This window comes from Onychomys torridus, chromosome X, assembly GCF_903995425.1.
Source record: "Onychomys torridus chromosome X, mOncTor1.1, whole genome shotgun sequence".
In the NCBI taxonomy this organism is placed as follows: Eukaryota; Metazoa; Chordata; class Mammalia; order Rodentia; family Cricetidae; genus Onychomys; species Onychomys torridus.
In genome coordinates this window covers 85,142,518-85,207,564 of record NC_050466.1, presented here as the reverse complement: position 1 = coordinate 85,207,564, position 65,047 = coordinate 85,142,518, and the positions used below count along the sequence as shown (strand labels likewise).

General features: G+C 38.7%; 1 protein-coding gene across 1 annotated transcript; it reads right to left on the bottom strand.

Moving 5' to 3' along the window:
- Positions 1-6,146: 6,146 nt before the first annotated feature.
- On the bottom strand, positions 6,147-46,273 carry Zc3h12b (zinc finger CCCH-type containing 12B). The gene is made up of 7 exons (XM_036175064.1): positions 46,246-46,273; positions 32,443-32,532; positions 31,028-31,789; positions 12,616-12,755; positions 10,010-10,244; positions 9,142-9,248; positions 6,147-7,979 (listed from the first exon to the last, which is right to left on the bottom strand). The coding sequence occupies exons 3-7, from the start codon at positions 31,630-31,632 to the stop codon at positions 6,559-6,561; spliced, it is 2,508 nt and encodes an 835-aa protein (XP_036030957.1). The 5' UTR covers positions 31,633-31,789; positions 32,443-32,532; positions 46,246-46,273; the 3' UTR covers positions 6,147-6,558.
- Between the last annotated feature and the right edge of the window lie 18,774 nt (positions 46,274-65,047).

Here is a 65,047-nt window from a genome sequence, read left to right as displayed (position 1 = left end):
CTAAGAAGCTGTTACAAGAAATGTTGGAAATGCTGTTTCAGAACTCGGTCAAGGTGTTCTGTGCACTGCCTGCCCCAAGCCACTCCAAGCTGAGGATGGTAACCGGAGCCTCAGGCATGGTAGGCAAGTATTTTCATCACTGAACTTCAACAAGGGTTCTTATTTGAGTTATGACCTTTAGGGAGTGTATAGCATCTAAAAGAATACTATAAAATAATACTGTGTGTGTACTACATGTGTATTTATGTGTGTGTATGTATACATTTATGTGTATGTATATGTATGTGTTCTATGTGTGTGTGTGTATATATGTATGTGTGTTATATATCTATGATCTGATAATATTGCTTTTCAAGGGAGCTAGTCTAGTTTTAGACTCAAAAGCCTTCCATGAGTCCAGCAGCACAACAGACTTTTCCATGTAACCCAAAAGGTATTGATAAAGCAGGCTTGTCCATTGGTTAATACAATGGTATTTTTTTGTCCTCAGTGCTGCTCTCTCCCCTCAGTGACAAGGGCTAAAGGTTTTCTAGCATACTGGAAAGTCAAATCCTGAAAGATCATCAAGAACCTTCTAGATTAAACATGGAGAAGGCACTTGAAAATGTGTGGATACATATTCCATGGTCTAAGGATACTGACATTTTATGGTCAGTCCTAGTCTATATCAAAGTAACTCTCACTTGAATGCATATGTCTTGGGAACTTCCTGATACTGCTTTTTAAAGATTAGATTTTCTGCTAGAAAAAAGTTTGAAAGTAATAGTTCTTATTTGGTCCCCCCTCCCCCCACAACATATGTATACACTTCACCTCTTTTTTTTTTTTTTTTTCAGACGTCGTGAGATTTTTTTCTTAAGCCTCTAACCAACCCCCCTCCCCAGTGCATTGAGATACTGACAGACAAAAGAGAAGTGATTTACCCATGGGGAGAGAGAGAGAGAGAGAGAGAGAGAGAGAGAGAACGAACACAAGAACAATTGCTAGGTTGATAGAGATCAAGTGTTTTATTGAACATCATCTGGGATCATTATGGATGCAGATTATTAGACCCCACTCCTGATGTGAATCAAAGGTTGAAGAATAGGCCACACTCTATGGTTTTGACATAGATGGGATTATTTTGATGCAAAATGGACTTTGAGATGCACTGATAGACAGGAAAAAGCTGCCTAGTGACCCAGGTTCTAGGCATGCCTCACTACTTAATTGGAGCAACCTTGGGCAAGTCATGCTATTTTCTTAATCTGCAGGATATTTACCTCAAACTTATAAAGATCAGACATTAAATGTATAGATTTGCTGTTCAGGATCTGGGGAGATGGCTCAGTAGATAAGAATGCTTGAATACCTGAGTTCAAATCCCAGCAACTACATAAAACACAAGGCATGGCTGTGCATGCCTGTAACCCTAGTATTAAAGGAAATGACAGCTGTATTCCAAGAGCTTTTTAGGCAGCCAGCTTAGCCAAAATTTTGAGATTCCAGTTCACCAAGATATCCTGTCTCAAGGCAGTAAGGTGGAGAGCAATAAAGGAAAACATAAGAGGTTTCCTGGCTTCCACATGTATGCACACAGGTATATGTCCCCATACATGTGCATGCACCATACACACACATACTGTGTAACACACACACACACACACACACACACACACACACACACACACACGTTTTCTGAAAAAAATATTGTAGCCCACTTAAGATGAAAATTCCACATGAGGTGCCATCTCCTAAGAATCTAAAACAGTGCCTGATACATGGTCAATAAATAGTTAATGAATTGTTTTTCTGAAGCATATCATGTTTTATATATGAGACACACAAACCTTTCTCAAAAAAGAACAAGAAAATGTGCTTTTCCCAAGCACACCTGTAGTCCCAGTACTTGAAAGGCAAAATCAGAAGAACTAAGAGGTCATGGCCATGTACAAATTATGTGTGTGTATAAAATTCAAGGCCAGTCTGAGGGTATATAACAAGGCTCTCATCACGCTAAGGGCTGAGGATGTAGTTCAGTGATAGAATGCTTACCTAGCATTTTTAAGACTGAGTTTGATTGTAACCATAAGAAACACCAAGAATTGGATGATTTTGGTAAATTTCAGGTGAACTCTGGGAGAGAGGAATGGGGATCTATGTCCTATTGTTTATTTAGCAATGCAAGTTGAAAGGACATATGTTTAATATTACAGGAACAAATTGGAGTGTGTGTGTGCATTGACTTATGTTGCTGATGTTCTTAAAGAAAGAGCCATTAGTGATTAGTAGACAAATAGTTTATGCAGTAAATGGGTTTACAGTTCATTGTTGTCAACAATACAGCATTTTCATCACAATTGTAGGTGAAACAAATAAAAACTTCATGAAGAAGTTGTAAGTACATTCATGCTAGTGAGAATATTGTATAAAGCATTGCACATGCATTCTAGGGCCAGACAAAACTGGAGAAGGGCTATATTTTCACTCACCTCAGCTTGGCTCTGTATTTTGTCATTGAGACTTACATTATGTTTGGGTCAAATAAGAAACCCAAAGTGGTTTTATAAAAAAGTTTACAACCATTAAACAATACTGTTTAATCCCACAAATGGATGAAACAAACTACTATAGCTCAATGATACACAAACCAGGACTAGAAAATAGTCAATCTGCCTATGTGTATAGCTAGCTATAATACAGAAGATATCAAATATGCTGAGTCTTCACAGAGGCATTGACTACTTTAGACAAGCAAGTTCTAGAAATACACTGTGTTTCCAATGAAAAACTAACACTAGTGCCATTTTGGTCAGTCGAAGATTATGCACTCCTCAGTTTCATAGCTGAAGAGAAGCAAACTAGGAGGAAGATAAGGGTTAGGAGGAGACCTGAGCAGGGCTCTTTGGACAACTTGGCATTACTTTCGCTGTGCAAATCCAAACCTGCTTTACAGAGCAAAACAAACTATTGAAATTGTCAGCCCTCCAAAAGGGCATGTGTACAAAGCTGCACACTTAGAGCACAGACAGAATGTTAACTGAGAGCCTCTTCACAATGAACTATTCCATGTCAGAAGGAAACTGGAACAAAGATGAAGAGATATTAATGACTGAATGATTTTATTGAGGTTATTTCAAAATGAAAAAAACTGGATTGCAGAGAAGTAGTCTCTTAGAAACTGAAGGGGTTGAGATAAGAAGGGGCGAGAAAAATCATGCTCTATGCTTCATTACTTAGAAAAAAAGTTTTACAGACCATTTCCATAAGTCATCCGACATTTTCCCTTCCACACCTGGTACCTTAAGTGAGTTCAGTAGTTCCATGTTACCTTTGAAAAGGCTCCTTTTTCTTTGAGCTGTCTTATAGAAAGGGTGCCCTGGATTGACCATGCCCCTCCAAAGTCACATTTCTCCTTTAGGTGGAAATGAAAACAACAACAATAATAAGGTCACAACAAGAAAACAAAAATCAGAAAATCTACAAAGTCTAAGGCGTGAACAGGCAGAGGTTTGCTATGAGGTCAGAAAATCAGTGAAGGAATTCAAATTACAAAGCACCTCTTACAGAATCCGCTGCTTCTGGAAAACCACACAGAACACTGTGCCTTAACCCCTGCTGTGTACTTGGAGGTAAGTATCCTGAAGGACACACACTTAGCCCCTTGAAGGGTGCTAACGAGGTCTCAATGCTCTTCTCTAATTGCTATTTTATAATATAGACAAAATGGAAAAGTCAAGAAGTGTGCAGATCTTGATATAAAAAATGTTTCTCAAATGTAAGAACCACACTGGATTAATGCATTCATAATTATACAGCTCCATTAAAGATACTTACATACGGTTTATTACTATTGACACTTTATAAAAATCCCCTTTGTAAGGACATACTAAATTTAATAGGCTAAAGAGAATAACAATGTTGCAGATTGTACACACAATAATTGTGCATCTAACAATAAAGAGGCCTTGAAATCTGTATTTGTCTATAAACTACTACTGCCCTTTGGAAATAAAAGCTCCCTCGTTACCCCTGGGCTACTTTCCTGTGACACACAGTGCCACAAATATGGTGAAAATTAAGTACTAAACATAGTTTAAGATGAGTTTTGTATATTTGTTTCTATACAATCAGGAGAAAAGAGATACAATTTGTATCAACAAAAGGTCATTTCTGGTTATTTGAGGCATTGCTCTTAGCTGCTTTGGTTCATACACATTTTATAAGGAGAGAGGAATGGCAATCCTTTCTTAGAAAGTAAAAAAATACATATCCTATCTTAAAAATTCCGGAGGGCCCCATTGGGAGGAGCTTACAATTCTTTTGCGTTTTCAACATGAACGTATTCCGGATGAATTGCAGCCTACAAGACGAATCCTGTGCTTCCCTGTAAACTGGGACGCTAATGGGCACTGCAGTGTCACTGAAGGAAGATGAGCTAATTGGTACAAAGGTATCAGAATAATCTGAGATTGTCAAACGCCCTGATTTCGTCAAGGGGCCGATTTAGAAGATCCCAGAAGTCCAAGGTGAGACAGGAAGTACTGCAGTGACAAGTGTCAGTTTGTGTGGCCCTGCCTGATAGAAAATAGTGTCACACTTTACCAGTATACTGGGGAATGGAACAGTTAGCAGGTAGGAGGAGATAAATGTAAAGTTGTGGCTAAGTGAACATTGTTTAAGATGTACTGGTCGTCAACTTTCACAGAGATGGAAAGCTGGAAAGCAGCATGTAAGCCATTATTCAAACCACCAGAAACAACCCTGACTACAGCCTCACATTCAGAGTGTTTCACAGTAAGAAACATTTATAGGCAGTATTACACCTTCTCATGAAGAAACAAAAGGCCAAGGCCAGGCCTTCTCAACTCTCATGAAAAAGGACTGTAGAAGTTAGTAAGTTCCAGCTTCAGAAATTGTGAGCTGGTCATTGTTCAAAATGTTGAAATATACAATGGATTCAGAAAGGAGGGCTCATTTAGTGCATCTTAAAACAAAACAATAAATGCCTCTTCAAGAGGCATGAAGCGACAAATGAATTCTACCCAGAGTAAGATTCAAATTGTGCAAATGGTGCTGCCTGACCCAAAAGTCGTACCCTCTCTAACAGTGCAGTTCAGAATGATCTAACACTCAGTGGGCCCCATTGGAAGCTGCTCTTTTGCCACCTAGAAAATACCCTGGTTTTGTTTCCTAAAGGAATCTGCTCTACCAATGACTGATCTTATTGCTTAAAGGGTGGACAACAGGAGAGAGTATTGTACATGGCTATCCACTCTTTCACTACACTTTGTCCTGTAATGTTGAATTGGTCAGAAGTTCCAACTCTGTAGTTATCACTTAATGCCATCCCTCCTGGGATAAAGGAAGTAGATTCTGGTAGGAAGTCCCTTGGTCCTGGTCCAGCTCTTTAGCACTCGTGTGTCATATACATACTAAGTGTTAAATATGTGCTTATAGAGTAGCTACTCTATAGAAAGCTCCCGCCTGACTCCTAATCTGCTAAGGTGAAGAGACTTGAGAGCCAAGAATGGTTAATAAACGTGGGCAAGTAAAATATGTCAAAGAAATACAGCTGCTTTACTCTGGTGTGTAAGAAAGCAAAGCTTTAAATGTTGGCATGTAATTTCACTTTTAAATCTAATTGAAACTACAAAATGTGACAAAATCATCGAGTTGTATTTGTGATCTATACAGATGTAAACTATAGACTGTATAGAGCTTACTGTCTTATCACAATAAAAAAGTTGATACTAGAGATACAAACACATCTCAAACCAAATATATAAATTCATACATGCAGTAGAATTGCTAAGAGGAGGGTTCAACTATATCTCTAGAAGCTTCAGTGTGACCCTATACTTGGCTAAAGATATTGAATAATTAGATACCCATGCAATAAAATATGTGTTTACTTTTAGTTTTAAATATCTATTATAAAACCCTTAAAAGGTTAATTCACAATACAGTCTGATCCTCATATATTTGCTCTCTAAATAGGCCAGATGGTCCATACTTTATAATATGGAAGAATGTGTGACTAAGAAAAAACACTGGTAGCTGGGTGTGATGGCACACGCCTTCAATCCTAGCACTCTGCAGGCAGAGACAGGTGGCTCTCTGTGAGTTAAAGGCCAACCTGGTCGACATAGCAAGTTCCAGGAAAGCCTGTGCTACAAGGAGAGACCCTGTCTCAAAAAACTAAAAAAGAAAACAACGGTAATACAATCCCTTGGGGTTTCTTGCATTTAGAAAAAACCTGGGTTTTGTCCTCCATTACCTCCATACTTCAGTGGAAAGGGGCATGGGACATTGGGCCAGAGAACTTCAGTTTATGTCTTGACTTGGTCATTTACTAGCAGTGTGACCTTGACAGGTCAGCTAATCTCATCAAGCTTCAGTTTCTCCCTCAATAAAATGAGATGTTACCAAGATCTACATCACAGAGTTGTTATGTACTAAAATGATATAAACGCTCTGTAATTTTAAAAGAACAACACAAATTATTACTTATTAGAGTTATAGTAGCGTGTAGTATTAGTATTCATATTTATGTAAAGGAATAAGTCCTATGTCATGTCAACGCGCAGCTCTAAGCTTGGCAACAATCAAGGCTGCCAGTTGCTGAGCATCTGCTGTGTGGGGATTCTTCTCCATCACTGCAAGAACAATGTTAGAAGGGAAGATGTTGCAGAGGTTCTTGTACGTCTGATATTGGTGCTCTGGTATCACATGCTCCCTGGCATCATTGCACATTCCAACCCAAGGATTCCTCCAAAGCTGCTCCATTTTTTCAGGCATGCTCCTTACCATGACTGGTTCATAACATGGTTGCATGAGGCTGTTACCTAAGGGATAGGAGTGGTATCCATAGGAGTCAGCTGTACGGGGCAATGGATCCCAGCTAGCATGTTGTTCCCTGCACAGAGGAGGCCGCCTTTGCCTCATGGGGTTGCTATCATAGAGGCGGGAGTCAGAAATGCTGTCCATTCGAGTCATCACCAGAGCACGGCCTGGCTGGGAGGGTCCCACAGGATGGATATTGGGAGGCATGGTGTAGTCTCCAGGACAGTTAGAGTGTGCACCAGTTGCTGGGTTCTGGGCATGCACAGCTAAGTGAGGGACTGACTGCTTGTGGGGTGCTTGCTTGGAATCTTCTGAACCGTAACTTTGTACTCTCGCTAAGGCTTCATGGTAACCATGGGAAAATGGCTGAAGATGGTTGTGAGATGCTGAGCGGTGAAGCTTCAAAGTGCCTTCCGGATGGGCATCAGCTACAGCCAAATACAAGTTGTTGTAAGAGGAATAGTTGTCACTCCTGGTATGGCTCATGTGACTGTCCGTGCATAGGCTGGGATTCCGAACATAAACCCCCTGGTTTGCTTCAGCCATGTAGTACTCATGATTATGCATGCTGTTGATGCTCAGTTTGGAGAAGTCGCTTAACATTGAATAGTAGTCGTGGTCCCCCATGGTCTCAAACTTTGGGTATTGCTCAGTATAGTTAATAGGGGTGCCATGGCTGTTGGTAACCAGGATAGGGGGGTATTGCATGCTGACCATGTGCTCCAAAGAGGCCTTTTGATGGGGGAAATGGGAGGACCCTGGCACGGGGCTGCTGGCTGAACGGGTGTTGAGTGCACCCACTGCATGGCTTTTGGGGGGAGGGATTGTAGGGACACTTAAAGCGGTCACAAGTGAAGGGACAGAACTGGCCTCAGGTTTACGGGCAATGGACAGCCACTCTTCAGGTTCCGCAGCCACGGACCGGATGCTGGGATCTGATTGGCGCTTGGAGGCCACACGTTTGACCTCTGAGGTTATCTCACCTTTGGCAGTAGACATCCCTGTGCCACACTTGGCCAGGGTGTCTTCGCTCATTATTTTCACTGTGGACAGTTTGGCACTGATTCGGAGCTCATCAGCCACCGAACGCTGGGGTTGGTTGGCCCGCTCCGGATGATAGTATTTGCACTTGTGGCCGTAGGTGCATTTTTTGCCTGAAAAATAATGCCTTGGGGTAAGACTCTCTCTCTCATAGTGGTATAACCCTCTGTGCCAGAAATTGTCCTAACATCCTGGTCACTCAGGTTAGACTCTCCACAAAGATGAGAGACAGACAAGGAGTCAGCACATACTGTGAGGGGAGAGGGAGAGAGTGGAAAGCTTCGGAGGAAATTGCAGTGTAAGAGCTAAGAGCTGAGCGGTTGACTAGCCTTAGTTTCCTGGTGATGGACAACTTCCCTTAGGAATAGTCTGTTTGTTGAGGCAGCCTAGAGGAGCGGAAAACAGAATGATGCAGTACGAAGAGCACAAGTATGGAGGCCACTGAGAAGTATGTTTCTGTTCCAGCTATGTCCTTTACTGGCTGTGTGACCGGGACAATGACTGTTTGCTAAGCCTCATTTTCCTCTTTGGTAGACAAGGTTCCTAACCATGTCTATGTTACAGGATTATTGTAAAGATGAAATGAGACAACACACATGAAAATACTCTCATTTGAACATGAATCACAGACAACAAAAAACAAAAACACACCCTTCAACAAGTGATTAAACAAACATCAGCATCCTAAAGAGCCTCACACCAAGCAGTTCATGTTGCACTGTTAGGCTCACAAACTGTATTGGGAGGGATTGTGGTAAGAGCACAAGAACACTTTAAAAAAACAATGTGTATTTTAGAAATACAATTGAAAAGGAGATTTGGAGGCAACTGAGGTGCAAATCAGAAGAAAAGTGGTATAACTAATTGACAGAAGGTATAGTCACCTGCCTGAGAAACATGATCTTGTTTAGGGTCAATGCTTTGGAATTGCCCCTTCTGCTTCTGTAGGCAATATAGTTTCTGCTTGTCCTTACTCTTAGCAAGAGCACCCAGGACTTGGGCATCTAAAGCATATCTTAACAAGTGACGACAACTTGGTATGTTAACAAGTGACAACTAATCTCCCATGAAATTCTAGTTACCTTTCCCTCATGCAGTTTCAAAGTTGTTGCTTTATGTTCCTAACTGAGAGTACATAAAGACACAGACTGTCACTCACATAAAGTGGACAAGCCAAGATTTCTTGCTTCAAAGAGAAATCTGGAAAGGAAAAGTATTCAAAGAATCTGTATGTTTCCCTTCATTCGGAACTTAATTCTGTCCAGAAGTACTCACCATACGGACAAGGTTGCTTTTTATGTTCAGGAACAACAGGTCTCTTTCTTAAGAAATTCTCAAGGCTTGGACCATGGCGTCCTAAAGGATCATCTGGAGGCATAAATCTGAAAGCAAGCCAACAAGAGATGACTGTGTTTCCTTCCGTCACTACCACGTTTTCTAGGAGTCCTTCTCCCTTGCCTGCACTATAATCATAGCATTCTACTTGTGCTTTCTACCTCCCATCTGTCTTCTGTCAAAATAGTAGTTCTTCCGTTTGTTTCCACTTGATCACACAGAAAGGATTCTTTCCTGTGCATTTCTCATGGACTGGATACACAGTCATACTGCCATGAATGTTGGTTTGCCCCAGTACACCAGCCACTTTCACACCTTTATACATCTATTCATAGTCTGCTGTTCATAGGTCATACCCAGCAGCCCTCTTTACTCTGTGAAATTCATTTCACAAGATAAAGCAACTTTTAACATCCTGTCATAATTTTCTCTCTTCCCTATTTCTACCTTTCTTCTCATATACTTTAAGCCCCTTGATGGTGAGTCCTGCTTCCTATTCAGTCTTTTATTTTTGTAGCAACCAGCATGAGCAATGCTCTACAATAAGTGTTCAGTATATGTTTATTGACATGTAATGTATTACTACTAGTATTTTTTTTTTTTTTTTTTTTGGTTTTTCGAGACAGGGTTTCACTGTGTAGCTTTGTGCCTTTCCTGGGACTCGCTTTGGAGACCAGGCTGGCCTCGAACTCACAGATCTGCCTGCCTCTGCCTCCCGAGTGCTGGGATTAAAGGCGTGCGCCACTACCGCCCGGCTCTACTAGTAATTTTTATTTAACTGTTTAGAGCTTACTAGAAAGAAACTCACTTATCATTCACAAAAGAATACATCAGCAACCGCTCCTCTATAAACTTCTTCCATTCTGGCTTTTCAACTTGAAGGTCTCGGTAGTTATCATTGGATACAATGATGCCATCAGAATCAAAAGCCAATTTGACTATGAACCGGTCATCATAGCAGACCACCCTTCTGCCTTGGACCCTTCGGGATGGTGTGAAGACGAGAATCTTTTCTTTTTCCAGTTTACGTAGAATATCTTGATCTATCAAAATACGTTTATACCACAAAGTAGAAAATCATCTTTGGAAATTAACCATATTATCCCCATATTACCAAAACAAAAGTTAGTAGTAGTTAAATCTTGTATTCGTACTTGGAGAACAAGTGTGCTACTTTTCTGGCTGTGACACCAAATAGAATTGTGACCTTAGATAAGTCATCTTCTCTTTCAGACTTTAGTTTTTCTTTCAGGAAAATGAAAACAAAACAAAACAAAACAAAACAAAAAAGCTAGATTCAGACACATTTAATTTTTAAAAACTATTATGAAGAATAAGAACTAACACTTGACCTAACTTTTCTTGTCTGAGAAAGAGTGTTACTATGTAGCCCAGGCTAGCCTGGGTCTTTAGATTCTTCTATATCAATGTCCCAAGAGCATCAATACCAGATATGTACCAACACACTCAGCTAACCCCAGAACTCTTGACACTTGTTTTGCCCTGTGTCTGAAGCATCGGATTTTTTTTCCCTGTGGTTCTGGGATTGAAACCCAGAATCAAGATCATGGTAGGTAAGTGCTCTACCACTGATCCATATCCTCATCTCTAGCCTAGCTTTTTGACTGTTTAAGTTCAAAAACTAGCAAAGCCTGTGTCTGTCAGGAGAGTAAGCCATCACTGAAAGAAGGACAAAACTAAAGTTATAGCATTTAAGTAGTGACTTTCTTCCTTTCCAAGAATTATCTATCTATCTATCTATCTATCTATCTATCTATCTATCTATCATCTATCTATCTATGTGTGTGTGTGTCTGTGTCTATCATGACGTGTGAAGGGGTCAAAGGGCAATTTGCGAGAGTTAGTTCTTTTTCTACTCTTTGGTTCCCAGGGATTAAACTCAGATTGTCAGACCTGGCAGAAAGTACCTTTACCTGCTGAGTCCTCTTGCTGGCCACTTTGGACCCAATTGTTTAGGGGAGAAAACTTGCTTACTGGTCTTGAACAGTACTGAGATTTACTCTCACACTGGGGCTTGGGCCTGCTCTGCAGATCTAGACAGCTCTCCATAGAACTCAGCCATCCACCACCCACTGGGCCACTGTCACTTTGAGAAAGTGACAGTAATCGGGAGACTGGTATCTGTATGTTCTTCAGTGCTATACAGAACATGTGCTATGTGTCCTGGAAATGTAGTGACTGCACTGTCAGCCTGGGGTACACATCACGATTCTTGTAGAATTTAGGCCCCTTTATGTTCATGAGCTCTTTGTTCCATAAAGAAATATTTAAAAGTTCATTTTAGAATTTCACTAATATAAAGACAAATATAATCCAATTAAGTGTCTTATTGCACATTGATTGTTATTTTCTATTCTTATGTAAAAAGAACAAAATGAAAACATTTTGTGGAGAATTAAAATGAAAAAATGTGCTGTAGATGAATGGCTGGGGAACCAGCAGAGGACTGAACCTGGCCCTCAGAATGTGGGTGACAGTTGCCTGGCTTGGTCTGCTTGTGGGGCCCCTGGCAATGATACCTGGTGCATGAACTGGCTTTCTGGATCCCATTACCTATAGTCTGACACCTTGCTCAGCCTTGATGCAGTAGAGAGGGGCTTGGGCCTGCCTCAACTTCATGTGCCAGACTTTGTTGATTCCCCAGGGGAGGCTTTACCCTCTCTGAGGAGTGGATAGGGGGGGGGGGGGGGGAGAAGTGGGGGTGAGCGGGAGGAAGGGAGGGAAGGAAAACTGGTTGGTATGTAAAATGAAAAAATTAAAATCATCATTAATATCATCATCATTATCATCATCATCATCATAATAATAATAATAATAATAGAACTAGTTGGGAACAAGCCTAAGCTAAACTCTTTGCCTCAGGTACAGAGTGGTTCTTACTGTCTTTGTCCTCTGTTTCCCCTAATTTGTAAACCTCACAATTGTTTCCTTGATACAAAATAAGATTGCCCATATATCATGTGACATTTAGTTTCTTGAAAAATTCAGTCAAATTCATAACCAGATTTATTCCCTATTGTCTGAAATCTCTGATGGGTTAAACAGGCTGCCCTGGTACTCACTATCTGACACAGGTTAGCCTCAAACTCATCATCCTCTTGCCTCAGTCTATTGAGTCTTAGATCATTTCCATAAAAACAACGTTCTTTTTTCCAGTTATGTGCTTTATGGTTTTCTAAATGGAAGTTTTTATTTAACTATCGCATACCACAAAACAAGGATGGTTTCATAATGGATCACTTTATAAAAATACATTTACTAAAAGATATTTTAAGCATATTTAACTTAGCAATGCAATTATCTAAATTGAGACCATCTGCCTCTCTCCAAACTATCCTTTTATCTTTGACTTTCGAGGAAAAGTTTGTTTTTGTTTTTATTTTGAAATAGTACCTGTAATTGGTGCATCAGGGCGGGATTGCTCCTTTCTCCATGCTGGTACAAATACAGTGATATCTTTATGGCCTTTGTCTAGAAACCAATCAACAGCTAGTTGTATTCCTCTGCAGGAGAATTCTTCTTTATTCCCATGGCTTCAGAAACAATAGAGAACAAGAGACAAAAGGATTAATAATAGCAAAAAGAAACACCCCACCAGCCCTTTTCTCAGTACTGAGATTAATGACAGGCATTTTTCTTTCTTTTCTTGTACATTCTTTTAAAGACAGGGTTACACTATATAGCATAGGTTGGCTTGAAACTTACTATCTAGAGGCTCGCCTCCAGATTGTAATGATCTTCCTGCCTCATCTTTCCAAGTGCTGAGATTACAGAGTGCCAATATCATTCCTGGCTAACATTTTCTTTCTTGATGATGTCAAGCACATTTTTCTCAAGTGCAGAGAATCAAACTCAGGACCTCCACAAGCTTGCTACTATTAAGTCATACCTCTCTGACAAAGAATACTATGCCAAGAGAAAACTGTATTTTTATTTGACTTTGTACTATTATAAACTTCACTCAATGCCAAGGGTGGTTAATAACAACTCTCAACTTACAACAAATATGACAACTACAATTTCTTTCTTTCCTTCTTTCTTTCCTTCTTTCTTTCTTTCTTTCTTTCTTTCTTTCTTTCTTTCTTTCTTTCCTTCCTTCCTTCCTTCCTTCCTTCCTTCCTTCCTTCCTTCCTTCCTTCCTTCCTTCCTTCCTTCCTTCTTTTTTTCTTTTTTCTTTTTTTTTTGAGACAAGGTTCCTCCATGTAGTTTTGGTGCCTGTCCAGGATCTCGCTCTGTAGACCAGGCTGGCCTCGAACTCACAGAGATCCACCTGGCTCTGCCTTCCAAGTGCTGAGATTAAAGGCGTGCACCACCCGGCAACTATGATTAATTTCATTTTCCCTTTTCTGTTTCTATTGCCACCTTTGCTCAAAGATTCAGAAATTCACAACATATTGAAAAAGAAAGGTACTTATCACAAGCTTAGATAAAGCTTATGTGGAAGACAGTTGATGTGAAACTTAAACACACAAGCACACAGAAAGGCACTCATACACACACACCCCACTTTTGGTCATGGTCTTTATCACAGCAATAGAAAGCAAACTAGAACACATGTGAATTCATAGTCAATTTTTCTAATTGTTGAATAACATTCCATTGTGTAAACACATCACATTTTCATTATCCATTCATTGATGGACATTTAAACTTTCTCCATTTCCTTGCTATTATGAATATAGAAGCAGCAATGACTATGTATGGGCAGGTATCACTATAGTAAACAGAGTCATTTCACATGTGGCTGAGAGTGATATAGCTGGATCATTCTAGCTTTTTGGGGAACTTCCACACTGATTGCCAGAGAGGCTGCACCAGTGTGTACTCCCACAAGCAATGAATACTACCTTTCTCCACATCCATGTTGTTCCTGTAGTGTCTTCTCCCATTTCTTTCTTCACTGTTTTAAAATTTTAATTGCAAAAATCTTTTACCTTCCTGGTTAGGTTTATTTATACATATTTTGTTTTTGAAGCTATTAGGAGGTGTATTGTATTCTTGATCTTTTTAAAATTAATATTTATTTATTCTTTGACAACTTCAAACATGTATATAATGTATTTTGAGCATATCCACTCTCATTCTTCCCCTCCAACTCACTCTGGAACTATAAGGCTACAGTTCCAAATAGACTCTTTTATAAATGTTTATCACAATAGAATGGTAACTAATGTATAAGTTGATTACATTCCCTGGCTACTGTGATTAAAACATCAATGAACATGTATCTGAAGGTAGTTCTTGTAGCAGGATATGGAGTCCTTTGGGTACTCTATATTTTTTCCTTTAGGAGTTTTAGAGCAGTAGATCTTGTGATGACTTGGAGTTTTGTGAAGGGCAGAAGATATGAACTCTCCTCTACATGAAGGTATCTAGTTTTCTAGCACCATTTGTTGTAGATGTCTTTTCTCCAATGGATATTTTTGGCATCTTTGTCAAAAATAAGGTGGGCATAGTTGTATAGCCTTCTATCTTGGTCTTTTATTTTATTCCATTTATTAATTGGTGATCTTAGTGCCTGCACTAAGCCTGGTTTCCTACTCAGGAAGTTGACTCCAGTGCCAATGTACTCAAGGATATTCCCCACTTGCTCTTCTATCAGGTTTAGTGTATCTGGATTTATATTGAGATCTTTGATCCACTTGGACCTGAGTTTTGTACAAGGTGATAGATATGGATCTTTTTGCATTCTTCTACATGCACAGATACATGTAGACCAGCACCATTTGTTGAAGATGCTTTCTTTTTCCATTGTATACTTCTGGCTTCTTGAAAAAAAAAAAAAAACAGGTATCCATAGGCATGTGAATTTATGTCTGGGTCTTCAGTTCAATTCCTTTTATCAACCTGTCTGTTTTTATGCCAGTACCATTATGGTTTTATTACTGTAGCTCCAGAGTAGCACTTTAAATCAGGGATGGTGATACCTCCAGAAGTTATTTTATTATATAGGATTGTTTTAGATATCCTGGGTATTTTGTTTTTTTCATATGAAGTTGAATATTGTTCTTTTAAGCTCTATAAAGAATGGTGTTAGATGACCAAAAGGCATTTAAGAAATTGCTCAACATGCTTAGTCATCAGGGAAATATAAATCAAAATGACTTTGAGATACCATCTTATAACTGCTAGAATGACTAAGATCAAAAACACTGATGACAGTGTACATTGGAGAGGATGTGGAGCAAGGGGAACATTTCTCCACTGTTGGTGGGGGTGCAAACTTGTACAGCCACTTTGCAAATCAGTATGGCAACTTCTCAGAAAATTGAGAATCAATTCACCTCAAGACCCAATGATACCACTCTTGGGCATATACCTAAGGAATGCTCAACCATACCACAAGGACACTTGCTAAACTATGTTCATAGCAGCATTATTCATAATAGTCACAACCTGGAAACAATCTAGATGCCCCTCAACCAAAAAATGGATAAAGAAAATGTGGTACATATACACAATGGAGTACTACTCAGCAGTAAAAAACAATGACATCATGAAATTTGCAGGCAAATGAACAGAAATAGAAAATATTATTCTGAGTGAGGTAACCCAGACTCAAAGACAAACATGGTATGTACTCATTCATAAGTGGATACTAGATGTAAAGCAAATGATAATCAGGCTATAACCCACAGCTCCAGAGAAGCTAGGTAACAAGGAGGACCCTAAGAGGGATCCACATGGATCGCCCTGGGAAGGGGAAATAGCTGAGACCTCCTGAGTAAACTGGGGGTGAGAAGGTGCAGTAGAGGGTAGGGGATGGAGGATGAGAACGTAAGATAATGGGATGATTGAGCTGGAACAGGGACGGAGTGGGAGAGCAATGAAAGAGATACCACGATAGAGGGAGACATCATGGGGATAGAAACCTGGTGCTAGAGAAGTTCCCAGGAATCCACAAGGATGACCCACCTTAGACTACTAGCAAAATAGTGGAGAGGGTAGCTGAGCTGGTTTACACTGGTAATCAGATTGGTGAATACCCTAACTGTCATCATAGAGCCTTCACCCAGACCTGGAAAACAGAAATGGACAAAAAGCCCCTACCTCAGTAGCAGGGAAAGCTGCCACTGTAGTGTCAGAAACTGTTTCTGGGGCAGAGGGGATAAACAGAGACCAAACTGGGAACTGTCAGGGAGAAAGACTGTCTGAAGAAGAAATGGAGAAGGGACAGATTCCTCCCTGGAAAGTGCAAGACCTAGGGAAAACTGCTAAAGCTTGAGGCAGATTTGCTGGGAAAGGGTGCTATCTCCAGAGGCAGCTAGCAGAAGAACAGAGCCACAGCCTGAGATATCTGAAGCTCTGCATCTATGGGAGAAGGAACAAGCAAAATGAGGTAAAGATCTATCAGTGAAAGACTCTCTGAAGGAGCTGTGGGAAAGCTCTCTTGTAAATGCTTTTTTTTTCACTGACTGACTAAAGCAAACACAAGCCCCTAGGGAAGTTGATAAAAGGAATGCCCGCCTCACTGCGTGCTAACGAGACAGGTGCTGTTCCGATCCGGCCGGTGTCAGATGAAGGAGAAGCACCTGTTAAGACCAGCTCTGGGAGAACAGAAATCTCCAAATCTCCCATAGTTGAAAATGCAAAAAGTTTAATTCAAACTTCCTGGGCTAAAATTTTGAAAGTAAGCCCAGTAAAAGAGAACCGGAAGTTGACTCACGGACCCAAAGAGAACTATGGGAAATGGAGTCCATAAGCTAGCTCATAACAATGAGCTGATGAAGAGAAATGCATTCTGGGAAAGATACTTTTTCAGCTGAAGATGGCAATACTGTCCAAAACCTGTTTTTTCCAGCTCAGAATGAAGTTTCTTTTCAAAGCAATGCTAGAAAACTTAATCTTACCTCTTGAGAACTAAGATCAGACAAAAAGCTTGCCTCTCAGGGGATGATTTAAAACAGTAATACTGTTTGTCAATAAGCCACTTAAAAACCCTTTTAAAAAGCAATGGAAAGCAGTATGTACACTGAACATTGTCTTACATATGAAGAAAATTAGGGGAAAATAAAAATTCCTTGCCTTTTGAACAAACAAACTGCAATAAATGATTCCTTTGCAAATCTAATAAGGAGATACGGAAACAGGCATTCAAAAAGGAATGACTGCTTTATAGATGGGAACAAGCTTCAGAAAAATCTAGCTGTCTTAAAAAATAGTTTCTTCACACATGAAAGTTCCTTATAAGAAATTAATGCTAAATATCAGAGCTTCTAATAATGATAACATCAGGGGTTAAAGCTAATGAAGTGAAAATACTAAATCATGAAAATGCTCTTCCTCAGAGTAAGCTAATGAAGGATATGTTTCATGAAAGAATATCTATGTTCTTGAATCTTGCTAAGAAATATTGGGCTAATAAAAAAACTATGAGTGTGAAAAACAGCTAAATCACTTTTCCCAATATTGAGATTCCAGCTTGCAGTCTGGGGATAGTAGGAGTGTAAGGAGGCTTCCAGACTGTTGAGGAGTTTAAAATGTTTCAGCAATGTTTTCAGGCCTGCTGAAAGCTGCAGGTCTGGATCCCCACTCCAATTTAGACCACTATCCTCTCCTGTTGGGAAATTGACTGTTAGGGAATGACCAGCTAAGCAATTCAGAAACAGATTCTTCCTTACAAGGTTTTTCTTCTCTTTTCTTTCTTTTTGGGTTTGCTGTAAACTGAGATAGCTCTTAATAGAGTTTTTGTAGAAGATCTGAAATGCATAAAGTACTGTTTAGCAACTGAAGTCACTGAATCCCAGAGTTAAGAAAGCCATTAAAGAAATACTTTTTTCAAAAGAACTATCAAAGCTGATTATAAGCTCTGAACTTTAGTAATGATTTGTGTACTTCCTGTCTAGTTAAAAGAATCTTTCTAATAGTTATAGTGATAATGTTAAATCTTTAGGTGTTTGCTAAAGTTAGCTTTAAGAATATCTAATGTAGTCCTATATAAGCTTGTAAGAAGTATGTAAGTTCAAATAAGAATATAAGAAAGATGCTAGTTGTAAATGTAAGTTTAAATAAGAAATAAGGAGTAAATATATAGGTATATTTGCTAAGGTAGTCCTGTAGAGTTTCTTTAAGAATATTAGCTCCTAAGAAGAAGATACATATTACATGTGAGTTTGTAAAGAAGTGAAAATGTTTGAATGTGAGTCTAAATGCTTTGCAAGATATGTTGAATGAGAGTATGTGAAAAAGTATAAATGTTGATTGTGAGTCTATGCTTAATGTATATGGTAAAGGGACCTGAGACACAGAAGGTAGTCAAAAGGTAGTGTCCTAGCAGACTGCAAAGCAGGCAGTCTGAGCTGTTTGTTTGTTTTTCGAGACAGGGTTTCTCTGTGTAGCTTTGCGCCTTTCCTAGACTCACTTGGTAGCCCAGGCTGGCCTCGAACTCACAGAGATCAGCTCCAGAAGCCGCTAAGAAGCTAAGAATGGTGGACGCCAGAACCAGCACAAGGCATCCGCAGCTTAGACCCATTGAAAAATCAACGCAACCCAGAAAAACCTGAGCTAACAGTAAAAAAGGTGCAGTTAAAATATTACTGTAACTAAGAAGGTCTTTGACTTGAGAATGAAAGTTGCAGAGACGCTTGTTCAAACCAAAGTTGTTAACTGCAAAAAGTTTTGGTTGTAAAAGTCTCTTCATGTTTGGAAGAGAAAGTCTGATACCAGAATTTACTTTTTTTTTAACTTTTTGAACTTAAAAAATGAGATAAAACTACAAAAAGGTCTTTGTTATAGATTTCTTCATATTTGGAAGGCTGGTACCAGAATTTATTATTTGAATTTTGGGACTTAAGAAATGAACAATAATTATTTCATTGCAATGGGACAATTTTGAATTTACTTATGGTGATGACCTAGGAACTGTTTTCTGGAACTGTTTTAAAAATGTAATTACTTACGGAACTTTTTTTCTTACAAATGGAACTGTTTAAATGGAAAAGTTTGGGTTTTCTAACTAGGCTTGAGATTTTGTTTTAAAAAATTTTTAAAGAAAAGGGAGAAGTAATATTCATTAGTCTTTTTCATTTAAAAATATTTTCTTATTTGAGTGGATTAATGTTATGTTTTGTTAGTAGGAAATGCAAATCGGTACACTAAGAAATTCCTTTAAAGTATAAAGAGTTTTATTAAGAAACTGCTTTTGGATGTTTTGCTAAATTTTCAAAGTGCTAATGGTTAGGATGAGAATGTTGCTTTTCAATATAGATTTGTTGGAATTGTGTAAGTCTGGGTTTCTTCTAATTAGTTTTGAGATTATGTTTAACTTTTTTGAGACAGGGTCTCTCTGTGTAGCTTTGTGCCTTTCCTGCAACTCATTCTGTAGCCCAGGCTGGCCTCAAACTCAGAAATCTGCCTGCCTCTGCCTCCTGAGTGCTGGTATTAAAGGCGTGTGCCACCACTGCCCGGCTTTATTTTAAAAATTTTTATAAAGAAAAGGAGGAGTTATGAGAGAATTAAGGTTGAATATATCTTTGCAGAAATTATGTTAACTTATTAATATTAATGCACCCTGGTTTTGTGAAGTTAAGGAAATATTTAAGTTTGATGTGAAAACATCAGAAGTTTTTCCCTAACTATCCTGTGTTTTCTATCTGTCTCTCTCCCCTCTATACTTCTATCTAAATATTTCTCACTTATTAGTTAGGGATGGCCTGGATCCTTATCCACCAGCCCTTACTCTCTCTTCTAAAGGGCTTTGTTAAAGGAATGCCAATGGGTGGAGCAAAGACCTCCCCTTGCTAGATCAAAGCATACCATACATACCATACACCCTTCCAAACACCAGGTAACCACCATGTACTTGGTCAAGCAATCCTCTAATGCAGCTCTGCTGGGTAAAGCAAGCTAGGATTTCACTAGAAACCTTTGTGGGCCTCTATAGGGGCTGCACTGTAGATTTATCCAGTGGGACTGGGGATTCCACAGTTAGTTGTTCTCTGCATTTTGACAAGTTGTGGCTTTTTGTAATGGTATACAACTGTTGTGAAATGAAGCTTCTTTAATGAGAGGGCAGAGCTGATAGAAAATTACGACATGTCCACATGGTTGGGCTTGCCCAGCGGACCACCTAATTATTTCTGGTTCAAAATAGTCATTTCTGGGTCAGACATATCGTGGGACCGGGACTCTGTGGCTTTATGTGGTTACGTAAAGCGCACGCGCAGCCATGTAACCTATGCTCATGCGTGGAGTACCCACAGGAGTTCCTGTACGCATGTGCGGCTCAACCTTTATAAAGCCAGTGCCATCTTGCATGAGCCCCCTTGTCTCCTCACCTACGTGTGCTTCACACAGGCCTGTCACATTTCTGTCCTCTTTAATAAAAACTCTTCTGTGGTCTTGTCGTGTTCGGGACATGTTCCTCGCGGGTAAGAGCGCCACCTAAATAACTAACATTAGTGCTGTGAGGGAACGGGTACTTCTGGGCGCTCTGTGCCTGGAAACCCGGGAACCAGGGAAGGAAACTGCACTGCACACACCAGGAACTCTGCTCCGTTCGTGACAGATCACTGTCCATTAGCCTGGTCGCACAAATCCGCATTCATCACCAATACTGATTGGTGAGTTTTCCCCTTTTCGGCTAGCATAAATGGTTTCCTGAATCCGTGAGAATGACCCTTGAGCATCTGGCGCCTCACTGGTTATTCTTGAAACCAGGGGAGCCCCCGGCCACAGCCTTCACTGGCTACAGTCGGCCCTCATCGCAGGCCCAAATTTCCAGCCACCTCCCACGTCTGCAGCTTGAGATATTTTTCGCGATAGGACTACCACCATTTGGTGTGTCCTGGGGCTGTGTGAAGCCGGCACATTCTTTGCATCCGATGGGACGGCTGAGGGCGTTAAGGGCTCCCAGGGAGTCCTTGCCTCACACAGCGCCCCCCCCTCCCTGCTTATATGCTGACCAGCTGATAAGGCGCCCGGCATCTTATCTCTGGGTCACGTTTATTTTTTTTATTTTTTATTTTTGCCTCTCTGCTGCAGACATGGGAAATAAGGCTTCCAACTCGATCAGTCCTAATTCTCCCTTAGGCTGCCTCCTTGAGGCTTTGAAACCTCTTACCTTAATGCCTTACTTAAAGATTCCTAAGCTTATCCGTCTCTGTACTAAGAAATGGCCCAAATATGCTTTAGAAAATAATAAAAAATGGCCGCCAAGCGGCTCCTTGGATCCTGATATTTTACGGGAATTATCTAATTTCTGCCAGTGAACAGGCAAATGGAAAGAGTTGCCTTATGTCATTGGATTCCTCTTTCTCAGTGCTAAGCCTTCTCTTCTGGATTCCTTCTCTCCTGCTCATGTGCTCCTAGCTATGCCTAAACTTGATTCTCTGACTCCGGAATCTCTGACTCTAGATCCTGCTAACGAACCTCCACCAATCTGACCTCTGGTTCCCACCCCTGTTCCTAGGGTGTCTGTTCCTTCAGCTCCCCTTCCGGATTCTTCTTCCTCGGCAGCGGCCGTTTTCAGAGGCCCTGCTCTGGCTCCAACTTTCACTCCGCCTACTACACGCTCTTGAACTGCTAAAGTGCCTGATTCCAGCCATCCAAACCCGTCCACTGTTCTCCCTTTGCGAGAGGTGGCTGGTGTGGATGGACTGATTAAGGTTCATGTTCCATTTTCTCTCGCAGAACTCTCTCAGATAGAAGCTAAGCTGGGTTCTTATACTTCCAATTCTGCTTCCTTTATTAAACAGTTTCAATATATAACTCAATCCTATAGTCTCACCTCACCCACTACAGGGAATCCATACAGTACAGCCTACACCCTCAAAGGAAACTCCTGACACTAAGCAAATTCTCTCCTACCTACACCAGCTCTTTCATCCTAATAATCTTGCTCTGTCCCAATTCATAAAGGCTCACCTGCAGCCCACTTCTGAGGACTTACAGTTTTTAAAAACTATTACTGCCTCTTGTGAGATCTGCCAAAAAACAGATCCCAACACCAAATACAGGTGTCAGCCTTTTCCCACCCATCAGGCTAGAGGTTCCTTTCCAGGTACTGACTGGTAGCTCGATTTTACCCATATACCCACTGTCAGGAAATTTAAATATCTCCTCGTGATGGTGGACTCATTTTCAAATTGGGTGGAGGCATATCTGGTTTCTAATAAGCAGGCTCAGACAGTTGCAGACCTCCTTCTCTGAGAAATTATTCCTTGGTTTGGGGTTCCTGCTTCTCTTCAGTCTAACAATGGCCCAGAGTTCACCTCTCAGATTTCTCAGACACTAGCTAAGGCTCTTAACATCCCTTGGTTGTTTTCATATCCCATACCATCCTCAATCCTCAGGAAAAGTGGAACGTACCAACCGGTCTTTAAAAACCATTCTTACTAAGATGTCACAGGAGCTTCACCTCGACTGGGTAAGATTATTGCCTCTAGCTCTTCTCAGGCTCAGGGCTCTTCCTAAAAAGCCTCTTTCACTTTCTCCATTTGAACTAACATATGGAAGGCCAGTTCTAACACCAGGTCTTTTATCCAACCCTCCAGCTGTTCCAGATAGCCTGTTAACTCCTCTCTTATGTCACCTAAGGTCTATCCTATGGAGCTACGCAGACTGGTCATTACCTCAGCCGTATGACAATCATTGTCCACCTCCAATCCACATCGGGGATCAGGTTCTTCTCTTTCCTCCAGGCCAGCGCCCTTCATCCCTTTCCCCTAAATGGCAGGGACCCTTCAAGGTAATTCTTGTGACTCCAACAGCCGCTAAACTCGAGGGCTTTCCTCACTGGGTCCACCTGTCTCATCTGAAACCTTTTATCTCACCTCCATCCCAGAAAAATCTCTCCTCATATACAGTAAAACAAACAGGGCCTTGCACTCTCAAGTTCCAGAGGACACCAGGATCCACTGCCTTGTCACCAATTCCAGAGGAATAAGGTATCACCCCTTTCCTTCCCACCTAGGGCCACATAGAGCTGGAGGCAAAAGGGACCATCGAAATATCCAGGCGGTAAGGATATAACAATCTATCACTGTTCAATACTCAGCAACTGATCACCTGTATATCCCAAATGCTAAACTAACAAAACAAGCAGGTGCCTTAAATAAACCACCTCGAATAAGGCTTGTCTCAGGTAAAAAATCAAGCAGAGTACTAAAATATCACAGCCACTTTTAATATGTCTTCAGACAGACAGACCAGATCTACCTCAGATAAGTGTCTTGTCTCCATCCGGACAGGCCAGATCCACCTCAGATAACTGTCAACTCCAAAAATAAAATAATAATAAATCTTTTGTCTAAGCTTTTTATGTCACCAGTGTCTTGTCAGACAGAAGGTTCCCAGCCACACCATAAAGGATGGACAGCTGCAGGACAAGGCATGACAGAACTTCATTCCAAGACCAGCCACAACATGAAGGATGGACACAGCTGCAGGACTTCATCCCAGGACTTCAGGAAGCAGCTTCCCTATCTCCCCCCAAGAACCAATCAACGTCCACCATTCAGCCTGAAGCAGTCTTTGAGAGAAACGGCGCCCCATACCCACCCATCCACATTTTTTTCCTTTTTTTTAAGAACAGATGAGTCGGGAATGATAGAAAATTACAACATGTCCACATGGTTGGGCTTGCCAGGCGGACCACCTAATTATTTCCGGTTCAAAATAACCATTTCCGGATCAGACATCTAGTGGAACCAGGACTCTGTGGCTTTACGCAGTTACGTAAAGCGCGCACGCAGCCATGTAACCTATGCTCATGCGTGGAGTACCCACAGGAGTTCCTGTACGCATGCACAGCCCAACCTTTATAAAGCCGGTGCCATCTTGCATGAGCCCCCCTTGTCTCCTCACCCATGTGTGCTTCACACAGGCATGTCACATTTCTGTCCTCTTTAATAAAACTCTTCTATGGTCTTGTTTGGGACGTGTTCCTCGCGGGTAAGAGCGCCGCCTAAATAACTAACAAGAGCTATAGTTATCTGTGTGTTTAAGTATTTCAAATGCAGTTAGGACTTATAGTGGTTTAGGAAAATGGCAGTAGTTGGTTCTCCTCTGAGATCTGTGACCTTACTAGCTACCAGCTGTCTAGATTTACAGTACCAGTCATGATTTCTCTCCTATTGAGTGGACCTTAAGTCTAATTAGACAGCTATTGGTTACTACCAAGATATACGTGTCATTGTTATAACTTTGTTGACCATTATTGTAATTCAGCAACGTCATAGCTAGGTAAGAGTATTGAATGCTTTTTTCCCTTGGCAGTTTGCATAGCACCATCTGGTATTATGAAGGTGAGTAGTCATGGGTGGAGTTTTTGGATCATATCCAGATTGATTCCTTAAGAGTCTTGTATCTGCAATGTGTACTGTCCTTAGCAATAGGAACTTACCTTCAATTTTGGGAGGCAACCAAGGATCAGCTCCAATATTACTATTTTTTCCTATCTACTATTTTGGATTTGTCTTTTTCATGGCTTTCTGAGACCTTGATATTTGAGTTATGTCTGAAAACTTCATTAAGTACAGACACGTATATACTTACTAAATATGAGTACTATATCTCAAAGTTTCTTGAAAATTGTTTTTTCATTATCATTTTATTCTAGAATTAAAGTTATCCCCAATTTCTTCAGTGGTACACTAATAACTTAAGAGCACAATGTTCACATTCCATGTATGTATAATTTCTATAATTTCACTTACTATTGTTTCTTCGTTTTATCCCATTATAAGACACAAGAAATTATTTTGATTAAGTTTTATGTTTTAAGACCTATTTTAATATCTAAATCTGATGTATCTTGGAAAAAATTCAGTGAGCTGGTGAGAGGAAAGCATATTCCATAGCTATTAAGTGAAATACTATTTTTGAAATTTCTCTTAATCCAATTAGATCCATAGTAAAGTTTTCATATGAAGTTTGATTAATTTTTGTCTGGATAAGCTATCTCTTTATGGGAATATGGGTACTGATATCTTCCACCATTATTGTATCATGCCCTATTGCTTCCTTTATGTTCAGTAATGTCTTCTTTATGAAATTGGGTACATCAATGTTTGGTGTATATGTGTTTATAATTGCATGTCTTCTTGATGGATAATTATTACCATTAATATATAGTAACCTTTAGCTTTTTGGATTTACTTTGATTTGATGTCTACTTTGTCAGGTATGAGACCAGCTACTCCTTGCTTTCAGCTTGTGTTTGTATGGTACATCATTTCCCATTCTTTTATATTTGGTATGTGTGGTTTCCCACAGTAAAATGTGTTTCTTACAGATATCAGATAAGTGGATTTTGTTTTAAATCAATCATTTACTCTGCTCTTTAAATTGGAGAGTTAAAACCACTTAATTAATTTGTGTGTGTGTGTGTGTGTGTGTGTGTGTGTGTGTGTGTGTGTATGGAGGGTGGGCATTCACATGTATGTGGAAGACAGAGATCAACTTGCAGCAGCCAGCTATCTTCCCACACCATATAGATCTCTAAATCCCTCCTGTATTTAATGTCTATATTCTTCCTTAGATTTGGAAGTTTTCTGAAATTGTTTATCTTTTACTTCTTAAAGTTCTACTTATTTTATGTTTATATTATTTTATTATCTTTTTTTCCTGAGTCATGCACATGCTTGGATACTTGCAGAAGTCAGAAAAATGGCATTGAATCCTCTGGAACTGGAGTTATGGATTGTTGCGAGTTGTGTGGGTGCTGGGACCTGAACCCAGGTCTTCTGCAAGAGCAACAAGTATTCTTAACAGTTAAAACATCTCTCCACCCTTATTTCTTTTTAAGATTTATTTTTAAATTTTTAATTTGTGTGTGTGTGTGTGTGTGTGTGTGTGCATACACTGTGTGAGTGGGTGCCTGGGGAGGTCAGAAGAGGATGTCAAATCCCTGGTAGCTGAAGGTATATCCCCTGGTTGCAAAATAATTGATGTGGATGCTGGGAACTAAACTCAGGTCATCTAAAGGAGCAATCAGTGCCTGTATCTATTGAAATGTTTCTCCAACCCTTCTTCTATATTTCAATGAAGATGCATTTTGAACATGGTATGTGTATTTCAGATTATTTTTCTACCCTATGCATTATTAAGTTAGCTCTCTTCTATCCTGAAATTCTTGAAAACTGCAGTTGTGTTTGCTTATTTTCTTTATTGCTGTCTGAATGTAATAATTCCTAATTTGTCTTCAATATCTAATTGTCTTCTGTTTTTATCTAACCTATCAGTAATGCGTTCTGCTGTATTTTAATTTGGTTTATTTAATCTCTCATTTCAAATATTTATACTTTTGGTATTTCAGTTATTTCATCCATATTTCTGATTTTCTGAAGCAACTTCTGAATTCAGAACTTCCTGTAATCGACTTATTAAATTGGCTTCCTTATTTTATTTATCTGTATGAATTATCCTGGGCTCACTGGTCAGTTTTCAAACTGAACTGTTGACTTCTTTCATGATCTTTAGATTTAACCATAAGCAGTGTGACCTTTCAGAGGAGTTGTGCCTTCTTGCCTTTCCATAGTTCTTGTGGTTTTTTTTTTTTTTAAAGATTTAGTTATTTATTATGTACACAAAAGAGGGTGCTCATTACAGATGGTTGTGAACCACCATGTGGGTGCTGGGAATTGAACTCAGGACCTCTGGGAGAACAGTCAGTGCTCTTAACCTCTGAACCATCTCTCCAGTCCCTAGTTCTTATGTTTTAAAGTTGTGATTTGTGTATTTGTTGAGGTGTCTCTTCTTGATTTATTTTGGGCATATTTAATGATCAGCATTATTTCGAGGTCTCACCTACTGAAATAGACAAAGGAAAGAAACTGCTGTGTCAGCAGCAGCACCACCAACCTGAACCATAAGGAAAGGTACAATTGGAATCTAGCCAAGCCCTTATATGTCAATAACGCTAGAAAATAAACTGGCAATGGTAATGCAGAATAAGCTATGAAGTTATATGTAATTTTAAACATAAAATAAGTAATGTGGGCATGGAAAAGGCAAAGGAAAGAATAATGTTAAATAAAAGCAAAAATTAAAAATATTAAAGAAGAATGTGAACTTGGGTCATCCAGAAGAGTATCCAGGGTCCTTAATGGCTGAGCCATTTCTTGAGCCCCTTCTACTATAATTCAGAGTAATAGACTGAATTAAAATGTGATGACTAAAATTTTTGATGGAGGAAATTTGAAAAGAGGCCAAAGCATAGTTGCTGCTCATTGCACTTACTCATGTCTACAGTAAGATAAAGAAACAAGGAAGGGAGCTGGATAGATGGCTCAGAGGTTAAGAGTACTTGCTGCTCTTGTAGAGGACTGGAGTACAGTGTCCAGCACCAGAGCCAAGTGGCTTTCTACTGCATATAACTTAAGCTCCAGGTGATCTAATGCCCTCTTCTGGCCTCCATGGGCTCCTGCATTCACATGCACACACACACACACACACACACACACACACACACACACACACACACACTACATACATACAAATAAACATACAAATAAACCTTGGAAAAAGGAAAATGGAGATCACAAAGGTATGAAAAATGGAAAGTTTTTTGAGGAAATGAGGATATGTTGAAATTTGTAGAGAAGGAAGGGGAAGACAAAGCATCTGTAAGTGTTAAAGAGAAATCTCCCTTGATGAGGAATGTTCTTTTAGGGCAGGATGTCCCCCATGTAAGGTTCCATGTTGTGACAATGTAAAAACGTTTGTAAGGAAAGAACTTAAACGGAAAATGTAGCTGAAGGGTTTTTCTGCTCAAAAACTGACTGTCTAGGAAAGGTTTTTTCCAGGTTCAGCAACAAAGAGCTACAAAGGCTAATACTGCCATGATAGAAGGGAACTAGCCTGTATCTTGGTATCCCAGCAGAACTGGGAAGCATCATATCATATCCAGGACGATGCTTTTACAGACATATGAAATGATAGACTTGGAGGTGTTGAGACCAGTCAGTCTACCTGCAAGGTGGCCCTAAAAGTCCACTGCATGAAACAGGGAAGGTGAAGTGTAAGTTGCATGGACACTCTAGTATGTTGGAGGTACTGGTACTATAAAAACATCTACTGAAAAAAAGCTGAGGGTACCAATGGAGTCATCATTAAAGAGAAACTATATGTGTTACAGGGACCTGAAGGGGTAGGGATTCCCAAGCTCATTGGAGCCCAGATGAGGCCATTGTAAGTCCCAGCTGTGAGACATCAAGGTGTAGGATTTGCGGTTTCTCATGCTAGGTTTTACTTTTACTTTGATCTCATCTTTCCTTACTATATGATTTCTCCCTTTTGGAGTGGAAATGTTTATTCTGGAGCCTTGTATGATGGAAGGATGTGACCTGTTTTTTTTTCTTTATTTTTTCTAATTTTATAGATATTCACTGTTAAGAGATTTTCTTTTCCTTTCATTTTTTTCTTTTATTTTGGTTTTTCAAGACAAGATTTCTCTGCATAACAGCTCTGGCTGTCCTGGAACTCACTTTGTGACCAGGCTGGCCTCAAACTCAGGGATCCACCTGCCTCTGCCTCTGCCTCCCAAGTGCTAAGATTAAGGGCATGTGCCACCACCACTCAGCTCAAGAGATTTTCTTGAGTCTTAGAAAATAATTTATGCTTTAGAACAGTGTTGGGATGGACTAAATGCATTTGAAACTGAGACTTAAGAGTTGTGAATCAGAATATTACAGTTTCAAATTCTGTATTTTGGCTATAAAGTTGACAAGCGGTGGAGCTGTGCAGACTTGTCTTGACTGGAATTTCCTTGAGAATACACCTCTGGCTGTGACTGTGAGGCTGTTTCCAGCAAGGTTTAACTGATGAAGAAATGCCCACTCTGAATGAACTGCAGTCCTTGACTTAACAAAAGGAGAGATGTAGCTGAACAGCAGCATTCATCTTTTTCTGCTTCCTGACTGTGCATATAATGTGAGCAGCTGCCTCATATATCTACCACCATACCTTCCCAACCATGATGTACTGTCCCATCAAACTGTGAGCCACATTAAGGCCTTCCTTTCCTAAGTTCCTTTTGTTATATAAATGAGAAAAATAACTAATAAATTCTCTTCCCTCTTCCTGCCTTTCAATGATTTTCTTCCTCCCAATACCCTCTCCATTTGCTGTGATCACACACACACACACACACACACACACACACACACTCACACACTCCATATATACATATATATGTATATGTTTAAGCCTAGGTTTCCCCCTTTTTCTCAGTTTGGAATAGTTCCTCCTTCCTCATACTTCTTTTTCTACTACGTATCATGTATAATAGCTATGCATTTATGTCTATACTAGACAAAGAAGAAAAAAGTCTGCTCTTCTTTACAAATCTGAGTTATTTCACTCAATTTTCCTTCAAACAAAACTCTTTTCTAAGCTGGGCGTGGTGGCACATACCTTTTTTGTTTGGTATTTATTTATTTATTTTATTAAGGAATTTTTAATTTCAGTTTTCATACCCTTTAATCCCAGCACTTGGGAGGCAGTGGTAGGTGGACCTCTGTGAGTTTGAGGCCAGCCTGGTCTATAAAATTGAGTTCCAGGACATCCAGGGCTGTTACACAGAGAAACCCTGTCTTGAAACAAACAAACAACAAAACCAAACAAACAAAACTCTCTTCTGTGTACACCACAATTTCCTTATCCATTAATTGGTCTATGGGCATTCAGACTGGTTCTGTATCTTGGCTCTTCTGAATAGTGTATCAATAAACATTGATATGAAAGTATCTCTGAGGCATTCTTGAATCCTTCAGTTATATATCCAAGACTGGCACACTTGGACTACATGGTAGTTCTATTTTCAGTTTTTTGAGGAACCAGCACACTAATTCCCATAGTGATGACACTACTTCAGTCTCATCAGGAGTCAGTGCATTAGTTTCCCATTGTTATAACAAATTGCTACATGTATAGTAATTATTATTTTATAGTTTAAGAGATCAGAAATCTAAAACCTAAGTTTTGGTAAGGCTGCTTTCTGTTGGCTTCAGATGTGTCCCTATACTTTTCAGCTTTGAGAGTATACCCTCATTCCTGTAGTCATGGCTTCATTCTTACACTTTTACTATTGTTTCTGTAGCATGTCTTACTACTTATTCTGATCCTGTTGCCTCCCTCTAGCAACAACTCTTGGCCAACATTAACCATACAAGGTAACATTCCCCAGCTCAAACTCAAGTTAAATACATATATAATGTCTATTTTACTGTTTAACAGATTTACAGGCTTCAGAGAGTATCATATCTTTAGCAGGCAAGTATTTATCCTACCACAGTCACTGAATTTAGAAAAAAAAACCACATGGTGCATCTTTAAGGGTATGAGATAAGGAGAGTGTCACTTCTAGCTTGGGAAATGACATGAATACAGGCAGTAGGTATAGGAACCAGCATAATTTACAAGAAGACCATCAAAGAGTCTAAGGTAAAGGATGCAATCAAGTGGGAGGAGAAAAGTCCAGACCACACATTTGCCTTGAAGGCAGAAAGAAAGATCCCAGTGTTGTGTACTAGGATTGGGAATTACAGAAAGTACCTAAGTAAGCCTTCAACTGGCAATATATAAGCAGCAGTTTTGAGGATGATCAATCTAGAAAGGACAGGACATTGGCACTACATATTTTGTCTCTGTTGAAACATCACTAACATCTAATGTTTTGTCAAAAATACTTGAAGAAAAATTGGTAGCAATTTCAAGGAATGAAAAGGCAAGAGAAGGATAATTCTAGACTCTGTCCACCTTTGGAATGCAAGACACAAAGAACAACTAAGAACTTCTTATAGTGTTTTGCAAAGGAAGACATTTTCCATTAGAAAAGGAGTGGGAAATAATACACCAGGCTTACCTCATTGCCACATTACTTCCATCAATAACAACTGGTCTTAAATTATCACTATTGTCTATTTCATCTTCAAGAGACAATTCAGGGCTTGCAATCTCCCTGGAGCTAGCCCCTCGGGGCAATAACAGACTCAAGTTGACTTGCCCTTCTGAGTCACCTTTGTTTCCAAGTCTGACAAGCTCTGCCAATACATCATTAATAAGTGATTCTGGGCCTAGTTTATTAAGCACTGATTGAATTTGTTCTTCTGCATAGCCCAGCTTTAGAGCAAAGTCCATCTTGGCTTGGTATTCCTTCTCTAAGTCTAGCTTCCCATCCTGTAAAATGCTGCTCTGGGAGAAACTTGGCCGGTCCAGGCAGGGTGACCGACAGAGCTGGCGATGTGGCTTGAAGGGCATCTCTTTCTTCTTCAACTGAGTATCTGCAGATTGGTAGCTGTTGTGGCCACTCTTAAAGCTTGTCTGTTCAGGGTCACTCTCAGAGCTCATCCATTCTTCAGCATCAGCATTGCCTCGGTCTGTCCTGTCCTCCTGCTTTGGCTGCTGCTTCTCTTCCTTGGAAGCACTCTTCTCCATTTTTGGTGTTTCCACAGCAGCAGTGGCTGTCATCCCGTTCACTGGGTACTCAGAGATCTAATCAGCTATTTTTCTTTTTAACCTGCTTGTAATCCATGTACAGTGGCATTCCTCTAGAGTAAAATGTTGGGGTAGCAATGGTGCAAGAGTTTATCTGTTTGGTTTTGTATGTTCAGATGTTAGGCAGTCTCTACAAATAAACACATATGGCATAATCACATATAAACTTCTGGGAAAAAACAGAATACACAGTTTTTCCCTCAGAAATTACAGATTCTCTGGCATTTGACTTTCCTGTTTACAGTGGTATAGAGAGTCATTAGTTCTCATTAATATAGACAAAATTTTAGTAGATGTAATAAAGATATAACCCCTGAAAGCACAGCTAGAATTATTATTGCAAATTTGAGAGGAATTGCATTCTAACGGTGTGTGTGTGTGTGTGTGTGTGTGTGTGTGTGTGTGTGTGTGAGGGAGGGTTGTAGACAGGACTCTTTTTTTTCCTTTTTGCTGGTAAAGTATTTCTAGATATTCCACCAGATCCTTCTTGTAGGTGCAATCTATTCCTGAGAAGCATATATTCATCATTAATTTTTACAAAATGTCAGGAATCTTATCTTTCAGCAAAACTAAATAAAGACTAAAATTGCTTTTAGATAACTAAAGTATCATGCAAGGGAAACATTACAGAGGCATGTTCTAGATGTGTGTGTGTGTGTGTGTGTGTGTGTGTGTGTGTGTGTGTGTACACACGCACACATGACTGAATATATCTGCCACCTCTTTTACTTATTGTAACTGGAAAACAAAAGGAGCAAACCAGCTGTGCGTAGTGATGCATACCTCAAGTCCCATTATTTCAGGAGGCCAACACAGGAGGTTCCCTTGAGCCTTGGGAGAGATATCCCTCCCCATAGGCAACAGAGGGAGACCCTGTAAATCAGAAAAAAAAAGAAAAAAATCAACTTAACTTTTTTGATAAACAAACTATTACGTACAGAAGAGGATTAGATACAATTTTATTTCTAACTTTTCTAGCACACACTTCACCTGTCCTGACAATTTTCAGTTCTAATTTTTTTCTCTTCTTGGAATTTGAGTGTTTCTTATTTGCAAAGTAAAGCTATTCATTGGGCTCTCACAGAGTAATTGTAAGGATTACATAAGAAGAGTGATGAAAATGCCTAGACCAGTGAATAGAATGCAGTCAATTCTCAACACAATTCTCAAAGGAAGCAGCAGATCCCACAGCTCACAAGGTTTGTCTTTTGGACAGGGTCTGTCACTGTAGCCCAGGCTGGCCTTCAAGTCATAGGAATCCTCCTGGCTCAGCCTCCTGAGTGGTGGAATTATCAATGTAATTTACTACATCTGGTTCAGAGATGTTTTTACATTTTAATTTTATTTTTGAGAAGGTTCTCACAATGAAGCTTGGCTAGCCTTGAACTTGCTATGTAGACCACTATGGCCTTGAACTCACTGGAGTCCAGGATCCTCTGCCTGACCAGTCATGGAATGAAATACCTGTACAATTATACTCACCTATTTGTTTATTTTAATATTTTTAGTTTTGAGATTAAATTACATGATTTTTTCCATTCATTTTCTCCCTCCAACTCTCCCATGTACTCAAGATTACTCTCCTTCAAATTGAAAGCCTCTTTTTCTTTAGCTATTCTTACATATTATTTGTAAGGAAAGTGGAGCAAGGACATAAGAGATGTGTGCATGGGAAACCTTCTCAAGCATGAGCCGTTCTCACTAATGAAAACAAGGCTATCTATGTAACCAATAAACCAGAGACTTCCAGATCATGTCAAATCCATACAAACAAGAAGATAAGCTACAAATAGTTCTAACAGTGTTATGGCTGTTCCTTTACTTTGGGATTCATATCTGGAAACATTAATACAGAAATGAAATTTCTGAACTGGTGTTAAGGAAGTATGTAATGACTTCTCTTGTGACTACTCTACTACTTTTGGCTTTACATTTTTCTTTTAGCTGGGTATATGGCTCATGCTTGTAATTCCAGCCCTTGGAGTCTGATACAAGAATATTTCCATGAGTTCAAGGCAAGTCTGATCTACACTGTGTGATCATGTCTCAATTGCCTTTAGTTAATTATCGAACACAAAGATACCAATTTTAATTTTGCTTTCCCATTCATCTGAGTTGTTCAAACTTTCAAGCTCATTTCTTTGTACCTTTTGCATTTATTGATTTATATTTTGTTCTCTTCAGAATAATATCTAATATACAAAAAGTACTGATGTTTTTGTCTAGCACTTATTCAAAGCTCCAAAATCACTTAAAAACAACCATTGATAGGACTTCATGTTTATTTTGGGTATATATTATTAAGTACTTATAAAGGACTATTTTGTTGTTCTTAGATAGTATAGTATATTGTTACTTTCCAATATATAGTATACTATATATTGCTTTTCCTTCTATCAGGTATTTACCTCTATTTACATTTACATCCATGACAATTTCTACCATGTTCAAGAAGACACATAACATGATTAAGCTACATATACTAGAACCTCTTATTGAAATCATAGTCATTACAAATCCCACTTCAAGAGAAAAAATAGCTCAATAGAAATAAACTTGGATCAACCTTTAAAACCATCAAGCAAATTTAAGATAATTATTTGTACTACATCTTGTATTGGCATACGCCACATATTTTTACTTGTTTCAGAATGGATCGGGGAACAAATTTCTATACCTATATTCATTTTTCAACACTTCTTAGCTAACATATAACTTAATATTTTATGACACTTTCTTATATATAATTTTTCCTTGTATATATATGTATAAACTTCATATATTTATATGTGTGTACTTTGCTCATATTTTTACCCCTCCTTTATCTTGTCTTGTCCTTTATATACCTCCCTCTGGTTCCATTCCTCCCCCAATATTCCTCCTGCTTTCCTGCTATTTATATATATTAGGTTTTTTTGTTTGTTTGTTTGTTTTTTTTTTTTTTTTGAGAGACAGGCTGGTCTAGAACTTGATATACAGTTGAGGGTGACCTTGAGGTTCAGATTCCCCCTGCCTCCACCTCTGAGGTGATGGGATCATAGTTATCTGCAACCACATTGGGCTATAAACATATTTAAATCTAAACTTCCTATGTAAGAGACAATGGACAGTATTTGTCTCTTTTTTTGTTTCTATTACCCTCTCTTGTTACCTCCTCCCCCACTATTAGACCCTTACTCATCCAACAGAATACTCATTCTACTGTGAAGTATACATACATATGTTTAAATCTAGATTCTGCATATGAGTGGTAACATGATATTTATCTTTCTGAGTCATTTGTCTTTTTAAAGCTGACTTCTTTCATTTAACATGGTGATCTTCAGTTACTTCCATTCCCATACAAATAGCACAATTACATTCATTTTACTGCTAAATCAAATTGCTGTGAGTGTGCATAGGACTACCACACTTTTCTGTTTGCTGATGGTCATCTAGGCTTTTTCTATAGCTTAGCTAATTTGACTAATGTTTAATGCTGTAATAACCACTGATCTGTAAGTCACCTCTGAAGTATGAAGTTTCAGTACCTCCTAGTGCTCTTCCTAGTCACTTTTAAAATCTTTTTTTTTTTTTTTTCGGTTCTTTGGCTAAAGAGCCATGTTTTATTGGTCTTTCTAACCCTGGAGCTTAACACATTGTCTAACACTGTTCTTATGAATGAGGAGATGGTACACTTCTGCTGTCTTGTCTCAAGAAGTTTGCAAACTTACATCCAGGTTTTCCTGGGACATCTCTCAGTTTGTGACTGTTGTTCTAGTATACTTACTAATGAAATTTCTTCATTCTCTAGAGTCCCAGCTTGAGTAAAATTGAGGGGGAGTATAAGAAAGTAATGGGCAGACAAGGGATATGATCAATATACATTATTTGTATGGAAACATCATAATGATGGCCACTACTTTGTACACTTAATATAAATTTTTAAAAATACAGGCTGGAGAGATTGCTCAGAGGTTAAGATCACTTGTGCTTCCAGAGGATCCAGGTTTGATTCCCAGTACCCACCTGGTGGCTCACAGCCATCTGTAATTCCAGTTCTAGTGAATATGATACCTTCTGGTCTCTATAAGCACAAGGCATTCATGCAGTGCACATATAAACATGAATGCAAATACTCATGCACATTAAAAAATAAATATTTGAAAAAATAATATGAATGCCTTGATCAGTGTTCTATTTCTGTGAAGAGACACCATGAGCAAGACAATTCTTACAAACTGGGGGGCAGGAGGAGGGGGGACAGGGGAATCTGGTTGGTGTGTAGAGTGAATGGAAAATCTCTTAAAAAACAGAAAAAAAAAGAAAGAGAGCAAAGGGGATTATATGTGAAGGTGGGAGGAAGGGCATGAAAAATGATGTGATTGTATTATAATCTCCAAATATACAAAAATTAAAACAACAAAAAATAATTTGAATTTTAAAATGGAAGGAAAAAAACCAAAAAAACAAAAGAAGGCATTGAATTGGGGCTTTCTTAAAGTCTCAGAGGTTTAGTCACTGTCATGGCAGGGAGCATGGAAGCACAGAGGCAAACATGAAGCTGGAGAAGTAGCTGAGAGTTCGACATCTGGATCCCCAAGCAGCAGGAAAAGAGAGCCACTGGTCCTGGCTTCACCCATAGTGACACTCTTCCTCCAATAGGCCACATCTATTCCAAGGCCACACCTGCTAATCCTTTCAAGCAGCACCACTCCCTGATGACTAAGCATTCAAATATATGAGCCTATGGGGGCCATTCTTATTCAAATCACCACATTCCACTCCCTGCCCCCCCCATAGGCTTGTAGCCATACCATAATGCAAAATACATTTAGTCCAATTTTAAAAGTTCCCATAGTCAGGGCTGGAGAGATGGCTCAGAGGTTAAGAGCACCAACTGCTCTTCCAGAGGTCCTGAGTTCAATTCCCAGCAACCACATGGTGGCTCACAACCATCTGTAATGAGATCTGGCACCCTCTTCTGTATACATAATAAGTAAATAAATCTTTAAAAAAAAGTTCCCATAGTCTATCACAGGCTTCCAGTAGAAGGCATGGCCTAGATTAAATAACTGGAATAAAGGTGTGTCTTCCTGCCTCAACCATTCAGAAGAAAAGTAGATCTTCCCACTTCAAATTAAGCAGAAATCTCTCACAGGTATGCCCTCCATTTTGGGGTTTTAGTTAATTCCAGAAGTAGTCAAGTTGACAACCAAGAATGGCCATCAATCAGACACCTTGCATGGAACTGACCTAGGCCTTCTACACATGTGTTGCATTGTGTGGCTTGGTCTTCTTGTTGAACTCCTAACAGTGGGAGCAGGAGCTATCTCTAAGTCTGTTACCTGCTTTTGGGTCTCTTTCCTACTGGGTTGCCTCAACCAGCCTTAATAGAAGAGGAAGTATTCAGTCTTATAGGAACTTGATATGCCATGGCTGGCTAATGTACATGGGAGGCCTGCCCTTTTCTGAAGAGAAATAAGGAGGAGTGGATATACGGGGAGGAAGGAGAGGTTGTGGTGTGAGACCAAAATGAGCCATCTTAGAAATAAGACCAAAACTAAGGCCTAAGATTTCTCCTTTTAGGTACTGTGGTGATATTTTATTTGTACTGAAATGTGATTTCATTTGTATATTAATAAAGTTGCTTTGGGGTCAGAGCAAGCCATAGCAGAAGCTGGGCTGTGGTGGTGCATGCCTTTAATCCCAGCACTTGGGAGGCAGAGCTAGGCGGATCTCTGTGTGTTCAAAGAATCAGCCAGCATGGCAAAACACACCTTTAATCTCAATACCAACTGTAGAAGACCTGGAGGTCTATACAGACAGGCAGTGATGAGGAGGTCATGTGGCTGGGTTTATAACCAATGAGAAGGCAGAACAGAAAGTCTATATAAAAGACAAGACACAGGAAGTAGGTCTCTTGTGGAGAGGAAAAACAGAGCAGCAGTGAAGGGTAAGGTTTTCAGCTCTCAGCTATTGCTCTGACCTCTTGGCTTTTAACTCTGCAATTGGCTCTGTGTTTCATATTTAACAAGATGGTTACATCTACAAGGTACAGGCCATGAGTTACTAGAATAGGCCAAGAGTTACTGAAACCAGTCAGTCCAGATTCCAGAAACCAGGAAGTGTAAAAGTACAGAGTCACAAGGTGGTCAAGAGGTAATGACTGCAGGACTATGGAATGTCCTCTCCCTGGTTCCCTAGGTAACTGTTTGACCAAAGAATGTTCCAACCCTGGTTTCCAGGGTAATTGACCATAGAAATGTCCCCACCTGAGAGCAGCCAATGAGAGATGGTGGTGGGCAACCACTCCCTTAGAAGTAAAGATTAAGCCATGACTTCTAGAAAGCCCCTAGAAGTGAGCCAATCAGAATTGTACCCATACTAGCACTCTAAATGATGTAACCTTGTGGTTTTTGCCTTTAAAAACTGAGCTTGCACAGAGGTGGGCACTTCCTCCAGCCTCCACTGTGTTGGATGTATTGGATGAAGTCCCTGCCTAGGCTTGTATTGTTTTTGGATATCCCAAATTAAACCTTGCTTTTGCATTCCGGCATGTAAAAGGTAAGAAGAAAAAGCAAGATGCAATGGGGGAAAAAAGTAAGCAAAGCCATCCACAGCTCCAGCCCTGTTGGTCTCCAGAATGAAGAGAAGAAGCAGAAGCTTCATTTAGAAGATAGGCTAGGGGATATGAGAGAGTTAATTGTCAGCTTGACAAAGTAGAATTACCTAGGAGATTGTTCTCTGGACATACCTATGCAAGATTTTCTTGCTTGTATTAATTGATGTGGAAAGATCTACCCACCATGGAAGGGCACTATTCTCTATGCAGGAAATCCTGGACTATATAAAAGTGGAGAAAGTGAGCTAAATATTTGCATGCAAGCATTCTTCACTTCTGACTGTGGGCATAATGCAACCAGCTGCTTCAAAGCTCCTGCCATTGTGACTTCCCTACATTAATGGACTGTATCCTGAACTGTGAGCTAAAGCAAATCCTTCTCTGTTGTAGAATATTATTTTAAGGTGTGTTACTTTGTTTATGTTGCATTTGTTTAAACTCTGTGAAGCTGTGATACTATGCCTCTCTAAAATACCTAATGGTCTAATAAAGAACTGAACAGCCAATAGCAAGGCAGGGAAAAGGATAGGCAGGGCTGACAGGCCGAGAGAATATATAAAAGGAGAAATCTGGAAGGAAAGAGGAAAAGTAGCTAGAAAGGGAGGAGTACTCCAGGGGCAAACCACTCAGCTACACAGCAAGCCACAGAGTAAGAGTAAGATTTACAGAAATAAGAGAATGGAGAAAGACCCAAGGCAAAAGGTAGATGGGATAAGAGAAGTTAAGAAAAACTAAGTGGGATAATTTAAAGTTAAGTAAAGCTGTCAAGAAACAAGCCAAGCTAAGGCTGGGCATTTATAATTAAGAATAAGTCTCTGTATGTGATTTATTTGGGAGATGAGTGGCGCTCACCCCCCAAAAAAGAGTAAAAAACAGACAACAACCCCTTCTCCCTTAAGTTGCTTTTCTCAGAGAATTTTACCACAGCAAAAGGAAAAGAAATTAAGATGGAGTCCTAGTGAAAACACTTGCACTACTACCCAAAAGACAACCCACAACTATGGAAACCCTCAAATTCAGTTGCAAGTTCTGATGAGACAGTGATTCTGCCAGCAGATGGGTCATCAGTGAAGTAAAATCCCACTATGTCACTTTATAGACTTGGGATGGAGGCAGTGTTTGGGCACCATAATGATAAGGAATTTGTTTAAAACTATACTATTCTGGGGGCTCAGTAGACAACCAATCACATGTCAGGAAGCCCAAGTTTAGGTGGCCATTGCCTCAGGACATACCTGAGAGACAGTTGTGGAAAGTAAGATGGATAGACAGACAAATATAACAGCAAGTGTCAAAACAACAGCCAAGGCAGTGAAGTGCATAGGAAAAAGTAGCTTTTTCTCTGTGCCTGGGAACAGACCCCATAACTCTGGACTTTAATATCCCAATACAGCAAATAGATCAACCTATGGAGGAACCTACATTCTATTTACTACTGTAGAGTCTGAAAATTCTGAAGCTACAGCACACTCCTTGAAATCCATAGCTTCATCCCCATAGCAGGTTAATTAATACTTCCCATGTTTTGAAAATATAAGAAGAGGTCATTTTCCTGTACAGATCTTAGTGCTGCAATTACTTCTTACAACCCAACCCCCAACCCTGGTTAGAATAACAGTCACCTCAGGGCATACAATCTGAGAAGCCTCCAGAGAATGGGAGAACCTGCACAGCCCATAAACTTCAGTGTTAAGAATCCTGATGTGCACAGATTGGAGCTACAAAATCAATGTCAGCTCTGTCAGATATTGGCCACTTGTTCAAAATATCCTCTATCCCAGCATCAGTGATAGGAAGAGGAGTCCAGAAGCCCAACTATCCCTCCATACACTATGCATACAACTGTCAGTGCCCAATTTTCAGTGACCCCAAAACTACAACACACATCTTTTTTAAATTTTTCCCAGCCCAATCACAGTTTCTGTTCTTTCCTCTTCTCCCAGTCCCTTCCTACTGTTGTGCTATTAAACTGAAGTTTGGAATTTCAGAGCAGAACCCAAGATGCTGGTGATGCCAGATCTTAGAGATATCTGCCAAGGGCAGTTGCATATAGTAAGTGGAACCAGTGCAAAGGAAATATGGATGTCTCTGGCCACAAGATGAATGGGCTGAGCTATCTAAGCCCTTGAAAACTAAAGCCCCACATTGACATGTCTGTTATCGTTGTCCTTCTTTAGCTAATGCTTAGGCAGCCATGTTGGTGAAATGTTATGGGTGTAGCTTCTGACATTCCTAGGAGACACAATATCCAAAGACAGGAAAAAGCCCAGAAGGTCTTAACTCTACTCAAACAACTACAGGCATCTAAGGAATGCTAAAAGTAGGAGAAATAACACATTAATTGATTATTTAGTACCAAATGATCAGTCATGAAATCATACATACATGTAACATTATGCAGACTGAGAAGGAATATATATATATATATATATAGTGTGTGTGTGTATTTTACATATAAAAAGTTATATGTATGAACAAAGGCTTTATATATATATGTATTTATATAAATATATATTTTATATACTTAGGAAATAGGTATACATATATGTATATAACAATTAATAAAAATATACCTCTAGTTAGATCTATAGAGACATTTCCAGAGACACTGAGTGAGAAAGGGAGACAAACCCTGACTGTGGGACATTACAAGTATTACAGTCCTGGAGTACTTGTACAGTACTAGCATTCATCTCTTTCAGTTTCTTGACTGCAGAGTAAGTGCTCATGACACTGTCTTCCCTGCCATGTATTATAACTCCTTATTAAACTGGGACTTTGAAAATGCCTTCTTTTCTCAAATTACTCTTGTCATATAGTGTATCACAGCAGTGAGAAAAGGAAGTACTATAGAAAACTGACACTGTGGAGGGGAGCTATTGGTATGACAAAACCATCCCTGTGGTTCGTAAGCTTCTGGAACAGGTCTGCAGTAAAAATGTAGAAGAGTTGGGAGCTGTAGACTAGACAAGTACTAAAGTCCTATAATTATAGTTTAATGGGACATTCTGGGAGGAGTTTGGAAGAGCAGAAGCCGAGAGAAATTGGACAGTAGAGGCCTGGCTCATTTTAGAGGAGAACAAAGACTTTATCAGAACCAGACTAGAGGTTATTCATGTTATAATTTGGCAAATAATTTGTCTTCATTCTTTCTGTGTCTTGAGAACTCAAGTAAGGCTGAATATAGGAGTAGTGGACTAATTTGTTTGGTGTAAGAAATGTCAAGATACAGTTGTGTAGCTTGGTCTGTTTGTGGGTCTCCTAGCATCAGGGATCAGGACTTGTCCCTGGCACTTAAGCTGGCCTTTTGGAACCTATTCCCCATGCTGGGTTGCCTTGCCCAGCCTTGATGGAGGGGGAGGAGCTTGGTCCTGCCTTACCTTGATGTGCCATGCTTTGTTGACTCCCATGGGAGGCCTGCCTCTTTCTGAATGGAGACAGAGGAGGAGTGGATGCTGAGGTGGGGATAGAAGGGAGGTGGGGGGAGGGAACAGGAGGAGAGGAGGGAGGGGAAACTCAGGTCAATAAATGAAAAAAATTAATAAAAAAATTACATACACACACACAAAAAGAATGTCAAGATAAGCTAGCACTCAGGTTGTGGCATGGTTCCTGCCCAGTATTCTTATTTAGGTCTACAATGAAAGAAAGAGAGAAAGAGAAAGAGCAGAATATGAAAAATGTGCAGGTTGGTAAAGAAAGGAGTGTGAGTGAATTTATAGTTGAAGACGAGAATGTAGACAATGCAGTTATATTATTTAAAATATTATCACCATTAAAAAGAAATCTATAGTTCTGTTTGGGAACAATAGGAATAGCATCTTATAGACAATACCACCTCCCCATTCATTATAGGCTATAACTTGTGAAAAATGCAAATTTATTTGAAAAGAGAGCTTAATCTGACAATGCCACCATAAGGATCCCATTGTTTTCTCTCTCTTTTTTTTAATATCTAAAAAATGCTTCTGTGTGGTCATCTTCAAAGGTACACTAGAGGCCACTACAACCATGGTTCAAGAAGCCAGGCTACACTTCAAGTGGGCAGCAGTCAATGGTAGCCCAATGTCAATATGACACTAGTTTTACAGATATGAAAGAATTAAGAATGAGGAGGTCATGTAGGCTTACACCAAGTTTCCAGAAAAATCACTAAAGCCAAGACATGTGTGGAAGGGTTGGATTATCCATAAGGAAGCCCCAAAAGGCCACTATGTAGAGATAGGAAGGTGAAGAGAAAGTTGTAGTAGTGATTCCAAGTATGTTAAAGATGTCAGGACTGTGAGCCATCCTCAAAGGAAAGCTGTAGGCATGGAATGTATCCAACCCAAAGAGAGGTTATAACTCTTATAGATGGCAAACCTGGAGGGCTTGGATTTCTTAAGGCTGTTGTAACCCATATGATGCCAACATGAGCTACAGATGTCACATATGGAGCTATGATATTTTTTTCCTTGCTGCATTTCAGTCTTGCTTTGGTCTTATCTTTTCTTGTTATTTTCATGTTCCTCACTTTTGGATGGGAAATATTTTGTCTATGCCATTGCTTATTTAACATATGTTCTTGATTTCACAGAAGCTCACACAGAACTGATTTCCTTGACTCCAGAGGATCCTGGTTTTTTTTGTTTTTTTTTTTTGATATTTTGTTTTCAAACAGTGTTAAGACTGTTAAATACCAGGGAACCTTTTATAGATGACTATATACATATTTCAGTTTTTAATTTTATTTTTGAGATTGTAATTTAATTACATTTCTCTCTTCCCTGTCCTCTCTCCAAACTCTTCCATATAGCCCTCCCTACTCTCCTTCAAATTCATGACCTCTTTTTTCATTATTACTGAAGACACACAAGTATTTGTATGTACATAAAATAGTCCTAAATATAACCTGGTTAGTCTAGATAACATTTCTTGTATGTATGTTTTCAGGTCTGACCATTTAGCACTGAACAACTAATTGGTGTTCTCTTCCTGGGGAGGAGGACCACCTCTCCTGCTCCCAATTTTACTCAGTTGCCTGTAGTTCTTTGTGAGGCCTCATGGGCTTTTCCCTGTCAAGTTTGGCATGTTCTTGGTGTCATCCTTGTTCAGCTCATGCTTGAGTAGTACTGTTGGTAGGATTTTACAAGTATAGCTTCTGATGTGACTAGGAGACACAGTCTCACAACAAATTCCCTGATCTTCTAGCTCCTACATTCTTTCTTCCTCCTCTTCCACAATGTTTCCTGAGTCTTAGGTGCATGAGTATTTGAAAATGAATCCATTGGTACTGGGCTCCACAACTCTGCATTTTGATGGGCTGTGGTTTACTGTAATGGTCCCCATCTGTTGCAAAGAAAAGTGTCCTTGATGAGAGGGAAAGACTAAACTTATCACTGGGTGTAAGGACAAATATTTAGAGATTGTCATTAGGGATTATGCTGGTTTAGTAAATTAGTGGTTGTAGATTATCTTCCAATAGCCATAATTTCACTAGTACTGAGTAGTTATCTGGGTTTCCAGTGTGAGGCTATTTCCTTGCAACACATAGGTCTTGGTCTTGCTAAGAACAATAAATATAAAATAAGCAAACAACTAGAACAGTGACCATCACATGATAATTATCCACTTAATGTTAATTTTGTTACATTTTCTTCATACTTTTACTATGGAAACTTACTATCTACAAAGTCCTTTCACATTTGCTACTTCAGTTTATTCTCAGAAAAACTATATCAGCTAAGGAGTATACTTTTATTACTATTGAAAGAATATTTGCAGAGAAAGTAAATTGCCTAGATTTACAGTCTGTAATAAGAAGCAGAACTGCAATTCCAACTTAGATTTTTTTTTTACTTCATATGAAGGATTTTTGACACTATATCACAATTGCCTATGATTTGGGTATGCTTAATGAATGCTAACAATTTAAAGATGTGTTTAAAATTAACATATGCCATGAGGAAATTTTTCCAAATCTTAAGGTTGCACATAACAAAAATGACTTATATGGTAAACTTTCTTTGAAAAATATCTAAATGCTTCTAAATTACATTATCAAAGAGGCTTCAATTCTTTGAGCAGTTGTCTAAAATTGTCCATGATTCTAGAATCAGAATGAACTTTGCATTGCTGCTTTTAGCTAAATAAATAAGATATTTAAAAATGGAAAGCTTCGTTACTATAGTTACAAAAGATACACCTACTCTGAAAAATATGATTTCTACTTTTGTAATATATGAAAAATGTAAAAGGAAAAAGAGTCACAATTAACAGCTGCCTTTCTTCCTTCCTTTCTCCCCTCCCCTTTCCTTTCTTTATTTCACTACTTCTTTATTTATTATGTTCTGGGGATCAAACCCAGGGTCTTAAGGATGCTGGAAGAGCACTCTACCACTGCAATATGCCCCAGCTGGAAGATAATTTCTATATTGTTGAAAATAGCTGTTTCTTTGTCTAATGCTGTTTCCTCCACATTTATAATTAGGGCTGATAAAGTATTTTCTGAATATATCATGTGAAAAACTTTTTTTATTTTTTATTTTTATTTTTTGAGCTGAAGATCGAACCCAGGGCCTTGCACTTGCTAGGCAAGCGCTCTACCACTGAGCTAAGTTCCCCAGCCTGAAAAAGTTTTTTTTTTTTTTAAATGAAAATGGAGTAGAAACTCTAGTAATAAGAAAATCATGGAAATATATGGTCATAATTTTATTTTGGATATTTAATTCCTTTTAATCACTGTGATAGAAGCCAGAAAATAAGCCCACATAGGTACAGCCCGCTTGAATTTTGAAGATTTCCAAAGCATACTTTGAAGAAAATTTCAACAAGTGGCTCTGCAGAAAACCAAACATGTAGAAGTTTAAGGTATTTCCATATCTTTAATCCTGTATAAAAATTCAGTTCAGAATGATCAAGGACCTTAATGTAAGGTCTGAAATTGCTAGAAGTGAACTCAGAGAAAATACTTCAAGGTATAAGCCTAGGGAATGACTTCCATAAAGAAATCGAATAGCCCAATAAATAAATCCAAAAAATGACAAATGTGATTTCATGAAATTAAAAATCTTCTGCACAACAAAGGAATTGATTGATTAATCAAGTGAAGAGAAAGCCTACATAATGTGTGAAAATAAGAGCTCAAAAATGAAACAACCCCATCACCAAACAACTTAATCAATAGATAGGCTAATGAAGCAGACAGGCAGTTCTTAAAATATGGATAAGTAACCAATAAACATAAAAATGTTCATCATCCTTAGCTCTCAGTGTAATGAAAATTAAATTAAAAAAGAAGATTCCACTTTACCTCAGTCAAAATGGCTATGATTAAGACAAATAAGTGTTATTGAGCATTCAGGCAAGAGAAAATTTTTATATACTGCTAATGGATATGCAAATTAGTATGGCTATTATGTAAATTATTATTGAGGTTCTTGGAAAATCTAGAAGTAATAGTACCACATGATCTCCCAGTATCACTCATGTGTATAAACCTATTGGGCTATAATTAAAAATATCACATAGAGGGTTGGGGATTTAGCTCAGTGGTAGAGCAAGCGCAAGGCCCTAGGTTCGATCCTCAGCTCAAAAAAAAAAAATCACATAGATACTTGCACATCTATGTTTATTGCAACACTATTCACAATTGCCATGTTATGTAATTTGTCTAGGTGTCTGAAAACAGATGGACAAATTAATGTTGTATTAAACAAACTTTATTCAGTCATGAAGAACAACATTCCTTATGTCATTTACAGTAAATATGGATGTAACTAGAGTTCATTTTAAGCAAAATAGGCCCTTAACTTACTTTATTTTGTCTCAAGGTTCTAACTTATGTTTAGATTTCTTGCTTCATTAGTTTCTCAAGAGCCACACTGTGAACATTCCAAGTTCCTTCTGTTATTCATTGGCTTAGTTAGGGTTTTTATTGCTGTGGAGACACCAGGACCATGGCAACTGTTATAAAAGAACACATTTAATTGGGGCTCACTTACAGTTCAGAGGTTTAGTCCATTATCATCATGATGGGAAGTATGGTGGCATGCAGGCAGACATGGTGCTGGAGAGGTAGCTGAGAGTTCCACATCTGGATCTGCAGGCAACAGGATGAGACAGTGAGTCACTAGGCTTGGCTTGAGCTTCTGAAACCTCAAAGCCCACCCCCAGTGATACACTTCCTCCAATAAAGCCACACCTACTTCAACAAGACCATACCTCCTAATAGTGCCACCCCCTATAGGCCTATGTGGGCCATTTTTATTCAAACCACCACACTCATTTACAGTTTTTTAAACTTTTTTTTTTATTAAGACATTACATACCAACCATGGATTCCCCTGTCCTCCTTCCTCCCACCCCTCAGCTTTTCTCCCCAACTCAACTCCCCCATTCTCGCCTCCTCCAAGGCAAGGTCTCCCCTGGGGAGTCAGCCCAGTCTGGTACATTCAGTTGAGGTAGGTCCAAGGCCCTCCTTGCTGCACCAAGGCTGAGCAAAGTGTCTCAGCATAGGCACTAGGTTCCAAAAACCCAGCTCATGCACTAAGGACAGGTCCCAGTCCCACTGCCTGGGGGCCTCCTAAACAGTTCAAGCTAATCAACTGTCTCACTTATCCAGAGGGCCTGATCCAGTTCCATGGGGGCTCCTCAGCTATTGGTTCACAGTTCACGTGTTTCCACTAGTTTGGCTATTTGTCCCTGTGCTTTTTCCAATCATGGTCTCAATATCTCTTGCTCATAGAATTCCTCCTCTCTCTCTTGTCGACTGGACTCCTGGAGCTCCACCTGGGGTTTGGCCATTGTTCTCTGCATCTGTTTCCATCAGTCACTGGATGATGAGAGTTCTATCATGACAGTTAGGGTGTTTGGCCATCCAATCACTAGAGTAGATCAGCTCAGGCACTCTCTTGACCATTGCCAGTAGTCTACAGTGGAGGTATCTTTGTGGATTCCTTTGTGGATTTACAGTTTGTTTTTTTTTTTTAATGGTGCCAGAAAAAGAAATCTAATATGCTTTTAGTATTCTTAAAGTTTTTAAGCCTTCTTTTGTGTCTTATATATGATGAATTTTGGAAATTTTTCCATGTATATTTAATGAGAAAATAGACTCTCTTATGTACAATGTTCTTTATGTTTGATGCATTTGATCTATAACACTGCCTGAGTCCAGTGTTGTACTATGATTCTTCTCTATGGATAATCTATCTAATTGAAAATGGGGAACAAAAGTATACAACTATTATTCTGTTTCTATGGTACTTTATAATTCTGTTAATATTCACTTGACATGTTTTGGTGATCAAATGGTAGGTACATACAGATTTATAGTAGTTACGTCTCTGTGGTAAACTGACATGTTACATTATAAAATGGTACTTTGTTGTCGCTTGCTTCCTAGTATGACTCAAAGTCTATTTTACCTGATATAGCCATCTTTGATTACTTTGGGTCATAATTTGAAAGGAACATATTTCCACTTTTTCAGGCTTATTTTATCTTTATATTTAAAGAAAATATATTTTAAGGAGCTAGTTGTTGAATTTTGTTCTTAATTCTTGAAGTAATTGAACATTTTTTGATTTGAGGTCTTAATCCACTTGCATTTAAAATAATTATTGATAAATAATTTTCTATCTTTCTCACAGTCTATTAGTTCTCATTTTCCTATGATTGTCCATATTCATTTTTGACTGATATTTTGTTTGTATTTTTATAGATATTTTTGTGGTTATCCTAAGGCTCATATAAAACAAGCACTTCAGTTCTGTATCATAATTCTAATTTTATTTATTCACATGTAAAAAATTGTGTCATGATTCATATTTCTCACATTATATATCCATATACAGCTTTCACAGTTACTTTAAGTAACTTTCATATTTATACCTTTATATTCAAATTGACTGACAAAACACTATAGTAGTATTCCTTATTAGTCTATTTACTTTTCTGTCTTTGTATGCATTCATATTGCTGTTTTGTATCCTTTTAATTCAAAATATTGCCCTTGGTGTTTCTTGAAAGTCAAGGTGATGATGTCCTTCAACTTCTGATTGCAAGGGACAGTCTTTATCTGTCATTTTTGAAGTATAGTTCTGGTAGGCATAATATTCTTGTTCAGTAGTTTTTTTTAATTTCTGTATTTTAAGTATATCATCCTACTCCCTTATGTTTTTAAGATTTGTTCTAAGAAAGTGATAGTTTTATGAGTTCCTTTTTATGTGAAAAGTCACTTTTACTGTTTTCAAAATTCTTTCTTTGCTCTTGAATCTTAATCATTTAGCTAAAACATGACTGTGTTAGCAACAATAATTAAAAAGAAGCCATGAATTGAAAAAGAAGCAAGGCAGCTTACATTTTGGAGGGATTGGAAGGAGAAAAGGAAAGGAAAATGATGTAATATTATTTTAATTTAAAAAGTAAATTTCCTTTAGTTCATCTCATTTTTGAAGTAGCTGGACTAAGAGCCAATGAGAAGGCAGAACAGCAAGGCAATAAAAGCCTGGGTAGACAGGAAGTCGTGGCATTTTGGAAGCTGCAGAGCTGGTGAAATAAGGTTAGTTGATGGCTCTCACTATTTCCCTGATCTCTAAGGCCACTTCTTAAATATAACACCAGTAGCATAGACACTGAGATCAAAAATCAATAAATGGGACCTTCTGAAACTAAGAAGCTTCTGTAAGGCAAAGGACACAGTAAATAAGACAAAACAACAGTCTACAGAATGGGAACAGATCTTCACCAACCCCACAACTGACAGAGGGATCATCTCCAAAATATACAAAGAACTCAAGAAACTAGACATCAAAATACCAAACGATCCAATTAAAAAATGGCTACAAATCTAAACAGAGAATTTTCAACAGAAGAATCTCAAATGGCTGAAACACATTTAAGGAATTGACCAACATCCTTAGTCATCAGGGAAATGCAAGTCAAAATGATGCTGAGAAGCCATCTTACCCCTGTCAGAATGGCTAAGATCAAAAACTGATGACAGCTTATGTTGGAGAGGATGTGGAGCAAGAGGAACACTCCTCCACTGTTGGTGGGAATGCAAACTTGTACAGCCACTTTGGAAATCAGTGTGGTGACTTCTCAGAAAATTGGGAATCAATCTCCTTCAAGACCCAATGATACCACTCTTGGGCATATACCTGAGGAATGCTCAATCATACCACAAGGACACTTGCTCAAGTATGTTCATAGCATCATTATTCATAATAGCCAGAACCTGGAACCCCTCAACTGAAGAATAGATAAAGAAAATGTGGTATATATACACAATAGAGTACTACTCAGCAGTAAAAAAAAAAACAATGACATCATGAAATTTGCAGGCAAATGAACGGAAATAGAAAATATCTTCTTGAGTGAGGTAACCCAGACTCAGAAAGACAAACATGGTATGTACTCACTCATAAGTGGATGCTAGATGTAAAACAAAGTACAACCAGACTACCACCCATAGCTCCAGAGAAGCTAGCTAACAAGGAGGACCCTAAGAAAGAAACATATAATGTCTTGGGAAGGGAATACAGATGAGATATCCTGAGCGTAGGGGATGGAAGGTGATGGGAACATTGGATAATGGGATGGTTAAGCTGGAACAGGGGCAGAATGGGAGAGCAATGAGGGAGATAGCTTGATAGAGGGAGACATCATGGGGATAGGGAGAAATTGGTATGAGGGAAGTTCCCAGGAATTCACAGGGATAACCCCAGCTTAGACTAACAGCAGTGGTGGAGCGGGTGCCTGAGCTGGCCTACCCTGGTGATCAGATGGGTGAATGCCCTAACTGTCATCATATAGCCTTCATCCAGTAACTGATGGAAACAGATGTAGAGAGCCATGGCCAAGCACCAGGCTGAGCTCCGGGAGTCCAGTCAAAGAGAGAGAAGAGGGATTCTATAAGCAAGAGCTATCAAGACCATAATGGGAAAACTTAAATGCACAACTGAACCAATCTAGTGGGAACTCATGTTAGTGGGACTAACAGCTGTGGAGCCTGCATGGGACTGGACTGGGCCCTCTGCATAGGTGAGACAGTTGTGTAGCTTGGTCTGTTTGAAGGGCCCCTGATAGTGGGAATAGGATCTATCCCTGATGCATGAGCTGGCTTTTTGGAGCCCATTACCTATGGTGGGACACCTTGCACAGCCTTGGTGCAGGGGGAGGAGCTTGGACCTGCTTCAGCTGAATGTACCAGGCTTTGCTGACTCTCCATGGGAGGCCATACTTTTTTGGAAGAGGGCCTGAGGGTGGGCTGAGGGGAAAGGCTTGGGGGGGATGGTAGGAAGAATTAGATGGATCTGTGGTTGGTATGTGGAATGAATAAACAATTTCTTAATTAAAAAATAAAAATCTTTTAAATTATTTTTTCTACTCTGACAAAATTCCAAAGATTGTTGTGTACTTAACTGATATGTTTTACTTCAGCTACATCATTTGTGACAATAATGACAGTAGACACCCCCATGTTATCCATATTATTATTTAGTTTGTCAGCAAATTTTCAGAGTGCTTAAAACAGTTCAACTGAGGTTAAAAAACTAATTCCTGCAAGTACTAACAATAATACTTTTGATACATGTATGCCTGTAGTGTTTTCTTCTTGTGTATGCAAGTTTCTTACTTGTGTTATTATAGAAATGTGTGTGATTAAGGGAAGTATTTTCTGATGTGTTGATGGGATAACCTCCCTAGCATCTACAAATCATGAATGCATTTGAATTCTATATCTTTCAATGCTAGTAAACATTACTTGTTGGTAAGGCTCTTTAAAAAACATTTACTTTTTTATTTTTAATCACATGCCTGCATATGTGTCTGTGTGTGTGTGTGTGTGTGTGTGTGTGTGTGTGTGTGTGTGTGTGTGTTATATGCACTTGGAGTTACAGGCAGTTGTGAACTGCCAGACATAGGTGCTGGGAACTGAACTCTGAAGAACAGTATGTGCTTTTATGTGCTAAGTGACTTTTCCATTCCTAGGGTTAACTTTTCATAAGCATCACCTCCTGCAATGAAAACTTATCTTTCACTTAATAGTGAATGACAGGGTATTATGAATGGACCATTGAGCTTCCACTGGTTTGTTAGGACCATGAACAATAACTAAAACTTCTTTTCAAAGGTTAGAAAACCTGCAGTCCTAAGCATTTTGCCAGAATCCTTTAAATTGATCTCCATGGTCGAGCATAATTAAGCATGTCAGTAGTGAATTGATCAGTTACGTTACAGGTGAATTAACTATGTTCTTTACCATTATCGTTAAGGTTTCTCAATCTTTGCATTTCATTTGGCTTAGAAAATGTGATATAAAATCACTGAAAATATCTTATAGAATATGTCTATGGGAAATGTATACTATTTACTTGTTTTTAAATTGTGCTGCACTGATTTTGGCATCACGCCTCCCTCTAATAACACTAATTTCAACAGCATGTATTTATAAGTGATTTTATTTTTCATATCTGTTGTGAGAAAAGATATATAAAACTGAATACACAAAATGCTAGCCGTTTTGTGGGTAAAATCTGATTTTTATTCCAACTCACATTCATCAGTCATCTCTCTGTTTCCTGACTAGCATGTCTAAGCTATTCAAAAGCAGTTGTGGAAAGGTCACTTTCATCACTCCATTCCTACTGAGTAGACAAAAATGTAAACTTGAATATTGACGGATGACATTTGAGTTCAAAGAACTCAAAGTATATACTAGAGCATAGTTTTTTAGTCATTCACTGTAAATACTATTTCTTGCTGCCCTATGAAAAGTCAGGAATAAGAGTGGGATAAATTGCTTACTGCTTGCTACAGGAATCTAATTGAATGACCAGCCACCTAGTAATTCTATAAGAACTTCACTGTCATTCTAGGTGCCGCATTGAACACTTGTTTCACAATGGTGGCAGGATCACAATGGTCAGGCCACATTTTCCACCAACTTGTTTTAAATCCCTTTCTTTTTATTCAGGGCTTGCCATAATAACATCAGTAATAGCTTTGGGCATGCAGATTTACTGAAGTAGACCTAGGCTGGCTTTTAACAGGTATCATTGGCATATTTTCTGCAGTTTCTAGTAGATTTAACAGTGCACGGCTCCAGAGTGCCACTTCTCAGGCATGGCTTAGCTGAGTGTACATGGGCTGAGGCAGGGTCAACAGGCATAGGTTCTAGCTGCCACGGAATAATGGTATAATCCTGCCACCTTCATGGCCCTTACGGAGAGCAGCACTAGTGCCAGGGGTATGTTTGGTACTTACGTTTTCACTTTCCTCATTCAAATTCTCCACTCGTGTCTTTTGTTCTTTTGATCTTGTATATCACTTTTATTGTGGTTACTTTGAATATACATTTTGAGACATTGCCTTGCTCTGTAGCTCACACTGGCTTTGAATTAACAACTTTTCTGAATTAGCCTCCTAAGTGCTGGGGATAACTGACACATATCACCATGTCCGACCCCATATATTTTCATGTCATTAATATCTCATTTTAAATATTTATCTTGTGTCTTTGTTTGAAAATTTTTTCCTATTAATTAATTTTCCTGAAGTCTGTGCTAATCTATACAAAACATTGATTTTTGCCTGCCTTTATAGACTTAATCTCAATAATTAGCTTGTTCAAATAGCATGTTGCCCCCAAGCATTATATTTTGTAGTGATATTACTGCTTCTTGAGTATTCCAGGTCTCAAGAGTGATACAGGACAGATGAAACAGGGGCTCCCAACACAATCAAAGTGGATAATCTTTAATTCATTTCTTTCTTAGCTGTGATAGGAGAACAAAGCATGCACAAAAGGTATCAAGATAAATATGAAAGAAGTCAGTCATCAGAAAGACTGGACACATCTCCCCAATAGAGCTACATGCAAACAAAACACACCATGGATGAGAAAAATCCCCAAACATCTCCCAGAAAAGACAATGCTATGTAACCAACCCATAAAGGTCCTGATGCTTAAGGGACATGTGTAGGGATTTTGAATTTCAAACCTGTCCTGGCTGGCTCTCTAGCCTACTTCCATTTTAGAATGCCTCTCTCTTGTTTAATAGACTGTTTATTTTTTATAACTGTCCTTGTGTCCCTAATCCATTCATTTGTTTCAGAACACATGAAGATGGAAATCTCAGTAGGTACTTGTCTAGACTCAGAACCACACCTATAACTTGATGTCAAAATCCAGGAGGTGAAGTATATTCATTTCCTCCCCTTTCAGTTTCCCTGGAGCACTTGGAAATGGTGGGAAAGCTCCTGAGAAAGGAGTATACCCTGGGGAACTTGAATATCCTCTTCCCCTCCTTCCTTCCCATAGTTTATGGTGTCCTGTAACCTGTAAGGATGTAATGCTAGAATCCAGCTGCTGCTTAGGGCACAAACTTGTAGCAGCCCTTCCCCACTTACAGATTGATGCCAATAGACATCCTACTGACATATTACCAGTGAATGTAGATAACAGACTTCCAGGTGCCAGGATCTCTCACCTTGGGAAATAAGGTTACATCAAGAAAGTATTGGTGGCCATATATTCTGCTCCTCACCCTCTTCCCTTCCTTGAGTCAGGAATCCTGGCTGTGGCTCTTGCTGTGAAACCATCCCCATCCTCTGAAAAGTGTAAGAGGCCCACACTTTTGCTATGTGGGCCCAAATTTTCTTCACTTCAGAGCCTCTTCATGCTGTTATCTGTTTATCTGTATGCCAACAGTGTTAATAACTTTCCTACTAAACACTATACTCCCATCAGTATGTGTCAGTATCCCACTGAATCTCCCTCCAAGATGTTTTAGTGCCTAGACCTTTTTCCTTGCCATAATGAGATGTAATCTGGGGCAAAGAGGTGTTCACTGACCAATTGCTGCCTAGAATGCAGTTTAAGTTTGCACTACATTTACCCACTGTATTGAACCTCCTAGGTCATGATCCCACTGCTTAAGATTATAGTGATCCACAGACATAGGATGACAATAGCATCATCCCAAGGCTTTAAAACTGTGTTGAAATCCCCATTAACTACAAGAAGATCAGAAAGGTTATTTAAAGAAGGGACCAACCCCTCCTGACAGGACTGAGGGTATCCAGTGAAATAGACTGGCAGATAAAAAAGTTCTTCAACCATTAATCTAGTTCTCTTTAAATACAGAGACAAAAGAATTTTTACTTTGTTAACATTACAGTAATGATGTCATCTGTGTTCATAATTATGTTCATTGAATTGTTTATATGCCATTCTATGTTAAGACAATATGGGGCAGTGTTCATCTTGCCTCTAAAACTTCCCAAAATAACTTAGTAACAAAATCTGTGGTTTCATGCTTTTCATTTCCCTTGCAAATAAAAATGTTTTTAGTGAAGCAATTATAAAATGTGTGTATATGTAGGATTTCAAGTGTTTTGGGGATCCTTTAAAAGGACTGGTAGATACATACTGCCATATAAACTTAGGTACCCTAGACTTTCACAACTTACTCAAATGATACTTTTCGGCCTATTAAGTATATTATTAAGAGAGTGTTGTTGATACAAAAGAACACTCACTGATTGGCGTCATAAAAGATTGACTAGGTAATAAAATTTAATGATAAAAGGATAGATTTTGATCAGGATTTCTCTCTAAAACAGGTTGTAAAGAGAAAAAGTTAATTTTTTTTTCATTTTTTAATAGCCATCAGAGGTACCAAAATATCTCTATGTAATTTATATTAAAAATCCTTTTGTTATGGGCTACAGAGATGGCTCAATATTTAAGAGCATTTAGTATTCTCAAAGAGGACCTGGGTTTACTTCCTACCACACACATGGTAGCAAACAGCTACCTGTAACTCCAGTTCCTGGGGATTCAATGTCCTCTTCTGACCTCTAAGGGCACCAGGTACACATGTAGGGCACACACATATATGCAAACAAAACACTTATACACATAAAGTAAATATAAATCTAAAACACACTTTTGTTAGATTAAGTGCTATGGAATCCTCTTATAGAAATATTCTTGATGCAAAACTGATAAAAATAAGATTTTTATTTAAGGCTATGATATATACAAAATGATGGATATATGTTTGTTATAGTTCCCTTTCATTGAATTTACTTTTCACAAAAAAAAATTACAGGACATACAACCAAGTAATTAAAAACATTCAGTCTTAATAAGCTTACTCTGTATGTAATAGCAGTGGATATGTTGTTAAGTCTTAATAATAATCATAATTAGCCAGGCGGTGGAGGCACATGCCTTTAATTAATCCCAGCACTCGGGAGGCAGAGGTAGGCGGATCTCTGTGCATTTGAGGCCAGTCTGGTCTACAGAGTGAGTTCCAGGGCAGGCTTCAAAGCTACACAGAGAAATCCTGTCACACAAAAAAATAACAAAAAATAATCATAATTAACCTAAATAGCTTACATTTTAAAATTAATCTTAAAAATTAAAACTATTGGCTGTCTACATATGCTCTCCTCTTCCCCAAAACCAAGCTTTTAAATTAAAAAATCTGGTCCTTTAAAAACCAAGATTTGGGGCTGGTGTGGGGCCACATGCCTTTAATTCTAGTGCTTGGGAGGCAGAGGCAGACATATCTATGAGTTCAAGGCAAACCCGATCTACATATCGAATTCTAGGACAGTCAGAGAAATATAGTGAGACCTCGTCTCAGAAACAAAAGAAAAAACTCAAGGTGTGGACATCTGTACAGTCTGCTTAGAGCCTTATCAATAATCCCAGTAGGCTTTGTGTCCTTGGAATCTTAAGTCTTCAACTTCACGTATTGAAAGTATAGACCCTGTTTAAAGACTTAGAAAATTTAATTAGATAAAACTGACAAATGATACAAACTTTTTAGTTTTCTTAAAATACGTATACATTTATTATGAGTATTTCTATTTATGTATTAATACTGTCTACATGAGTTTGTGTTTTATATTGGTAACAAATGCTGATAAGATAAATTAGTATTCAGATAAAACTCTGCTAAATTGGCTCAATTTCTTTAAGCTTATGAATTTTTAACATTTATTATTATTATTGTGTGTGTACATTCATGATGTGGGGAGGCATGCATGCCACTGTGTACATTCTGAAGTCAGATGATAACTTTATTATCACATATAATCTATATAAACACACATATGTATATATTGATATATTCTGCAGAGTCCATTTTGTGTTGCTGGTGTGTACTTATGTTTAGGGCAGTCCACATTGGATTGGGATTAGATAATTTATTGGTGGGATCACCTCTGGAGAAAACTGATCCTCTCTCAGCCACTGATTGCCTGTAGCACTCCATCTAGGGTTGAGTCCTTGTGAAATATCCCCACACCCATCTGCATGCTGACTGTTGTCACTGTGCACATCTTTAGGTAACCATATTGTTGAGATTTCATGGGGATAGCTTCCCTGTCATCTAAAGATGACATCATCTCAAAGTAGGTGTCCTGTTTCTCTGGCTCTTACCATCTTTCTGCTCATTCTTCTATGATGTTCTCTGAGTCTTAGGTATAGAGATTTTATTGTAGATGAACCATTTGAGGTTCCCTATTCCGTGGCCACATAGTCTTGACAATTTTCACAGGTGTGGATCTCTGAGTTTTCCTCTACTGTAAATTCATCTACAGTGATTACGGGTGGGAGCTATACTTACTTGTGGGTATAAGAGTATTTAGAATGCTGTTACCAATGTGAGAAGAGTGTAGTGGATTCAGCAATACAGTTTTACATTCAAGTGCTGGGAGGCAACCAAAACCAATGGTAGTAACTGACATTGTTTGGGGACATCTCTTGGACCTCCCCAACCACCAATCTAAAAGGTTTCTCAGTCCTGACTCTTGAGTTTTTGTTAGATAATCTGTGGCTCTTAGGGGGAAGCATTATTATCTTGTGTGGTTGTGTTGGCTAGTTTTATGTCAACTTGACACATAGTAGACTCATTTGAGAGGAAGGAACCTCAATTGATAAATTCCCAATCTTACGACTGGGTTGTAGGGCATGGCTGTAAGGCATTTTCTTAATTAGTGACTGATGAGAGAGGCCCCAGCCCATGGTGGGGTGGTGCTGTTCCTGGGCTTATGGTCCCAGATTCTATAAGCAGGCTGAGCAAGCCAGGGGAAGCATGACAGTAAGCAGCACCCCTCCATGGCTTCTGCATTAGCTCCTTTCTTCAGATTCCTACCCAGTTTGAGTTCCTGTCTTGGTTTCTTTCAATGGCCCATGATTCAGGATATGTAAGGCAAATAAACCCTTTCTTCCCCAAGTTGATTTTGGTCATGGTGTTTCATCACAGCAAAAGTAATCCTACGACAGTGATATACCTTAGTTTAAATATGTTTGTATTTAAATAAACATAATATTGCCCCATTTTTAAACATCCTTAGTATTACTTATTTCTTCTTCCTCTCTCTCCCTCCGTGTCACATTACCTCCCTGTCCCTGGTTTAGGTACACTTCCACTTTTCCAGCTTTACTGATTCATACCACCTATATCCTGCTATATCCTTCTGTAGAGCTCCTTGTTCTCCCTTCCTCTACTATCCTTTTTTACTTTCCTGGCTTCAGCAGTTACTTCAGGTTATATACTCACTAGTACATAAAAGTAAGAGAACATATGCTGTTTGTCTTCCTGGGTCTGGGTTACTTCACTCAGTATAATATTTTCTAGTTCTATCCATTTACCTCCAGATTGCATGATCTCATTTTTCTTTACAGCTAACTAGAAGTCCACTGTGTGTATGAAGCACATGCTTATTATCCATTCATCAGATGAAGGGCTTTTACACTGGTTTTGTTTTATAGATACTGTGAATAGAGTAGCAACAAACATGGCTGAGGATACCAAGACATTTGGGCACATGCTAAAGAGCATTATAGCTAGGTCATATGGCAGTTTACTTTTATCTTTTTGAGAATTCTCTACATGGACTTCCCGAGTGGCTGCCCCAGTTTGCAATTCCATCAACAGTGAGTGAAGGTTCCCATTTTCCCACATTCTCACCAGAATTTGTTGGTTGTTTTCACGATCTAAACAAGTCTTGCTGGATAACATTAAATTTCAAAGTAGTAGTAATTTGCATTTTCCTAATTGCTAAGGATATTGAGCATTTTTGAGATTTCTTGGACATTATTATTTCTTGAAAATTCTCTATTCAGCTCTGTAGTCAAGTTTTTAATTGGGTCATTTGTTTTCTTGATTCTTTTCTTTCTGTCTGTCTTTTTTGTTTTTGAGTTCTTCTGAACACAAGAAGTTCTTTATCTTCTTTATATAAGATATATAGCTGGAAAAGATTTTCCTCCCATTCTGTGGGATTCTTCTTTATTTGGAGGTTTCTTTTGCTATACAGAAGCTTTTTAGTTGTATTAGGTCCCATCTGTCAATTGTTGGTCTCAATTCCTGAGTGAATAGAATCCTATTCATAAAGTCTTTTTTCCTGCAACCATATCTTATAAGATAGATTGCCCATGTTTTCTTTTAGTAGTTTTAACATTTTAGGTTTCATATTGATGTCTTTAATCCATTTGGATTTTACATTTATGCAGGGTGATATTTATGGGTATAATTTCTGTCTTCCAAATGTTGCCATCCAGTTTTCCCAGCATCATTTATTGAAGAAACTATCTTTGGGATTTTCATCAAATATGAGATGGTTGTAAATATGTGCAGTCATGTTTGTGCCTTCTATTTTGTTCCATTGATCTGAGTGTGTTTTTATGCCTGTACAATATTTTTGTTTTCTTTCTTTTTTAAAAAATATTTCCCTGTAGCACAGCATGAAATCTGATAGTATAATCCCTCCACCATTTGTTGTTGTTCTTTGTTTTTGAGACAGGGTCTCACTGTATATTCTTGGATGGTCTGGAATTCCTTTTTTTTTTTTTTTTTTTAGCTGAGGATCGAACCCAGGGCCTTGTGCTTGCTAGGCAAGTGCTCTACCACTGAGCTAAGTCCCCAACCCCTGGAATTCCTTTTATAGACCAAATTGGTCTTGAACTCACAGATATCTGTCTACTGCTGCCTCCAGAGTTTTGGAATTAAAGTCACACACCATCATACTCAGCCAGTGTTTCTGTTTAGGAGAAGGATTGCTTTAGTTATTAAGTGTCTTTTGTGCTTATTTGAATTTCAGTGCTGTGGATATCGCTCTGTGTAAATAAAGTTCTGATTGGACAGTGGCCAGGCAGGAAGTATAGGCGGGACAAGGAAGAGGAGAAGGCGGGGGGAACAGGAAGGCGGGGGAGACACCGTCTACCGCCGCCAGGAGAAGCAACATGTAAAGACACTGGTAAGCCACAAGCCATGTGGCAAAGTATAGACTAACAGAAATGGGTTAATTTAAGATAGAAAAGGTAGATAACAAGCAGCCTGCCACGGCCATACAGTTTGTAAGCAATATCAGTCTCTGTGTGCTTACCCTGGCGGGTAAGAGAGATTTGTCCTGACTGGGCCAGGCAGGAAAACTCTAACTACATTTCAGGACTTATTTTTTCTATTTCAATGAAGAATGCCATTGAGATTTTCATTGGAATTACATTACATATCTCATTTTAGTATCAGAGTAACAGTGTAAATTGCTTTTGGTAGAATGGTCATTTATACAACATTGATTCTACCAATCTATGTGCTGACAGATTGTAATGGCTAATCATGGTTGTTAACTTGACCAAACTTGGAGTCAACTAAAACTCAAGCTTCTCATGGTTTTTTTTTGTTTGGTTTTTTTTGTTTTTTGTTTTTTGTTTTTTGTTTTTTGTTTTTTTTCGAGACAGGGTTTCTCTGTGTAGCTTTCCTGGAATTTGCTTTGGAGACCAGGCTGGCCTCGAACTCACAGAGATCTGCCTGCCTCTGCCTCCCAAGTGCTGGGATTAAAAGCGTGAGCCACCACCACCTGGCAGGGATTTTCTTAATCATATTTGAAGTAGGAAGACTCACTCTAGATCTGGGCCACACCTGCTGCAGTCTTCACAAAAGGAAGTGGAATAAGGAAGTTGCTTCTTGCCTGCTTGCCCTTACTCTTATTGACAAGTTCATCTATCCCAATGTTGTGGATGATATTAACTCTATCTTGTTCATGATTCCAGGAATTTAGACTGAACAGCAGCCCTCCAGGAATACTCCAGGACTGCAGTGACAGATTTGGATTGCTGAGACATCTAAGTTAATGAACTGGACAAATACATACCTAATTCCTGGCCTTTCTGTTGTCAGACAGCCATTGTTGGACAACTCTGACCACACCCTGTAAGCAAGTTTTGTAAATACCATATAAAACACACCACACACACACACAATATATATATATTTCATTTAGAGAACTCTAATACAGTAGTTTGTCTGTTTTCCAGTGTCTTCTGTTGTAGAATATTTTAACTATGTAAAGATGAGTTACATTTGTTTATGCTGTGGAATATTACTTTAAGTATTTAAAGGTTTGTTACATTTGTTTATGCTACATTTGTTTAATTATGTAAAGATGTGCTGCATCTATTTCACCTTGCCTGTCTAAGGCACCTGATTGGTCTAATAAAAAGCTGAACGGTCAGTAGCTAGGCAGGAGAGGGATAGATAGGCTGGTGGGCAGAGAGAATAAGCATGAGGAGAAATCTAGGAGTGTGTGTGTGTGTGTGTGTGTGTGTGTGTGTGTGTGAGAGAGAGAGAGAGAGAGAGAGAGAGAGAGAGAGAGAGAGAGAGAGAGAGAGAGAGAAGAAATGAAGACAACAGGGAGAAAGGAGAGATGCCCAGGGCCAAAAACCAGGCAGCTGCCAGCCAGACATAGCGGGAAAGTAGGATATAAAGAAAGGTGAAAATCCCCGAGGCAAAATGTAGATAAAGAGGAACAGATTAAAATAAGAGCTAATGTAAGGCCAAGCATTCATAACTAATTTTAAGTCTCTGTGTCATGATTTGGGAGCGGGTTGGTGGCCCCAAAAATAAAGCCTGATACAGTCTTCCTCAAACTCTTCAGAAATTTAAGGTTTTCATTGTAGGGATCTTCCATTTCTTTGATTAGATTTATTTCCAGGTTTTTTTTTTTTTTTTGAGGCTATTGTGAGTGGGAGTGTTTACATGTTCTCTTTTAAAAATAATGTTTGTTATTTATATATAGAAACACTTTTTAATGTTCCCTCTTGTCTTATTGTTTCTAGGATTTGATTCATGAAACTATGTTAGATTTGGTCAAGAGACTTTTCCATACCTACTGAGATGATAATGTGAATTTTGTCTTTAGGTCCATTTATATGATGATTTATTACATTTATCTACTTACTTATGTTGAACCATAACTGCATCTCAGGGATAAAGCCAACTTCCTTATGGTATGGATGATCTTTTTGATATATGCCTGTATTTAGTTTTCTAGTATTTTATTAAGATTTTTGCATCTAGATTCATCAGGGATATTGGCTTGTGGTTTTATCTTTACCAGATTTGGGTATTAAAATAACACTAACAAGGCCACACCTCCTAATCCTTGCCAAAGAGTTCTACCATGTGTGGACCAAGCATTCAAATATGTGAGCCAATGAGGCCATTCTCATTCAGACCATCCCATCTGATTTTCATGATTTCTTCATGTTTAATAGATTCTGCTTTTTTTTCAAACTCTTGAGTTGCATTTTTCTGAATTTTTAATGTAGGTTCTCAGAGGTATAGATATCCTTCTTTAGAGTTTTCAGTGTATCTGAGACATTTTGTTATTTTGTGTTTTCATTTTCACTTAAATTCCTGGAATTTTAATAATTTATTTTTTCATTTCACCTTTGATCAATTAACCATTCCCTAGTGTTTTGTTTAGTCTCCATGAAATTGTATTATACCTTTTGCTGTTTACTTTAAGCTTTATAGCATTGCAGTCAGATAGAATGTGCAGTTATTTCAATATTTTTGTTTTTGTTGAATGTTCTTATGTTTTAGCACAATATGTGATATATTTTAGAGAAACTTAAATTTAATATTGAGTAGAATATATATGTGTGTGTGTGTTTGTGTGAAATATTCTGTAGACATCTATTATGACCATACAATGTCACTTAATTCTGATAATTCTTTGTTATTTTGTTTAGATGGCCCATCTATTGGAGGCCATTTAAATTTAAATTTCCTACTGTTATTAGGTTGTATTAATCTATGTCATGAAGTCCAGTACTATATTTTTCTTAATGAAATTGTGTGTGCAAGATTTAGTGCATATATGCTTAAGATTATGATGTATTTTTCCCTTGATCATAATGAATTGTGCTTTTTTTTTAGCCACGTCTGATTAAATTTCATTTGAAGGCTATTTTTTCCAGATATTAGATTGTGATATTTGCTTGTTTCCTGGTCACATTTGCTTGCAACACCTTTTCCATCTTTTCTTTCACTATAATGAGATGTGTATCCCTGAAGGTAAGATGAGTTCTAAGTAGACAACATGAGGATAGATTTTGTTTTTTAATCCTTTCAGCTACCCTGTATCTTTTCAGTGAGTTATAGACCTTGCCTTGGAGGAGGTGGGAATGGAGGGTGTGTTGGGTGGGAAGGATGGTGGGGGGTAGGAGGAGGGAGGATGGAGGAATCTGGGGTTGATATGTAAAATGAATAGAAAATCTCTTTAAAAAGTGTATTTATTGCTATCTTTTTGTTTGTGTTCTCTTGGGTATTATTATTGCTTCCAATCTAAAATATTGCTTCTGGTAGTTTCTGTAGGGTTGGTTTGGTAACATTAATTATTTTAACCTTTTTATATCATGGAAAGTTTTCATTTTCTTCTTCAACTGTGGCATATAGTTTTGTTGGGCAAAGCAGTCTAGGTTGGCATGTGTGTAGCAGGATCTTAAAAGTTCTTATTAATAAGAACAAACCTGGGGCCACGTATTGGGTTAAAGCTGGAAGATCAGAGAGACAGAACAGGCCACAGCTAACCTCACCTTGCCAGTTCCTCAGCTGGTCTTGTTTCCTCAAACTGGATGCCTCTCAGTTGAACTGCTTCTTGAAATCCTGGAAGCTTAACCAGCCTAGTTCCTGGTTTTCACACCTTATATACCTTTCTGCTTTCTGCCCTCACTTCCTGGGATTAAAGACTCACTTTCTGGGATTAAAGGCATGTGTCACCATGCCTGGCTATTTCCACTGTGGCCTTGAACTCTCAGAGATCCAGATGGATTTCTGCCTCTGGAATGCTAGGATTAAAGGTGTGAGTGCTACCATTTTCTAGCCTCTGTATCTAGTGGCTGTTCTGTTCTCTGACCCCAGATAAGTTTATGAGGGTGCACAATATTTTGGGGAACACAATACCATCACATTTCCCCCTTTTTTGTTAAAATTTTAAAAAGCTTATAACTAATAAAAGAAAAGCTATCCAATAAGTATATACAATATATACAATCAAGAGTTACATTAACAATGTCTAGTCCACTAACATTTGACAGATTCAGACAAAAAATTCCATTATGTATTTTAACAATGTCCAGTCCAGTAACATTTGATAAACTCAGACAAAAATTTTTCATTATGTATTCTATGTAAAACAAGTAGTTCCTTTTTAAAAGTAGATTCAATAATCTCCCTTTTATCTTATCATATCCATATTCTTTTTTTTTCTTTTCACAATAGATTCAATAATCTACCTTTTGTCATTTTTATATCTTCCCCCTTTTCTTTTTACAGTAGATTCAGTGATCTACCCATTTATCCTATTATTTCTTTATCTTTTTTCTCAGAGTAGAGTCAATGATCTACCTCATATCTGTATTCTCTTCTTTCTTTTTCCTTTTTTTGAAAACAAAACCTCTGAATATAATCTCCATGTTCAGCTTTTTTCCTAACCATTAACAATTAACAACTTGTAACCAACCATTGTAAACAATGACAATATCCAAAACTCATTAAACAACCAAAAACTTCCCATCCCACCTCTTGAATGTGGGTGTCATTTTCTTAAAATTACTTCCTGCTTTCTGGTGGTGAAGACATCTTTAGGGGATCCTGATAAGAAAATTTTGGGGTTAACTGTCAAGTCCTGTATCATTTGTCCAGTCGCTGCATAATGAGAAATTGCAGGACTTGTTTCAAGTCCTTGTTCAAGTAGTCTGTCAGGCTGGATCATCTCAGCTAACCATCTTAAAATTGTCCTGAGTAGTTTGTAGTCCAGAGTCAATCTTTCTGTGGTGTTAATTAGCTTAATGGCTTTACCACAGTCCATGTGGAATCATCATTGTGGGATCCTGTCAACTTTTTGAAGATTTCAAAGTCACTGTTAGGCATGGTCATGGTTCCCTGCAGACATTTTTTTTTTTTTGGCCTCTTTTGTGGTTTGAAGCAATCACAGTCTGATAAATGTCTGTCTCTTGGAACTATGATTCTTCCCTAAAAGAGAAAATCTTCACAGCAATTTCTCCCCACCATTTCTCTTGCCAAACGTTTCCAAACTGACCTTTGCTGATGCTTTCTTGTAACATGATGGTCCTGGCAATTCTTCTCTGAACAAGCAGCAGTAAACTCTCTGTCCTAGGTAGCAGCATCACCGAAGTCATCAACATGTTGAGAAGCAGCCCGCAACTTGGAGCAGCAGCCACTGCCTCCAGGGTCCCACTGCCACCATTTGTGGATCGGCAGAAGCTTCTCCTTAGCAAGCCCCCTAGGCCGGCCTCAAACTTGGGATCTTCCTGCCTCTGCCTCCTTCAGTAAATCCTACCAGCATGTGACACCACAACCGGCAAAGTGTAGCTCGGATCTGAGCAGGGGCCTGAAAGGCCACAGACAAGTAGCTTTTTCAAGAATTCATACCACAAACTTTGGGCGCCAGATGTAGATGTAACAGGCCTTT

Excerpts from the sequence above, each read along its gene's own strand:
- Zc3h12b (XM_036175064.1), bottom strand. The coding sequence starts at position 31,632 with ATGACAGCCACTGCTGCTGTGGAAACACCAAAAATGGAGAAGAGTGCT. Across the intron at positions 10,245-12,615 it reads CCCTGATGCACCAATTACAG|ATCAAGATATTCTACGTAAA; the intron begins GTACTATTTCAA and ends GTATTTTGATAG. Across the intron at positions 9,249-10,009 it reads TATTCTTTTGTGAATGATAA|ATTTATGCCTCCAGATGATC; the intron begins GTGAGTTTCTTT and ends GCTTGCTTTCAG.